Source organism: Pseudonaja textilis, chromosome 6 (assembly GCF_049901715.1).
Source record: "Pseudonaja textilis isolate UNSWEBS1 chromosome 6, rPseTex1.2, whole genome shotgun sequence".
Taxonomy (NCBI): domain Eukaryota; kingdom Metazoa; phylum Chordata; class Lepidosauria; order Squamata; family Elapidae; genus Pseudonaja; species Pseudonaja textilis.
In genome coordinates this window covers 3,776,191-3,847,012 of record NC_141995.1, presented here as the reverse complement: position 1 = coordinate 3,847,012, position 70,822 = coordinate 3,776,191, and the positions used below count along the sequence as shown (strand labels likewise).

The 70,822-nt window shown below is 47.1% G+C and overlaps 2 protein-coding genes across 2 annotated transcripts in view; one reads left to right on the top strand and one right to left on the bottom strand.

Annotated features, from left to right (window-relative positions):
- CCT7 (chaperonin containing TCP1 subunit 7) overlaps positions 1 to 5,172 on the top strand; it is a 20,008-nt gene extending 14,836 nt beyond the window's left edge. Inside the window, exons 10-12 of the mRNA XM_026722142.2 lie at positions 1,460 to 1,592; positions 1,753 to 1,959; positions 4,597 to 5,172. Coding sequence (XP_026577927.1) covers positions 1,460 to 1,592; positions 1,753 to 1,959; positions 4,597 to 4,821 — 565 coding nt within the window. The 3' untranslated portion in view covers positions 4,822 to 5,172. The remainder of the gene's footprint in view (positions 1 to 1,459; positions 1,593 to 1,752; positions 1,960 to 4,596) is intronic.
- A 24,000-nt stretch (positions 5,173 to 29,172) lies between these two features.
- FBXO41 (F-box protein 41) lies at positions 29,173 to 65,267 on the bottom strand. The gene is made up of 12 exons (XM_087935709.1): positions 64,329 to 65,267; positions 57,114 to 57,348; positions 52,490 to 52,569; positions 49,622 to 49,977; positions 48,433 to 48,668; positions 45,323 to 45,438; positions 43,193 to 43,345; positions 37,891 to 37,986; positions 36,924 to 37,042; positions 35,997 to 36,155; positions 31,831 to 31,946; positions 29,173 to 29,283 (listed from the first exon to the last, which is right to left on the bottom strand). The coding sequence occupies exons 1-12, from the start codon at positions 65,069 to 65,071 to the stop codon at positions 29,221 to 29,223; spliced, it is 2,472 nt and encodes an 823-aa protein (XP_087791835.1). The 5' UTR covers positions 65,072 to 65,267; the 3' UTR covers positions 29,173 to 29,220.
- Between the last annotated feature and the right edge of the window lie 5,555 nt (positions 65,268 to 70,822).

Here is a 70,822-nt window from a genome sequence, read left to right as displayed (position 1 = left end):
TCAAAAAAAAAATCCCAGCAACCGGTTCGCTGCCCAGTTGCCGGCAGGGCGTGGCCATGGTGGGCACGGCCTACTGGGACGCCTGGGAGAGCCGTTTTTCACCTTCCTCACAGTCTGGAAGTTTCCCTCAGGCCTCTGGGAGGATGAAAGCGGACTCCCCTGGACTCTGGAGGCCCGCTGGAAGCAGGTCCGTTTCTGGACTTCCAGAAGGCCCGTTTTCCACCCCTCCCAGAGCCTGCATCCACAAGGGGGCACGTAGAGACTCCCGCGGTGGACGTGGGGCCAGCCGGTTCGGTTCAACTACCTGTTTGGCGAAGCTCACGTAAATTTAACATCCGGTTCTCCTGAACTGGCTGAATCCCGCCCCTGATTGTCAAGTGACGTATCGCGGACTTTCCCCCTCTTTGCTAAACCGGGGTTGGGCATGCCCAGTGCGTGATGCATCCCGCTGCAACTTTCGACACCCCCGATTGAAAGGAATGCTTCGTTATTTGCTCTCTTATCCTAAATTCACTGGGACCTAAGAATGTTGTAAGGCCATGAAATTGAACCAATGTTGGATCTTGTCTATTTATTTTGTCGCGTTCATGTAATGTCTGTTTGAGGTAGCGACCCTTAAGAGAGCTGTAGGCCGCGCAATTTCATTTTAATGCATGCCGATCAGTGTCCATTCAGAGTGTCAAGCCCCTGTTGGAATCTGATTCGGAGGGAGAGGCTGAGCAGCTGACAGGGAGTGGGAGGGGCTCCGGGGGCTGTGGAGGAAACTGGGGAAGGGCACAGTCCGGCTGGGCATTCAGAGGAAGACCCGGCCCACCCCCTCTGCATCCTAGGGCATGCAGGGAGGAACGGAGAAGGGAGCAACGTGAGTTGTGTGGTTTACGGGGGAGGAAAGGGCCCTGATCCCCTTCATTAGCCACACCTAGGAAAACTATTTAAAAAGACAAACTTGCTGGAAGCAAAGCATGCGTTATCTTTGCTTGTCGAGTCTTATCTGGGTTCTGGCAGCCTCCCAACTGTGTGTTGTTATCTTTTGAGTTCTGCAATTCCTTATCCTGCCTTGTCTTGTTAATCGCTGCAGGGTGGTTTGTGTTGGTTTTTATTTATAACTTTTATGTCCTTCGGGTTCGGATGGAATTTCTTCCCTTTAGAAATTGTTCTTGGGAGAGTTTTTTTCTCCAGCCAATGATAACTGGACGTTGAGGGCCAAGTTGGAGGTATTAAAGGAATTTTATCTACTTTTGTGACATTGTTGTTTTTGTTCCATGCCCCTTTGGGTCATCACACAGGGGGACAATAAAGTGTCTACAGTGCGTTATCTCTTTTGAAGCCTCCCTTTTCCCATTCCCTGACCAAAAGTCCTTTCTCTCTCTCTCTCTCTCTCTCTCTCTCTCTCTCTCTCTCTCCCTCCCTCTCCCTCCTCCTCCCTCCCCCTCCTCCCTCCCTCCCCTCCCTCTGGCAGGTATAACTTCTTCACAGGTTGCCCCAAGGCCAAAACCTGCACGATTATCCTGCGAGGCGGTGCAGAACAGTTCATGGAGGAGACGGAGCGTTCCCTGCACGATGCCATCATGATCGTACGAAGGGCCATCAAGGTAAAAGGCGCCGGGCGGGTTTTCTGCAAGGGGTGGGTGTGGACAATGAAGGAAGGAGTTGGGGGTGTCATTCGATCTTGTCCTCCTGGCTGTGTGCCAAATTCCAGCCCCCCCAAGAAATCTGGAGATTATATATATATATATTTTCCCCCGTCCCCAGCACGATTCCGTAGTCGCCGGCGGCGGAGCTATAGAAATGGAAATCTCCAAATACCTGCGAGATTATTCCAGAACCATTCCGGGCAAGCAGCAGCTGCTGATCGGGGCGTACGCCAAAGCCCTGGAGATTATTCCACGCCAGCTTTGCGACAACGCCGGCTTCGATGCCACCAACATCCTCAACCAGCTCCGAGCTAGGCACGCCCAGGTGAGCGTCCTTGGAAGGGGAGGAACGGGCCAGGAGCCTTTTGCAAAAACATTTAAAAACAAAAACCCTTTCGGGCTTCTTTGGGTTTCTAACTCTGGGCCTTTAGACCTTCTCGGGTGATTCCGGTCTTTGCCTTTGTTTCAAAATTTAAAAAAAACTGCTTTTGGTGAGGGGCCGCGGGGAGATTGCTTGAGCTCTAAGTGGACTAAGGTATTGGCCTAGCCGCTCTCTCTTCCTGCCTGAAGCGCCGAGGTCTGCTTTTCCCAGCCTGGCGCTGTCTTCAAGGGTTGGGCTGGAGAGGATCCTAGTTGTAGCCCTAGCAACACGAGAGTCAGGGTTGTATGCACAACAGGCATGAATTTAAGGGGAACCAAATATTAACAGGCTTAAAAGACAAAAATGCAGAGGTGCTGCGAGGCTCCATCTGACAGCCGACTTATGGCCACAATCCATCAATTCCATCTATCCATCCATCCATCCACATCTATCTTCGACCTATCCTGTATATCTCATCTATCATTTATCATCTATATCCATCTATCCATCCACATATGTCTTCATCCATATCTATCTTCCATCCATCATCTGTCTGTCTATCATATATCTATCTTTCTGTCATTTATGTATGTATCTCCATTCATCCACATCTTATCTTCCATCTATCACCTATCCATCCATCCATCTATCTTTATCTATCTTTATCTATCTCTATCCATCCATCCATCTATCTTTATCTATCTTTATCTATCTCTATCCATCTATCTATCTATCCATCTATCTATATCTTTTCTATCTTTATCTATATCTATCTATCTATCTTTATCTCTATCTATCTATCTATCTATCTCTATCCATCTATCCATCTCATCTATCCATCATCTAACTATCCATTTATCTATCTATCAATCATCTATCTATCTATCTATCTATCTATCTATCTATCTATCTATCTATCTATCTATCTATCTATCTATCTATCTATCTATCTATCTATCTATCTATCTATCTATCTTTATCTATCTATATCTCTATCTATCTATCTATATCTATCTATCTATCTATCTTTATCTATCGTCATCCTTCAGTCTCGGGAGACAATGGGATCATGCTCTGAAAAGAGGTCCTAAAAGAGCATCTAGTGTGGCTAAAAAGGCCAATTCAAGAGGAGCAATCCCTTCCACACTGAGCCACAGGTACAGCCTGTCCCCTGTCCAGCCCACGGATTTTGCTGGTTCCGGGACTGCCTCTTGGCCTCAGCCTGCCCAAGGAAGGTCTCCTTCGAATTGGAGAAGGCCCTGTGGCGTCTTTAGCCTCCAAGCTGAACGACCAGAGGTCAAGGTGTCCCAGCGGTTGGTGTCCATTCCCAAGGCCTTTAGATCCCTCTTGCAGGTGTACCGTGACCATCCCAGCTAAGCGACACTGGGCAGTTCACAAACAACAGTATTGATCTTTTGTAAGTTGCTTTTAACGACGGCCAGCCACTCCTACCTTCTGTGCTTCTCCTGGCCTTCTACACGTTTCTCCAGGCCGGCCAACCGGTCATTGTGTCCCAAACTCTGACTTGCCCGAATATCCTGCTTGGGTCCAAAGGGAGGCCTGGCCTTGATTTACCCCCTAAGTCCAGGAACTGCCCTTCCTTGGCCACAGTAGGTGGGAGGGCAGGCTGTGAGGTTGGAGGCACCTGGTGGCTTCAGCTCAAAATAGAATAGAGAATAGAATATAGAATACAAAAAAAGAGTAGAGTAGAACAGAACAGAACAGAACAGAACAGAACAGAATAGAATAGAATAGAATAAATATTGGCATATAGAATAGAATAGAACAGAACATAATTTGAAAATAATTAGAATAGAATAGAATAGAATATAGAATACAGAATAGAATATAGAATAGAATATAGAATACAAAATAGAGTAGAGTAGAATAGAATAGATATAGATATAGAAGGTGAATGGATGGGATGGAATAGAGTAGAATACAGTAGAATGGAGTAGAATAGGAAATACAAATAGAAAAGAATAGAATAGAATATAGAATAAAAAATAGAATAGAAATAGATGATGAATGGGATTGGATGGGATGGGATGGAATAGAATAGAAAATAGATGGTGACTAGGATAGGATAGAATAATAAAGAATAGAATAGAAAATAGATGGTGAATGGATCGGATGGGATGGGATAGAACAGAATCGAATTCTTTTTGGGCAAGTGTGATTGGACACACAAGGAATTTGTCTTTGGTGCAAATGCTCTCAGTGTCCATAAAAATACATTCATCAAGAACCATCCAATACAACACTTAGTGATAGTCATAGGATACTAAATAAGCAATCAAATCATCCTAGGAAACTAAATAAAACTATAAATTGTAAAGATACAAGCAACAAGGTTATGGTCATAAGTGGGAGGAGTTGGATGAAAGGAAGGACGAAAGAAATAGTAGTGCAGACTTTGTAATGGTTGAACAGTGTTGAGGGAACTGTTTGTTTAGCAGAGTGATGGCTTTCGGGGGGAAAAACTTCTCCTTGTGTCTAGTTGTTCTGGCGTGCAGGGCTCTATAGCGTCGTTTAGCGGGGGGGAGTTGAAACAGTTTATGTCCAGGATGTGAGGGGGTCTTCTGTCTGTCTGCCCTGCAGGGGGGCACCTGGTACGGCGTGGACGTGAACAACGAAGACATCGCCGACAACTTCGCCGCCTGCGTGTGGGAACCGGCCATCGTGCGCATCAACGCCCTGACGGCCGCCTCCGAGGCCGCCTGCCTCATCGTGTCGGTGGACGAAACCATCAAGAACCCCCGGTCCACCGTGGACGCCCCTCCCGTGGGCCGTGGCCGAGGGCGAGGCCGGCCACACAACCACTGAAGAAAGGCCCAGGCCTATTTGTCGCGGGGCGGGAGAGGCGGGAATGGGGACGACGCGCCCCTGATTTTCCCTCGAGGCCCCACTTTTCACGCCTCCACAAGGCCTCGAGTTTTGAGGAGGTCGTGTGCATCCCTTGAAATCCCGGGGAGAGTTTTCCTCGGAGCGCTGAAATCCAGGCCTTCCTCTCCCGGTTTCTAAAGCCCACCCACCCAAAATAAATTGCAGTAGATTTGGTAAAATGGCTGAATATTAGGCAGCTCACTCTAGGTCAGGGGGTCTCTTAAAGTTGTATTTATTGGGGTTTTACTGAGGCTTAAAACCACAATCACAATAAAACCTTCTCTACTCCTGGGTCTTCCTGTTTGGTGCTTCTCCCACACAGGCATTTGGCTGAAGGTGTTGGGAGTTTCTTCTAATTAAAAATAAATAACGAGCCATCCTCCACTTAACAACCCAACCGTTTTAGTGACTGTTTGGAGTCACGATGGCCCTTGGTGGCCTTTTTTTCTCATGCAACCGTCCTTTTTTTGTTGGTGCGATCTTCAGGCAAACAGTGGGGAAGCCGGAGTCGCTTAAACAGCCACGTCATTAACTGAACAACAGTGGAGAATCCTGGGAGTTTTTGAGGCCTTTGGCTCCCGAGATTCCCTGATCGGACTGAATCCCGCCAGCTAATCCTGACCTTACAATCTTATATTCTTAATCTGGGCTCGAGGAGAGCCAGCACATCGCGGCAAAGGGAAGCAAACACGAGAGGTGCGTTAATTCCTCCTTGCCAGGCTTAGAGAAAAAGCAACGGCGCTTTCTGGAATTTTTGCACGCTTGTGTGCGGGTTTTTGGGGGTTGTTTTTGCACAATTGTACCCCGATGAAGGGAGAGCGCTTTTAACGGCTGCTTTTAGCCGCTCTTTTAAAAATAGGGTTTTTAGTTCGATGGGGGTTGAGCTTCGAAAATTGGGCGCTGCTCAGCCCACAGAGAATGTCGCCAAGGAAACGGCCATCGGCTTTACAAAATAGTCTTTTTATCTGTTAGGTTCCTTCCCCCCACCCCCCTTTCTCTTTTTTTCCCCCCCTTCCACCCACTTCCTTTTTGTTTTCCTTCCGTCCTTTCTCTTTCCCTCCCTCCTTCCCCTTCTATTTTCTTTCCTCCTTCCTTCTCTTCCTCTTTTCCTTCATTTTCCCCATTTTCCTTCCTTTTTTTCCTTTCCTACCCATTTTGTTTTCTTCCTCCCTCCCTTGTTTTGTTTCCTTTTTTCCTTCATCTCCTTTGCCTTCTGTTTTCCTCCCTTTCTCTCCCTCCTGTTTTCCTTCTTCCCTCCCTACTTTTTTCCTTCCTACCCACCCTGTTTTCCTTCTTTCCTACCTACCTACCTACCTACATACCTAATCCACCATCCATTGTCTTCCTTCCTTCCTTCCTTCCTACCTACCTACCTAATCCACCATCCATTGTCTTCCTTCCTTCCTCCTTCCTCCCTCCCTCCCTCTCTTCCTCCTCCTCCTACCTACCTAATCCACCATCCATTGTCTTCCTTCCTCCTTCCCTCCCTCCCTTCCTTCCTTCCTTCCTTCCTTCCTTCCTTCCTCCTTCCTATCTACCTAATCCACCATCCATTGTCTTCCTTCCTTCCTTCCTTCCTTCCTTCCTTCCTTCCTTCCTTCCTCCTTCCTATCTACCTAATCCACCATCCATTGTCTTCCTTCCTTCCTTCCTTCCTTCCTTCCTTCCTTCCTTCCTTCCTTCCTTCCTTCCATTATGTGATGTAGCGTCCCAGATCACCTGTGTGCACATGAGCTGCTGCCCATTTGGAGGCTGCCTGGCTCAGCTGTTCCCGGAGAAACTTCCCCCGTAAGCAGGATTCAAGGGGAACGAGACCTCAAGAAAAGTATTTGGCGTATAAAGAGACAGAGAAGCTCAAGACTGAATATTATATGATTACCAAAGTGAGATTTGCTCAGATTGTTGGGATCCTACAAGGAGGCTGAAGAAGGATAAAATGATATTTTCCCCATAATTTTTGCCGGTTTTTTTTTTTCAACCCTTCATGTAAATGCATGATGATAATGCACATTTTGAGCGTGCAAGAAACAACACAGGTCAAATTTTGCATGTTCTTGGTGGCTTCAAGGAAAGAGATTCCTGGGAGCTTTTTTTTTTTTTCACACCATGTCATATACTTTTGAATTTCAACCCAAAGTTTTGGGAGAAGAATACACTTATTTTAATCTCTTCCTTTCCTGGCAATACTTCGGACCGGAGAGTAGCTGTGCGGGCATTTTTATCGGACTTGACTCCACTCAGGATGAGATTTAGAAGAGTCTGCGTGGGTTTCCTCAATCGGAAGAGGTGCGGATTTCGGTTCTCAGAATTCCCCAGCCAGAGAGATTTACCACTAGCGCCCCGCTGTGTGGCCTTAACGGACGTTTGTCTGGCAAAAACGTCACACTTTCTTAAAACGCCTCTAGATGGAATTCCTTAGCAGCTTATGAGAGGTTTGGAAAAGCGGCCAAGATCAAAGGCTCTTGGCGAACGTTGTGTAACTGGGTTCCTGCTAGTGTAGCTGCAGGGATCCTCGGGTGGGCAGTGTTGGAACTATAAGCCACCCGTGGAATTGTAAGTGGCTATAGAAGTAGTGGGGTGGGTGGAGGAATGAAGAAAGGAACGAAAGTAGGAAGGAGAGGAGGGGAAAGGGAGGGAGGGAATGGGATGGAAGGAACAAGGAACAGGATGGGTTGATGGAGAAAATAGGAAGGAGCGGGAAAAGGGAGGAGGGAAGGAATGAAGGAATAAAAGGGAGGAGGGAACGATGGATTGATGGAAGGAGAAAATAAGGAAGCAGGAAAGGAAGGGAATGAGGGAGGGAGGGAAAGGAAGGAAATGGGATGGATGGAAGAGGGAAGGAGTGAAGGAACAGGGCGGAGGGAGCTGGATGGATTGATGGAAGGAAAACAAGCAGGAAAAGGGAGGGAATGGATGGAAGGAGTGGAAAAGGGAGGAGGGAAGGAACAAGAGAGAAGGGAGGGAAGGAATGAAGGAATAAAAGGGAGGAGGGAATGATGGAAGGAGAAAATAGGAAGCAGGAAAGGAAGGGAATGAGGGAGGGAAAGGAGGGAAATGGGATGGATGGAAGAGGGAAGGAAAAGGGTGGAGGGAGCTGGATGGATTGATGGAAGGAAAACATGCAGGAAAAAGAATGGATGGAAGGAGTGGAAAAAGGGAAGGAACAAAAGAGTGGGGAATGGGATGGATGGAAGAAAGGAGCAAAATAGGGAAGGAATAAGCGGGGAGACGAGGGAACAGGATGGGAGGAAGAAGAAAGACAAGGCATAGAATTAATGGCAGCTTTTATAGGACACATTTATAGAAGCCTTACTTAACAATGTACGTAGAAGGGGATGGGAATTGTTGCCATCCTGACCCCTCCCTCTCCTCTCCCCACCCCTGCCAAAATGGATGTAGATCAAGGGATGGTGTTGAGCTTCAGCCACCTGGCCGACCAGGTGCTTCAATACCTGTTCCCCAATTCATCTGCTGCCTATCTCCCATGCACACCTGGGCCTCACATCGCTCTTCCGAAAGCTGCTCCTCTCCCCAAGGTAACACGGTTTAGCCTTAGACACAAACCTTTTAGGCTCTAAGCGGCACACGCACGACAGTCATTTTGGGCTCCAGGACAAGCCCTCCAGAACTCACAAGTTCCTAAACCAGCATCCAAGCAAGCAATGAACCACCCACTCACCCACCCACCCCCAGCCTCCAATGTTTGCTGAGGAACTGTGGTTTACTGTGGCAAACCATTGATCAGCAAAGAGGGTTAGGGGACCGGAGGCTAAAACATACGAAGAACAGTTGTTGGAACTGGGTTTAATCCTAGTCTAACGAAAAGAAGGACTAGGGGTGACATGATGGCAGCCTTCCGGTATCTCAGGGGTTGCCACAAAGGAGGAGCGGGCCAAGCTATTCTCCAAAGCACTCCAAATCAAGGAAGCAACCTAGAACTTGGCAGAGAGAACAATCCGCGGGACAACTTGCCACCAGAAGTTGTGTGCGCTCCGTCATCCCTGGAGGTCTTCAAGAAGAGACTTGGGCAGCCGTTTGTCCGGAATGGTAGAGGATTTCCTGCTTGAGCACTGGGGTTGGACTAGAACAGTGGTCTCCAACCAGTGGCCCAGGGACTACTGGTGGACTGGGAGGAAAATTTTGATGGTCCTCAGAGAAATGTGTGTGTCCCCCCCCCCCAAAAAAAAGCAATTAATCCAGGCTACACAGGAACACAAGGCTGCGTTGCACATATGGCCCGCGGGAACACAAGGCTTGCGTCACTTGCATTGTGTACAACATGAGGTAGTGAGGGGAGGGGGGGAAAAGGCGGAGAGGGGAGAACACGCCCCACGCACCCCACGCACCTGGCCTGGCCACCGGGCTGCTTCTTTCTGCTTCTTTCTTCTGCTTTTGGTTGCACGCAAGGAAAGCAGCAAAAGTCTCTCTTTCTCTCCCCCAAACTCCGCCAGAAATGAGTCTTTGGGACCCTGCAAGGCCTCCTGCTCCAAGAGGCTGAGCTGGCAAAGACTCCTTTCTGGCGGAGTTTGGGGGAGAGAAAGAAAGACTTCTGCGGCTTCTGCTGCTTTCCTTGCATGAAGCCAAAAGTCTCTCCCTTCCTCTCTCTCTCTCTCTTTCTCTCTCTCTCTCCCCCTGAGAACGGAGCTAGAGACGGTCTCCTGCGATCCCAAATAAAGAACGATCGATCGGTAGGAAAACGGGGTGGGGAATTTTCCTGCAGACTTTTTTGGGGGGATTTTCCCAGGGTCTCTGGTCCGCGGGATTTAAAACGATGAGCTTGGTGGTCCCCGAGGTCCAAAAGTTTGGCAATTCCTGGACTAGAAGGCCTCTGAGGTGCCTTCCAACTCTTTGTTTATTCTGTTGGAAACGTTGCACTAAAGCAGGAGTATCCAACTTTGGCTACTTTAAGACTTGTGAACTTCAACTCCCAGAATTCCCCAACCAGCCATGCTGGATTCTGGAATTTGAAGTCCACAAATCTTAAAAGTGGGCCAGATTGGACTTCCCTAATCCAAAATCCTTTGGCCTTTGGCAACTTAAACGGAAATTTTCACACACACACACACACACACACACACGAACTCTCTCCCCCGCTCTCTCTCTCTCTCTCTCCAAATCCTCCTGGGGATGTCTGTGTTGTCATCTCCCCTTGCAAAGAAGCCAACAAAGCCACATCTTTGTTTGAAGAATTCTTTATTCAACACTGAATCATAAAATAGCTCTTATTCGAAGGTTTCGTTTTTGCTTTTGTTTTTTTCTTCACTTCCTTGGTATCTTAAATTTTAAATACGCATGGTTTACATTCGGCAAAGTTCAAGAGCAACAACATCAAAGTGCATTTTACAGACAAAAATTCTGCCTCCCACCACCCCGGCGTTTGTTTGTTTGTTTGTTTTAAAAAAAACATGGTCTCCTGACAGACTCCTCCCCTCCTTCCCGAGAGGGTCGCCAGGAAGGATGAAATGGAGGCGTTGGTTGCTTCCCTTCTACAGGTGGGGACAAAAAAACACGGAGACACCTGCCTGCGTCTCTCACCTGTCTTAACCTCGTCCTTTGCCAATACACCTCTGGAAACCAGCTGCTCCCCAATGGGCACCATCTGGATCAGGGGTCTCCAACCTTGGTCACTTTTAAGAGTTGTGGACTTCAACTCCCAGAATTCCTCAGCCAGCACGACAGCCATGTTGTGGCCCTAAAGCAGGGATATCCAACCTTGGCCACTTTTAAGACTTGTGGACTTCAACTCCCAGAATTCCTCAGCCATGTTGTTGTGGCCCTAAAGCAGGGCTTTGCTGGCTGAGGAATTCTGGGAGTTGAAGTCCACAAGTCTTAAAATGGCCAAGGTTGAAGACCCCTGATCCAGATGTTTGAGGACCATGAGGGATTCTGGGAGCGCATCGGGAAGGGGCTGGATTGGATTAGATTGGCCTTAAGAGGGAGGGAAAAAAAATAAAAAACCCACCTACTCAAATCTTCAAGTGCAAAAATCCTTCCTTCTGATCTTCCCAGGTCTGTTTCCTCTCCCCCCCCTCCCAGAATACATTTGTTTTTCACAACCTAGATGTCACCTCCAAGCAAGAGCTGCACCCAGGTGTGAGTTTGGCACATACACGCTCTCTCTCTTTCTCTCTCTCCCTCACACACACGATTTGTCAACATTTTCTTTGGAGTCTTAAAACCATCCCGAGTCGCTTTGAAAACAAGATGGGAAAACAAATATTGAGAGAAGATTAACAATACGAGGTTTGTTCTCGATTTAACGACTGTCGTTGAGGCCGACATTTCTGTGACTAAGCGAGTTCACAGAAATTCGGGGAGTTTTTTGTCCCATCTTGCGACCATTTTGGCCGCCGTTGTTCAACAGACCGCCACCATTATTAAGTTCGTCACACGGTCATTAAGCAAATCTGATTTGCCCCCCCCCGCCCCGCCTGTGAGTTCGCTCGTCAGAACGGTCGCCAATAAAAGGGATCGCGTGATTTCCCCCAAGGGACGCTGCGACTGTCATAAGTACGAGTCGGTGGCCGCCGAGCGGCTGAATTTTGGTCACGGGACTATGGGAGGCTGCGAGGGTCGTTAAGTGTGAAAAATGGTCCTAAGCCGCATTTTTCGGTGCCGTGGTTAGCTTGGAGCAGCCACCAAATGAGCGGTTGCAAAATCGAGGACTAGCTGTAAATGAAATGAATGAGAAATAAAATAAAATAATGCTGCCACCTGCTCCATGCGGATGGGTTTGTCATGCCAATTTCCTCTGACCCCCCTAAAATTCCACCCCTGAATAACCGCAGCAGCAAAAAAACAAACCTCCTTCTTTGTCCAAGGACTAGAAGACACGATATTTAGGGGGTCAAACAGGGGTGGGATTCAAATTTTTTAACAACCGGTTCTGTGGGCGTGGCTGGTGGGCGTGGCCATGTGGCTGGGTGGGGGTGACTTCTTTTTAAAGCACCGGCTCTCCCTTTTTTTTTTTTTTTTTTTGCCACCTGGGCCTCAGGGAAGCCTCCTGGGGGGCATTTTTCCTCCCAGGAAGGCAAAAAACGGAGTGTGGAGGGGTGTAGGATGCCCCCCCCCCCGCATCCCTTTCTGCCTTCTGAGCCTCAGGGAAGCCTCCAAGGTGAAGCAGGAAGACAGTGAGGGGATCCCGGCACAGCTGATCATTGGAACAGCTGATTCTCCTCTCCTTCCTTCCTTCCTCTCCTTCCTTCCTTCCTCCTCCTCTCCTTCCTTCCTTCCTCCTCCTCCTTCCTTCCTTCCCCTGGGCAAAGCAGTAAGACAGCGAGAGGGATCCAGGCACAGCTGATCATCAGAACAGCTGATCATCCTCTCCTTCCTTCCTTCTGCCTGGACAAAGCAGTAAAACAACCAGGGTGATCCCTGCACAGCTGATTGTCAGAACAGCTGATCGTCCTCTCCTTCCTTCCTCCTCTCCTTCCTCCCTCTCCTTCCTCCTCTCCTTCCTTCCTTCCTTCTGTCTGGACAAAGCAGTAAAACAACCAGGGTGATCCCTGCACAGCTGATTGTCAGAACAGCTGATCGTCCTCTCCTTCCTACCTCCTCTCCTTCCTTTCTCCTCTCCTCTCCTCTCCTCTCCTCTCTCTCCTCTCCTCTCCTCTCCTTCCTTCCTTCCTTCCTTCCTTCCTTCCTTCCTTCCTTCTTTCCTTTCTTCCTCCTCTCCTTCCTTCCTTCCTCCGGGGCAAAGCAGTAAGACAGTGAGGGGGATCCTGGCACAGCTGATCATCGGAACAGCTGATCATCAGTAGATGAAAAAAACAACCTTAAAGAGTGACTGGACACTCCTGACTGAGAACACAGTCAGAGATGTCGCACATACGCTATAAGGACTGACTGGGCAGGGAGGGGAGATTTGCCGGTTCTCCAAACTGTGCAGAATCATAACAACCGGTTCTATTAAACCTGTCCGAACCGGTAGACTCCCACCCCTGGGTACAAACCTGTTTAGCTTTTGAGGTTTGGTCAGGGCAAGGAGCTCTCCAAGAAGCAAGCTATTTGTGGGAGAATAATAATAGTGGAAGAAGCGAGAGGCACCGAAAACATCCACCTGCAGGCAGGTGTTTTGTGATCATTGTGGACAGCTGGCGAATCAATGTAATTAATAAATAAATATAGCAAATCAATATAATAAATTAAATAAATGCATAGGAAAAATAAATACGTTTAATAACTAAGCAAACGGAGCAAAGAAGTAAAACGTAACGCATAGGAAAAAATAAATAAAAATTTAATAAATGTAACAGACAACTTCAGCAGATAAAAAAAACGTAATAATTTATAAACATAGCAAGTAAGAAAATGGAATCAATAGATAAAATAAATAAATGTAACAAATAGAGCGAACGCATAAACATGGCCAACAAATGTAATAAATATGAAAAATAAATAGAATGGTGAAATAAATTTAATAAATTCAACAAATAAATAAATTTAATAAATATAACAAATGAATTTAATAAATATGGCAAATAAGTAAATCAATTTAATGCAGGCATAAAAATAAATAAATCAATCAAGGAAAAGAAGAACATTCCAAGCACTTTCTCGTAACACAGCTCCAATATTTCTTGGCAACTTTACTAGGTCTGGCTGGGGAATTCTGGGAGTTGAAGTCCAGACCTCTCACAAGTTGCTTGAGAAACGCTGTAGAGTTAGTCAAAACAGAACTCTGTCCTGCATCGCAGGTGTTTGGGCCTCGCGGGTCCTACCTGCCTTTGTCTTACTGGGATTTCAAATTGGCTTCATCATGATGAGGAAATTTTATTTATTTATTTATTTGGCTTATTCAATTTGATACCGATTGCACTGCCAAATATAATTTTCAGAGTATCTAGAGCAGTGGTCAGGGAACAGGGGTAAATTACCCCAAATGGGGTAAAAGTGAAAATCTGGGGGTAATGAGGAGGTTGCGCTGGCCAATGGCGGAACTATCGGCATAGCAGCAGTTATTAAAACACCCTTGAGGCAAATTTATCCCCTCCACCCCACCCTTGTTTCCTGGGTCGGAAATGACTCCAGGCTAGATTCTGCAAGACGAGCTTCTGGGGGAAGACGAGCTTCTGGCATAGGGCAGAGCATTTTGGGAAAAGGGACGCTTTCCCCCGCGCTGCGATGACCGCACGCTTTTCGCGCGCAGTTTGTGTCACCGTGGCTCCCAAATATCATCCTCCCTTCCCGCTTCCTCGCCCCAGGCCCTGCCTGCCTGCCAACTAGCCAGCCAGCCCGGTTCCCTCCCCAAGCCTCTCATCACTGCCAGGCACACAGGAAGCGAAGAGGCACCTGCAACTGCCGCCTTGGCCCCGAGAAAATTCCCAGAAGCCTCGGGAAGCCTGCTGACATTTCATTCCCTGGAGCGAGCTATCCCGCCTTCTTCCCAGCCGCGGGGAGGGCACCTCCTCCCGCCTCGACCTCCAAATTATGTGTCAGCAGCCTGAGGTGGCCGGGGAGGGGGAGAGGCCGGGAGGGGTAACGTCTGCGTTTATAAATTTTTTGGGGGGTAAGAGGTAAAAAAGTTCCCTGACCCCTGATCTAGAGCCATGATGGTGAACCTATGGCATGCGTGCCATAGGTTGCACACAGAGCCATTGGTATGGGCATGCAAGCCCCAGCCAAATGTACCTGCACCGCGCATGGACGTGCCTCTCAGCTGGTTTTTCTCCTGTTTTGAGGCCTTTTCGGCCTCCCAGAGGCTCGGGGGGAAGCCTCTGTAGCCTTTGGAGGCTAAAAACCAGGCCTGTTTCCTCACTTCCGATTTCCTCACTTCCGGTATTTGGAGGCCGAAAAACGGGCCTGTTTTTCGGCCTCCAAAGGCTGCAGATGCTTCCCTCGAACCTCTGAGAGGCCGAAAAAGGCCTCAAACAGGCTGAAAAATCAGCTGGGAGGCACGTGCAGTGCAGGTAAGGGGCGGCAACAGGTGCAGGGAGGTGGGGCACATTGCATTGTGGGTACTGGCACACGCATGCTTTTGGCACAGCACAACAAAAAGGTTCGCTATCCCTAGTCTAGGGCACTGGCTTAGTAAACACCGTCTCTTTTGCAATTATCTGGGCTGATCAAAGGCTTCTGTTGCGTGATCCGAAAAATGACAAGTCTTAATTAAAAGACTTGTGGGCTAATGGTGGCCAAAAAGTAAACTTGCAGTTATTTTTGTTGACGGGACTACATGAAAGACGCGCACAACAGCTGGGTTTCTGGGATGCATGATACACATCCCCTACATTAACCCAGCATTTGGGAAGGAGAAGGTCCTTCACAGAGAGAGAAATCTGAGCAGAGAGTTGGACTAGAAGACCTCCCAAGGTCCCTTTTCTACTTCTGTTATTCCGATGGTTCGAGGCTGTGCAACTCAATTCCAGCTGGCGTGGGTGCCCACCTCGCACAGGGGAGAAGAAAGACCTCAAGGGTGTTGCGATGTACTCAAAAGGAATTACATAACTTCCTAGGTAGTCCTCACACTTGTGACAATCCTCACACTTATGACCTTCGCGGCATCCCCATGGTCAAAATTCCAGTGCTTGGCAACCAGCTTGTATTTACGAGGGCTGCAGCTATCCTGGTATTATGCGATTCCCCTTTTGCAACCTTCCCAGCTGGTTTCTGTTATGCAAAGCCAGAGGGGCTGGGGGGACTGGATTTGCTTAATGACCGCATTCACTTAGCAACCATAATGATTTGCTTAACAACCCTGGCAAAAAATAAGTGGGGGGGGTCACCAAATTGGCCACAACTGACTTTAACAACTGGCTTGTTCAGCAAAGGAAATTCTGGTCCCAAACCTGTACAATGGATGAACAGGCAGTGCAGGCGGTCCTCAACTTACGACCACTGTTGGAATTGGTACTTCCGTCACTAAGCAAGGCACTCGATTGAGTCGTGCCCAATTGGAGTCCGTCCAGAATCACTTTGTAGGAGAGATGACCAGCATAGAACCATGATGGCGAACCTGTGGCACGCGTGCCACAGGTGGCACGCAGAGCCAGTTGTGCGGTGGCACGCAAGCCCCAGCCAAACTTACCTGCGCTGTGCACGCGCGTGCCTCCCAGCTGATTTTTTGAGCCATTTGAGGCCTCCCGGGAAGCCTCTGCAGCCTTTGGAGGCCGAAAAACGGCCCTGTTTCTTACTTCTGGTATTTCTGGAAATACCAGATGAAACGGGCCTGTTTTTCGGCCTCCAAAGGCTGCAGAGGCCTCCCTTGAGCCCCCAGGAGGGCGAAAAAGGCCCCAAATGGACTGAAAATCACCTGGGAGGCGCACGCATGCTTAGTGCAGGTAAAGAGGTGGGGGGTGGGGTGTTGTGTGCACGTGCGTGGGGGGGGGGGTGAGGCACATTGCATTGTGGGTGCTGGCACACACACACACATATACACACGTGTGCTTTCAGCACACTACAACACAAAGGTTCGCCATCACTGTCATAGAAATATAATAAACAAATTTATGAAACAAATAAATACATTTTCCAAGCTTTTTTTTTTGGCCAGGGTTGTCAAATGCAACTTTTCCTCTTCCCTTTGCTTATTCCCAAACTCTGCAAATGCTGCTTTTAAGTGACCCCAGGATGCTGCAAACCTTCTAAATGTGTCCAAATTTCTGATCACGTGACCAATGGGGATACTGCAACGGTCGGAAGTGTGAGGATTGTGGTCGTCAAGTCACTTTTTTCAGTGCCGTTGTACCTTTGACTGGTGTTGTGGTTCGTCGGGAGCAGGTAAGGGTGGCTGAAGTCTCGGAGAGCGAGGACTCAGATGAGGGGCCTGCGTGGGATGCAGGGATGGGGCCAGGATTATCGGAGAGTGGGGTGCTGCATTCGGAGATTGTGGAGGCTGGCAGCAGTGAGGAAGAGGACCCCGAGGAGCCTGTGCCCATTGCACATGTGCGCAGGGCTGCTTGAAGAGCAGCTGCAGCAGCATGGGCGATTCAGGAGTAAGGCTGCAAGGTAATGGCCTCTCCCTTAAGGGATAGAAGCCAGCCTGAGAGACCGGGAGTCTTTGCAGGAAGCAAAGAAGTTCTTGCGCTTCAAGATTTGTGGAAGTTTGGACTCTCTTGGTTGGTGTTTGGAGACTCTTTGTGTTTGAACTATTTCTTGGCCACTTCATCTAGCGTTTTTGGCAGCCTTGCACCACCTTGGCAAGGCTCGTTTGTATCTGGGACGATTAGTTTTTCATAGCGTTTTACTGTGAATGAACGGAATTCGCAGAGAGGCGTTAAAAGGTTTTGCTTTTAGCTCTGTTTGGTGTTTGTCTGCTTGGAACAAGGTTTGGGTCAGAACAATTGGTCGCTAAACAAATGATCGAACATCAAAGGCTACTTGTAGCAGGAAAAGCATCTTCAGGGCACGTAAGTTATATTCACCACTAGAGGGCAACCAAGAGATACAAATATCCTCTCTTGCCCCATGCTGCCCTCTACTGCAGCTGGGGAGTGGTACCCGACTACGGACCTAACTTGTGGATGCTGCTCGAATGCCACTGCTGCCATCCAGCATCCCTAGGAGGGGCGTCTGTTTTCCAAGCATCAATTCCACTTGTAGCCCTTTAACGCGAGGACTGGGGTCTCGCCAGCTTTATCTGTGGGCTTAGAAAGCTCCATTTGCAAGCCAGGAAAAAGATGGTTTATCTAAAGGGTGGCTTGCCCGTTGCCATGGTGACAGCTGGGCCCCCTACTTTAGATATTTATTTTAACCACAGAATCAAATCCAAGAATTATGACACATTCCCACAGGAGTGTCACATGGCTTGAGTTTTTATCTTTTCGCTCAGTTTTTCCAGCGTGAAAAAAAATGTAATGAGGGAGACCGGAATAATCTCCTAATCTGGAAATCTGGAATTCAGGGGAATCTCTCATTCATGCTGGGAAAAGCACACACACACACACACACACACACACACACACACACACACAAACCAGAGAGATCTGCATGGACCTTTCCCAGCTAATTGCAAAAGAGAGCATTTTTCTGAAAAATGAACATTGGCTGCAAAGGAAAGGGCAGTGGTTAAGTTAATCGGGGGAAAAATTGATTTAAATCCACACCAGTGCCCCGATGTGTTCCATTTATCCATCTATCAATCCAGTTAGAGAAAGGTCATCATTCAGGTACCTTCCCCTTCCTGGTTTCTGTCTTTGCTTTCTTTGTGTTTAAGATCCATTTCTGCACAGAAAAAAAGACACCTTGGTTTCTTAAAAAGCCACTGGCACATTTCTGCTGAAGCCTAAAATATACATATATTTATATAATTTAAAAAATAGCTTAAAAGCCAAACATCCATCCATCCATCCTTTTTCTTTCTTTCTCTTTTTTCTTTCTCTTTTTCATTCTCTATTCTTTTTTCCCCTTTTCTTTCTTTCTTTCTTTTTCTTTTTTTCTTTCTTTCTCCCCCCTTTCTTTCTTTCTTTCTTTTTCTTTTTTTCTTTCTCTTTCTCTCCCCTTTTCTTTCTTTCTTTCTTTCTTTCTTTCTTTCTTTCTTTCTTTCTTTCTTTCTTTCTTTCTCTTTCTTTCTTTCCTTTCTTTCTTTCCTTCCTTCCTTCCTTCCTTCCTTCCTTCCCTTCCTTTGTTCATTCTTTCATTCTTTCTTTATTTCTGGCACGCTTCAAACATTTTCAGGCATTTATAACGATCGATCTAGAAAGACGGGAAGTGCTTTTCAGAAACCAAGCTTCGTCCCCCCACCCCTTTCTATCTCTCTCCCAGGAGCAAAATCTTAAATGATTATCTAGCTGCAGGTTCTCACTGCATCACTTCATCCTCACTTTGAGGCTGGCAATTAATTTTAGCCTGGCTCCCTTCCAACTCTGATGTTCTCCTTCTGTCTTGGCTAGGAGCCCTCGAGCAAAATCGCAGCTGAGAAAACTCTGGACCTGTCACAATTTTCTATGCTCCGCAAGATCTTTTTCCAAGCACGTGGAGGAATACATTCAGACAACCATCCTGAATAGCAGGTACTCCTCGACTTCCAACCCTTCCTTTAGCGACCAAACTTACAACGGCACTGAAAAAAAAGGGACTTATATCCCTCGACTTAACGGCCGTCCTGGCATTCCCTACAGTCACGTGATCAAAATTCAAAGGCAGGGCAACTGGCATGGACTCTTTGACGGTTGCAGCATCTCAGGAACATACTGATCACCATTTCTGATCTTCCTGGCCGGAATTCCAACAAGCAAAACCAAGAAGGGAAGCTGGACTTGTTTAACGACCACAATGATTCACTTAACAACCATGGCCGACAAGGTGGTAAAGTCGGGCCAAACCTGCTTAGCGACAGAAATTCTGGCCTCAACTGTGGTTGTAAATCAGGGATCACCTGCATATCATCTGTATATTAGACACCCTCGCAAAGGATTTTGAGGCTTGTAGTTTTGTGGTCGTAATTCGAGGGCTAACTGTATCCACACCAGCTTTCTGAGTATTTTCTCCTTGGCAAAGCTTTCCGGAAGCTTAACAACACGCCAAACATGGACAAATCCCCAAATCAAAGTTTCATGTTTTTTTCCCACCTCGCGCACAAAGTCCAGAAGTGATTTTCAAGCGGAAACAAAAAATTTTGTGCTTTTGTCTTCAATCAAAGCAGCCCCTTTACCTATTAGACAGGTTTGTAGTTATAGAAAAGGCTGGTTTATACTGTTATGTAAAAGCAAAAAAGTTTGAGGTTTGATGTTATCTTATTTTACTGCACCAAAGAGACTCAAAAGTCAATGCCCTTTCTTTCTTTTTCCCCCCTTTTTCCTACACTTTCCCTTCATTTTCCCCTCCTCTATCTTTCCTACTATTTTCTTTTGTATTTTTGTACCTTATATTAATAAACTGGAAAAAAGAAAAAGAAACACGGACACCTCCAGGAACTCCTTTTCTCCTGCATCCCATCTTCTGAGGTGTGCAAAAGCGAGCTGATCTCAAACTCACAGCTACAGAGCCCAGAATATATTGAGCCTGGCATTTTATAGAGCAGGGGTGGGCGATTATAGCGATTTTATGCCTTGTGGACTTCAACTCCCAGAATTCCTGGGCCAGCCATGGCTGGCTCAAGAATTCTGGGAGTTGTAGTCCACGGGTTGTAAAGTCGCCATAGTTCCTCACCTGTTAAAGAGGCAAATTCCGTATCAAATCTACCTTTTATTCTGCATGTCGATTTTAATCCCAGCCCTCTGAAGTGGGACGGATCGACACAATCAAGTTGCTTTTCCCTTTTCCAGAGTTTAATCTGCTGGAACCTGGGAATTATTTGACGGTTTTGACTAGAGTTTAATCTCTTCGTTATTATTTTTTTCCTCTGCACGATACTCAGCCGTGGCTGCCTGTGAAACAGTGGAAGGAAAGAATGGAAGGAAATTCAAAGTCTTGCACTGTGAAAATCATTGAGCAGCTCTGGAAATTCAGTCCCAAAGGTAGTTTTTTTTTTTCCAAAAGATGGCTGGATTGAACAGACGGTCTTCGAGTTATGACCACAACTGAGCCGCAAATTTCTGTGGCTAAGCGAGACATTTTACAACTTTCCTTGCCAGGGTTTGTTAAATGAATTGCTGCAGTTCTTAAGCTTGGAATATGGTGTTAAGCAAATCTGACATCCCCTGTTGATTTTGTTCGCTAGGCGGTCGCAAAACGGGGATCCTGGGAACACTGCAACTGTCATAAGTACATGCCAGTTGCCAAGCATCTGAATTTTGATCACACGCTGGGGAAATCCGCAACTTTCTCCCTCTTTAGACACTGTGGGAGATTCAGGTTAACCTCCATCCTGAAGCTCCCTGGTGCCTATTAATAAAAGCTTCTCGCCGGCAGAGCTGAAAAACACCCAGCCTTTCTCTCCGTGTGTGGTCAGTATAACACCTCACACCGAGTGGTGCCCTTTCCTTTCCAGTTGAAAGCTATTAACCCTTCTGTCCCTTCTCCTCTACACTTTGCAAAAGCTTCTCACTTTGTGTGCCATATGATAGAGCTGATATAAAGAGTGAGGACGCTAAACTACCCTAATTTCCAGTTAACAGCGACTACATTTTGTGTGTGTGTGTGTGTGTGTGTGTGTGTGTAAGGGGGCTCAGGCTCAGAAGCAGGCTGTGAGTAAAAAACACAGGAAAATAAAAACCTGCTTTACAGCATCTTTCCCTAAGTCAGCAAAACTGACATCCGTCAATCTAGTTAGGCCTCTGTCTTGGCATCTACCCAGTTGCTCCTCAACCGTGGCAGCTTGCAGAGGTGTGAACTTCAACTCCCAGCATTCCCCATCCAGTATTATTGACTGGGGAAGTCTGGGAGTTGAATTCCTACGCGTTTGTCTGGAGAATTCTGGGCGTTGGGAGTCCACACACATCTGAAAGGTTGAGGAAGGGTGTCTAAATATGGCCACTTAACACCTGTGGACTTCAACTCCCAGAATTCCAGTATTATTGACTGGAGAATTCTGGGAGTTTTAATTCCTACATGTTTGGCTGGGGAATTCTGGGAGTTGAAGTCCATAAGCCTTAAAGTGGCCAAGGTTGGATATTCCTGATTGTAGAGACCGGTTTTAAACTATATATTGAGATTTGGCATAAATATAGGTCAAGGGACACAATTCTTCCAACAGTTGAAAGTTGAGCAATGGATGATGTAGAAGAAGGCAGAGTGAACCCTTTTTTAAGCTAGGTTGACTTGCTTTTGGGGGGAGGGGAAAGCAGTTAGTCTCCCCAAACTTGCATTGACATTAATGAGTTTTGGGGGCAGGGAAGGATGGGAAAACGATGGATATTTCTAACTCCCTCCCCCACAAAAACCTTGGCACAGAAGGGAGATGCCCCCCCACAAATGGAAAGGATGGATCAAGTTTCCTTTCTAGCCCTTTTTTCTTGCACCCCCAAATGGCAAAGAGGAGGTAATCTAAGGCCAGAAACCAACAAATGGAGGCCAATAGTAAAATATACATTCACAACTGCATCTCACCACAAGCAGTTAAATGCCAATGATTTCAACCTTGGGAACTTGAAGATGGGTGGACTTCAATTCCCAGAATTCCACAGCTAGCATGATTTACAAGGCTTGGACCAACTCCCAGAATCCCCCAGCTGGCATACTTTCAGACGCTTGACTTTCAATTCCCACAATCCCCCAGCTGGCCTGTTTTACAATGCTTGGACTTCAACTCCCAGAATCCCCCAGGCAGCATGCTTTAGACCAGGGGTCTCCAAACTTGATAGCTTTCCGACTTGCGGACTTCAACTCCCAGAATTCCTCCTCCTCCGGTCATGTTAGCTCAGGAATTCTGGGAGTTGAAGTCCACAAGTCTGAAACTTGCCAAGTTTGAAGACCCTTGTGATATGATGGATGGATGGATAGAAAGATAGAGATGGATGGATAGATGGATGAGGAGATGATAGACAGACAGATGATAGATCAGGAGTCTTCAAACTTGAGAGCTTTAAGACTTGTGGACTTCAACTCCCAGAATTCCTTAGCTAACATGTCTGGAGGAGGAATTCTGGGAGTTGAAGTCCACAAGTCTGAAACTTGCCAAGTTCAAAGATCCTTGCTTTAGACGTTTGGCTTTCAATTCCCAGAATCCTCCATCCAGCTGGCCGGGGGATTCTGGGAGTTGAAGTCCAAGCATTCTGAAAGCATGCTGGATGGGGGATTCTGGGAGTCGAAATCCAACCCATTTTCAAGTTACCGAGTTTGAAAAATAATAACAAAAAACACACACACGTCAAGAGTACCACAATTACGATTATTTTCAGAAAGGAAAACGGCAAGGACAGCTCATCCATCCATCCAGCCATCCCGAAATCCACTAGCTTCCTTCCATCCTCCAAACCCCGGAGATGAGGATGGTATCTCCAAACATCCCTTTGGCCTCTGATCAGCCCTACCCTGTTTCTCTTCCAAGCTGGCCTCCACATCTGGATGCCAGCGCAACACCCCCCACAAAAAAAAAACCCCACACCCCCTTTTGCCTTCTCCAAGGGCTTCCCTTTGGAAAGCAGATTGGGACCCCTCCCCTGCAAATCTGCTCCCACCCAAAAAACCCCCCCGCCCCATTTTTTTCCTGGGCTGAATCCCACCTCCTGCTGGCTGGGAGGAGGATTGGGGTACAGATATCCAGCTCGATTCACAGTTACAAGGGGACACCCCTGGATTAATCAGGGGGTCCCCTTCTCTCCGCTCTTTTCCAATTTTTCAGAACCCTGGCGAGGTTCTCTGCGAGAACCCAGGCAATAATTGAACCCCCCTCCTCCCCAAATAAATAAATAGATAGATAAATAAATAAAGGTGCAATGCTCAAATCCTTATCCTTATTATTCTTTTTCTTTTCCTTTCCTTTTTTTTTTTTCTTCTTCTTTCTAGTCCTCTGTGCATCCGACCTCTGAAAGCCGTGAAGGAGAGTCAGGGATGCGATGGATACCTGTGGCCTTTAAACTCAACCTCTCCGGCTCTGGAAAAGATGAATGAGGAGTGAAAAGGAATCCCACTGCCCTTCCCCCCCCCCACAAAAAATATCCCCCCAACCACCACCACCACCAAAAAAAAAGAGATCCTTCTCCCTTCTAAAGGAAATACCGCCCTAAGGACAGAGCTTTTAGACACATGCTTGAATAAATAAGCTTTCGAAAACCTCTCCTGGGTTTTGGTCTGCGGCTTTGAAAAAATGCCTTTCGGGGGTAGGGGTGGGGGCAGAAAAAGAAGGAACTAGAAGCTTTCTCGCACGGAAGGAAAGGGTTTTTTTTTTTTTTTTTGGAGTTTTCGGTCCTGCGGTTTCGAAAGTTCGGCTCGCGGTGAGGGGGTCTCTTCTTGTGACCCGAAACGAGGTTTGTTTGCAGATATCAAAACATGAAACTCAGGAAGATGGCTTTCATATATATATATATATATATATGTATGTATATCTTTTTGCACTCTGAATTTAACATTTTTTATTTTTTTGCTGGTTTTCAGGCATCCTTGACTCTTCAGCCGTGCAGCCTGGCAGGACCACCAACTATTTCTGTAGTCCGACAAAGTGGCTACCGTTTTGTGCAAACCAGAAGGTGGCTTGGTTGTTTGTTTTTTCTTTCTTTTTTCTTTTTGGGGAGTTCTCATCCCAGTTCTGCATCTCGGTCCACGGTGAATTCTGGAGCTTTTCGTGGTGCCTCCTTTTTAATCTGTCTCCCACCCCAGAAGCTTCAGAGAAGTTGGTTGTTGTGTGCTCTCTCTCTTTCTCTCTCTCCCCTACCCACCAACAACAACAGAAGAAAGTCGAAGCGTGTGCAAGTTTGCAAAAAGAAGGTACAAAAATAGTTCTTTCCCGCAACCAATTTGAAAGAGTTTTGACGCCGATGAGGGCTGCGATGGGACGAAGGAGAGAAAAAATAAAATAAAAATATAACAATAAATTTAAAAAAAAAAGGATTTTGGCAGCTCTGCAACCAAAGTTTCACTTGGCTTTTGGAGCCGATTATGGGCTCAACAGAATGTTTTAGCCAGTTTATAAGTCTCCAAATCTCTGCTAGTACAATTCAATGACTCCAAAATTGTGCCTCGAGTATGGAAATCTGTATCCTGGCTTAGCTTTAGCGGACAAGCTATGGTTACTTGACTTTTACTCAAACCTGGCATTCCAGAGATAAAAACCCTGGTTTGTTTTAAAAGCTCGTCATTAGGATCATAAAAGCAACTCACTAAGGTTTTCGAATAGTGTTTTTCAATTGTGGTCACTTTAAGATGGCTGGACTTCAATTCCCAGAATTCCCCAGCCAGCCATGCTGGGGAATTCTGGGAGTTGAAGTCCAACCATCTTAAAGTGCTAATTATGCTAATTATTACTCTATCAATCTGCAAATTAGTTTATGGAATCCTGGCTGGAGAACCTCAAACCCACCTGCTAGCAAATCAACCACATTTTGATACAGGACAAGGAGTTGTGACAGGTTTTGGGGGTTAGGCCCTAGGTTTTCCCACCAAAAACCTCGAATCCCCTCTAATGAGCCTAAAATTAAAACAAACATCCAAAGCTTGCAATCCAAGCTTTTTCCAAAGGCTGAATAAATTATTATGCAATTGGGAATAGGAAGCTAGCAACTTTTAAGACTCTTGGACTTCAACTCCCAGAATTCCCCAGCTAGCCAGCCAGGCTGGCTAGGGAATTCTGGGAGTTGAAGTCCACAGATCTTAAAGCAGCCAAGCTTGGGAAATTGTGAGCTAACGTATTCTTGGAACCTACTCTTTAATTTTTCTTTGGGGCAAAAATAAAATAAAATAAAAATCCCTCTAAAACAGGAGATCTTGGTAACTTCCTCAGGCTGGTTTGTTGGAGACTGATCTGGGTGCAAATCTTCCTGGATTACTATTATTTTTTTCCCTTCCAGATATATGAATTTTGCAATTGTCCCTTTAAAATAATAATAATAATAAAAACTTCCTCCTGCAGTCTGAAGTGGCCAGTTCCCCCCTGGCTGTTTCTCCAAATGAAGTTCTCTCCATCCCATTTCCAGAGCTGTAATCAAGACTACGTCTCTCCTAGGAGACTGTACTCGCTTAAGCAAAAAAACAAAAAAAACCCACCACCCCACCCAGTCTAGTTGTGGCTTCCTGCATACTGACCCAAGTTACCACTAGAGGGCAGCAAATAATGGTGCAGAATAATTGTATTTCTTTGCTGCCCCCTTGTGGGCATGTTATGACTTGCAGCTCAGATCTAGAGCCGTAATGACTACCATGTATTGCCTGAAGACTGCTCTGTCTTCAAGAGAACCTCCTGCAGCCCTACCTGAAGAGATGACCTGCAACCTGGGGATGGGAATTCAAAATTTTTAACAAAAAAAATCGTTATGTGGGCATGGCTAGGTGGGTGTGGCCACGTGACTGGGTGGGTGTGGCTTCTTCTTTTTTTTTGCAGCACCCATCCCCCTTTTTTTAACCTCCCGGAAGGGCGTTTTTGCTCCTAGGAAGTTTCCCTGGGGCCTAGGAAGGCTAAAAATGGAGCCCAGGGGGCGTGGGGGGTGCACTTCCCACTCCCCTGCCCCCAACTAACCCCCACATGTCCCTTTTTACCTCCTGAGCCTCAGGGAAGCCCTCCTGGGTGAAGCAGTAAGACAGCGAGGGGGATCCCGGAACAGCTAATCATCAGAACAGCTGATCGTCCTCTCCTTCCTCCTTCCTTCCTTCCTCCTCTCCTTCCTTCCTTCCTCTTTCATTTGTTGCTTCCTCCTGGGCAAAGCAGTAAGGCAGCGAGGGGGATCCCAGGACAGCTGATCATCAGAACAGCTGATCATCCTCTCCTTCCTCCTTCCTTCCTCCACTCCTTTCTTCCTTCCTTCCTTCCTCCTCCTCTCCTTCCTTCCTTCCTCTTTCATTCGTTGCTTCCTCCTGGACAAAGCAGTAAGACAGCGAGGGGGATCCCAGAACAGCTGATCATCAGAACAGCTGATCGTTGGGAGAGGGGGGAAAGAAATACCTTAAGGAGTGACTGGGTGGGGGAGAATGCAGTCAGCGATGTCAGGCATGCGCGCAATGTTGGGCCTGCGCAATAAGGACTGGCTGAGCAAAGAGGGGCGGGACTAGCCGGGGCCACGATTTGCCGGTTCTCTGAACGGCGCAGATTTGTAACAACCGGTTCAAGAGATCCGGTCCGAACCGGTAGAATCCGACCCCCGCCTGCATCTGGACTTAAAACTCCAAGTCTTGATTTGCAGCTGGTGGGGAAGGGGTTGTCTCTTTCCTCTCTGAAGTTCCCCTTTTAAGCCCTAAAAATGGCAGGCGTGTCCCTCACTGTTTCCCTTCCAAACGGACCTGGAGTTTTAGGCCAGTCATTGCTTTCTTGCAGAGACTCCTGAGAAATTTTTTTTGTTTGGCCAGGATGCTGAGCTTCTGGTCCAAACCAACCCTGTATCCCGCGGTCCTTTGAGAAGAGGGAAGGACCGTTCAACAACTTGAGGTCTGCGGTCCAAAGAAGCCTGAACTTTTAAGCTCTGTTGGTGTCAAATCGCTGTCTCCTACAACCCCTTTATCATTTTGGACGCTAACCAGTTTAATGGAACAAGGAAATTATGTTTTCCTGAATGGGGAGATTATTTACAGGATAACAACCAATGAGAAAATGAGATTACTATCCCAATTTAGGGTGGGGGTCCCAAAAGTGAACTTCAAGAGGAGTCCCAAAAGGTCAAGATGGCAGCTGCACCAGCAAAGTCCTCCTTTTTTGGGGTGTGATGCCCGTGGAGAGGGCTGCGATGGGGCAATCGCAGTCACCATCTTGCCTTTTTGGGGGGACCCTTCGCGGATGCCCTCGGCACGGGGCATCTCACCTTCAATTCTCTCACCTTGGCCTGGGCAAACCATCCAGATTCAAAGGGTCCAATGTGGCTCAGAGCATTTGTGAGCCCAGCTGTGTCTTTTTTTGGGGGTAGAATCACTCCCCCCAAAAGGACAAGATTCAACAAGGGTCTCCTATCACAGCTCCTGGCCTTGAGAATCCAATTTTCTTGGCACCGTTTATTCGCACCGCAGAAGGCTTAGAACGATGCCAGCTCTGGCTTTGGGGGAAAGAAAAGAGATGGTTGGCACCAGGTATTTTTTGGAAGCTGTGAGTCACACCAGGAATGTTGGAAGAGGGCAGCCTGCTCTTTTTTGGCAAGGTATAATGAATAGATATCCCACCGATCAGATATTTTTTTTCCTTTGATTTCAAGAGTCCTGAGACGTCTTGGCACAGCTGAATTGTCGGACCCAATTCTGGAGTTTGGTTGGGAAAGAGTTTTCCAAAGGCCAGATTTGACGCCTTCAAGTCTTTCCCAAAACGCGGCTCTTACTAAAAGGATACATTTAGGGCAAAAGGTTCCGTTCGAAACTTCTCAATCGGCCCCTCCACGGGGCAAGGTTCCCTACTCCCGTTGTAGAAGCTACCACCTTCCAGAAGTAAAGCTGAGGTTTGGCTTGTTTGCAAACTTCTTCTCCTTGTCAGACCAAACCAGCCTGCAAGTTTCAAACTCGCTTTCCTCAAGAAAATCGAAGCGATGTTGTCAAACGGGAAACGGGAGGGAGAGCGAGATTCCGCCCTCCCGGATCGCCAATATCTCCGAAAGGTTGGACTAGAAGACCTCCAAGGTCCTTTCCAACTCCCATTATTCTGTCGGCAGAAACCAGCAGATCCAGCAACCCGCTAAGGTTGGTCCAGAAGAAATTTACAGAGCTCTAAAAAAAAATAATAACAAAAAAAAAAATGGAAAGTTGGTGGATCTGGTGTCCCTTTACAAAGCCAGCCTTACTGGGGAGAGAGGCCGTTTTGTTCTCCTAATCCCCTCCAGCTTCCATCTTAAACTGCAGAGGTTCCTTGCTGGCGCTACCATCCAGGTGAGAAACTGATGTATTATATAGTCTATCAGAAAAGATGAGACACTGATAGAAAAGACAAGGCCACCCGGAACGCTGGCAAAATGCTTTTTACAACCCCTGGGCAGGATGAAGGTTAAGCACCCTGGCTCCAAAGAGGGGAATGTGCATGTGTGAATGTTCACTTGGGAGACAGAAAAACGTGGATTCCGTTTCAGCCGTATTCCGTCACATTTCTGTGCTGTGGAGAGCGACCATCTCCCCTATTCTCCCCGTTCGAGTGGAGGAAATTCTGCTTAATGCTGCTTTATCCTTTCCCCGCAAAAAATAAAATAAAATAAAAACGACAGTGTTAGGTCCGTGTTCCTTTACGCCGTAGAAGCTCACCCATCCTTAAAAAAATTTTTTTTTTTTAAAAAAAATCCAAAATAAATGCTGGTTAGTGGGGAGAAAAAAAGCAAGCAAGCAAGAGAACAGAGGCCTGCCGTGGCTGAGTTTTAAATTTGGGGACAAGCCAGGAAACCACGTTTCCCCGTCGACGCAGGAGGGCCCCCCGAAAGGAAGTACAAAGCTTTCAAATTTTTTTTTCTGCACGATCCTGGCCTGCTGAGTACTTGGCCTCCCCCTGCACACAAAACCACCCCAAATTTAGGCAAGAGAGGACAACGAAAAACAACGCAGCGGTGGGAGGCAGGTGGTTGCACAGCTGCTTCTTGCGGAAGAGCGAGCGAGGAGAACAAGGGGGAGATGGCGGGAGAACGGCTCTTCTTCGCGGTTCTCGGGTGAGTTTTGTTAGCACCGTCACTTCGGATGTTCCTCGGGTTCCCCCCGTTTCCCCTCTCCCGCCTGGAGAAGGAGCCTGTCTCTTCCAGAACTCAAGACCTGCTTCAAAATGAGGAGGCATCCGCTTGGGCTGGATGGCCTCTTCCAAGGTTGGCGGTCCGGGAATCAACGGAAGCCGGCATGGCTGCTTGGTGGGAATCCCAGGCAGTCTTTCACAAAAAGGCAGTCAGGAGATGTAAAGCGACGGTTGGTCGGGATTGTCCCTCGCCAAGGTTAGCAACCGGATTCCACTTTAATGTGTAAAATCTTTGAGAAGCCCGGCCTCTTCTTCAAAGCCTGGAGGAAGAGGAGGAGGGAGGTGTAAGGAATGATAGTCACCTAACAGTTGGGTTAGAAATATATAAACCAAGATAGTCATTTAATACTGTTGTATTTTTAACAGAATGCTGTAATTGTGATTGGCTGAGGTTCCTCCAACAGCCATCAGATGGAGCCAGAAACCTGGTTTCTCTCTCCTTGCTTTTCTCGTTTTGCCTTTTGCCTGATCGTCATTCTGCTTGGATTGCTGTGAGTCTTGCAACTGTTAACAAACTCTGTTTACTGAGCTCTGTTTATGATACTGGACTTTGGTTTTGGATTTTCCCTGGACTGATACTAACTGCTTTAACCATGTATGATTTAGACTGTTTGTTGGATTTGTTTAACCCGTTTACTGGAAGTAAAACCTACATTTTACTATTCAGTGTATCTGTATGCTGGTTGTGTGTTATTCAATATCACTCTCATTACGTTTCCCTGAGTGCACTCATTCTCCTAATGGTGAATACCTCAACAGGAGGAAGTAAAGGAAAGTTGTCTTAGGGCAGAGGTCTTCAAACTTGGCCACTTTAAGACTTGTGGACTTCAACTGCCAGAATTCCCCAGCCGGCATCTCCAAACTCAGCCACTTTAAGACTTGTGAACTTCAACTCCCAGAATTCCTCAGCTGGCATCTCCAAACTTGCCCACCTTAAGACTTGTTTTAAGACTTGACATAGCTGGCTGGAGAATTCTGGGAGTTGAAGTCCACGCATTGTCTGTGGAAATTCTCCATCATCCTTAACCTGGGTTTTTGTTTTTTGTTTTCCTTTGAAAATGTTTCGCTTCTCATCCAAGAAGCTCCTTCAGAGCTGGTGAGAAGAAATATGTTTTCAAAGGGGAAAAAAAAAAACTTGAGAAAGTCCAGTTGCCTTTTGGAAAAAATATCTTTGGAGAAACGTTCACACTTCTTAAAGCGGCCCAAAGTTGAGAAGCATCAGTCTAAGTCCAGCTGTCCCCAACCACGCACCCACCAGGATGGGGGGGCTAGGCCCCCCGGAATTCCCAGCCATCACTCAGGGACTGTATGACACAATTGGGCAAACTGCTTCGAGTCCCGGGTTCAAAGTCACCAAATTTCTTACGTGGTACAAAGTCTACAAATGGATCTAACTTGACCATAGAGTATTTCTAGCTCAGGGTTGAACGGTTGGGGGTCCTTGGTGCTCTCTGAGCTGGGTGGTTCTCTTGCAGACGTTTCATGACCCGACTAGGTATCATCCTCAGTGCTAGAAGGGAGGAGGGTTTGGGGGAGAGGAGGAGGAGGAAGAGAAAGGAGAAGGAATAAAGGAAAGGGAAGGAGGAAGGAAGGGAAGGAAGGAAGGATTGTGGGGGTCCTTGGTGCTCTCTGAGCTGGGTGGTTCTCTTGCAGACGTTTCATGACCCGACTAGGTATCATCCTCAGTGCTAGAAGGGAGGAGGGTTTGGGGGAGAGGAGGAGGAGGAAGAGAAAGGAGAAGGAATAAAGGAAAGGGAAGGAGGAAGGAAGGGAAGGAAGGAAGGATTGTGGGGGTCCTTGGTGCTGTCTGAGCTGGGTGGTTTTCTTGCAGACGTTTCACTGCCCATCTAGGTATCCTCCTCAGTGCTAGAAGGACTGAGATTTACAGGGAAGAGGGGAGTGGGGAGGAGGAGGAGGAAGGATATGAGGTCTCTGGTGCTCTCTGAGCTGGGTGGTTCTCTTGCAGACGTTTCATGACCCAACTAGGTAACATCCTCAGTGCTAGAAGGGAGGAGGGTTTGGGGAGAGGACGAGGAGGAAGAGAAAGGAGAAGGAATAAAGGAAAGGGAAGGAGGAAGGAAGGGAAAGAAGGAAGGATTGTGGGGGTCCTTGGTGCTCTCGGAGCTGGGTGGTTTTCTTGCAGACGTTTCATGACCCAACTAGGTATCATCATCAGTGCTAGAAGGGAGGAGGGTTTGGGGGAGAGGATGAGGAGGAAGAGAAAGGAGAAGGAATAAAGGAAAGGGAAGGAAGGAAGGAAGGGTTGTGGGGTCCTTTCTGCCCTCTGAGCTTGGTGGTTTTATTGGAGACGTTTCATGGCCCACCTAGGTAACATCATCAGTGGTAGAAGGGAGTGGGGTTTGTGGAATGGAGGAGGAAGAGGAGGACTGTGAGGTCATAAGACATAAGACATAAGAATTTATTTGTCATTACACTCACAAGCGGGTGCAACGAAATGAGGTGCTCTTGGTGGGCTCTGAGCTTGGCTGCTTACTTGCAGACGAAACTAGGCAAATCATCCATGCACAGAGCACGGATGATGTTACCTAGTTGGGTAATGAAACGTCTATAAAAAAAACTTCCAAGCTCAGTGACTTAGTGAAGCCTCTTTTTGCAATGCAGCATCTGGAAATACAACATCCTGTCTTCAGTCTCTGCCCTCAAAGGCTTCTCTTCTCAGCCTCTTTTCCACACATCCCCATCAGTTTGCACTACCCAAGTTTCTAGTCCCTGCCACTCAAGGGCTGCGGGCCTGTTATAAGGGGACACCTGCCATCAGTAAGCCACAGCGAGAGGAATCCTTTTACCTGGAGTTTGTTGATCATTTCATCAAACATTTTCTTGGCCTCCGAACTATTTGGTTCCTTAAAGTAATCGGCAATCCCAACTTGGACCACAATGGATTTCAGGTTCCGGCAAACACCTTGAAGGAGAGAGAACTTGGTTTGATACCGGGGACGCCAAAGGTCGAAAAAGTCAAGATGGCGCCCATGAAGACAAGATGGCGTCCATGAAGACAAGATGGCGTCCATGAAGACAAGGCACATTAACAACCCTGTGGGTCTTTGATCACATGACTGTGGGAGCCATTTTGGCTGTTTTGACACGACACAAACACACCTCGCAACAGGGTGCCCAGTGATGTTGGTGCAGCAGGAAGGAAACATTTAGTCAAAAAATTTTATATATACCGTGTATAAAAATACTAACAGGATACGCGTGTTTCGCTATGAAACTATGTGGTCGGGTTTAGTATTTGGGGAGGAAAATAAGGGGATAAAAATTCTGCCTCTGCCTACCAGCGTCCATCGGTATTCATCTGGCAAGCGCCTTGTCAGTGTGTGAGAGAGTAGAGGGCTATTTGGAAACTGAAAGAGTATTTGCTGTGTGAGCAAGGAGACAGCAAGGAGTCTGGGTGGGGCTTAGCTCAACTGTTCTGTACTAAAGCTGCTGGGTGCTCTGAAACTGAACCTCCTCTCCTCTGCTTGTGTTTTGCCTTTGGAAGAGATTTCTTTCCAGGTGGGGAGGGGGAGTAGAACTCCTTAGCATCAGAGCATGTTAATAATAATAATATAGGAAATACTCTAAATGCTCTGAGGGTCATTTGGAAAAATCCTTTCTTAGTGAGCCCCTAGAAGCCAAGAGGAACAGACGTGCCAAATTTCAAGTTTGTAGGCTTTACGGTACTGGAGATTTTGTGATGATGCCTGAGGGGCATTTTGCTTTTATATATAGAGATATTATATACAGTTGGTCATTGACTTATGACTACTATTGAACCAAGGATTTCTGTTGTAAGTTTTGTGCAGTTTTGTGCCCTTTCTTGCCTCAGTTGTTAAGGGAATCACTGCAGTTGATAAGTTAATAACATGATTATTAAGTGAATCTGGCTTCCCCATTGACTTTGCTATCTATCTATCTATCTATCTATCTATCTATCTATCTATCTATCTATCTATCTATCTATCCACCCATCCATCTATCTCCATCCATCCATCTCCATCCATCCATCTCTATCCATCCATCCATCCATCTCTATCCATCTCCATCCATCCATCCATCCATCCATCTCCATCCATCTCTATCCATCTCCATCCATCCATCTCTATCCATCTCCATCCATCCATCCATCCATCCATCCATCCATCTCCATCCATCCATCTCTATCCATCTCCATCCATCCATCTCCATCCATCCATCTCTATCCATCCATCCATCCATCTCTATCCATCCATCCATCCATCTCTATCCATCTCCATCCATCCATCCATCCATCCATCTCTATCCATCTCCATCCGTCCACCTCTATCCATCTCCATCCATCCATCCATCCATCTCTATCCATCTCCATCCATCCACCTCTATCCATCTCCATCCATCCATCCATCCATCTCCATCCATCCATCCATCTCTATCATCTATCTGGATTCACTTAAACCACAATGAGCTGCTTAAAGACCACGGCCAAAAGATTCTAAAATTGAACAAAATGCACTGTTTAGCGACAGAACTTTCCAGTCCCAATGGTGGTGATAAGTCAAGGACAACCATTCGTTCTCCGTGCTGACAGGAACCGCTATTTCTGTTCCTGGCTGCCACGTTCCCAGCGGGTCTGTTTCTCTCAGTTCTCCCAAAATGGAAAATAAAGGTTTGTGCTTTCCTTTGATTAAACGGGGCTGCCAGTTTTTAATTACATCATTAATCAAGAGTGTGTATCAATCCGTAGAGACAAACGATTTCATAGCAGATTTAGAATCAGCGCCCGGCCTCTTCGGACCAAAGGACAGGAGGATGGGCTGCTGTCGGGCACTTTTACATGAGTTTAATTTAATTTAATTAGCTTTGTTACGGCCAATCCCTTCCAGTGACTGGCTTATAAAATGCCCCCAAACAATGAAACAATTAAAAAAAAAAACCACATTAAACAGCCAGCCCGGATTAAAAACACCAAGAACAATCAAAGGCAACAAAGCAGAACATAAAATAAAATAAAACAAAAGCACCAACTTCTTGTACAAGTCAGCTTATGCTCGTTCACTCAGTGACTGTTTGAAGTTACAACGGCAGTGGAAAAAGTGACTTATGACCGTTTTTCACACTTAGGAACATTGCCGTATCTCCATGGCCACGTGATCAAATATGACCATAATGGCGCCTGCCCTTTATAAGTCATGGCTGTCAGGATTCTGGAAGTTACCCCCAGTTAAGTCTCGAGCCAAGCTTCGAAAACTTCAAAAGGATTTATTGGGAGTTAACATGCCGGCATGACCTGGGTGTAGCCGACTCTGAGACACGTAATTCACTGTCACCCTTGACCCTGGTTTTCCCACCACCCCTCTGGGTGTGTCATAATTCATATCCTCCAATGGGACACCTCCATAGTCCAGAGTCATCAATCAGGCTCTCCAGTTAGATATTTGCTGGGCAGAAACTTCAGTCACCTAGTTACTATCTCTGAAGAACTATTGATGGAATGCGCTTTCAATTTCCAAGCTGCTGCACTGCTCCCCCTTCCCTTTCTGTTGGCAACTCTAAAAAGACCATAGAAATATCTTAAGAGTTGACAATGATGGTCATAAAATGAATCGGTCACATGGCCTTCTTTTTCCTCCCCCAGAAATCATTAAGTGAATGTGAGGACGTAACTGGGAACCGATAGAATAGTTGCAGTTTCGCCCTGAAATGGAAACAAGTCCTGCTTTTCTGCAAAAAAAACCCCACACGTCTATGACAGTGGCATAAGTGTGAACGTCTGCTCATGTGACCATGCAGGGAAGCATCCCTGGTGTGGCCACTGGCGCATGGGTGGGTGAGCGGAATGAAGGGCTGGCCAGCCCTACTTCAGATCTAGGTTATAAACCCCATTTTTCAGATAGGTTGTAACTTTAAATGGTTGCTAAGCGACAGGTTGTAAGTCAAAGACTGCCTGTATCTGGGCTGCATTGTCCAGGCAACCTCTATATGTCAGTCAAAGGACACATAAAACTCTAAAACCCAGGGGTCCTCAAACTTGACTGCTTTCAGACTTGTGGACTTCAACTCCCAGCATTCCTCCTCCAGTCATGTTAGCTCAGGAATTCTGGGAGTTGAAGTCCACAAGTCTTAAACTTGCCAAGTTTGAAGGCCCTTGTCATAGATGATGGATGGATGGACTGACAGACAGACAGACAGACAGGGGGAGAGGGAGGAATAGATGATTGATAGGAGAGATAAAGATAGATGGATGGATGGATGGGGAGAGAGAGAGGGAGAGAGAGAGAGGTGGGTGACATAGATTATATAAAGATCTAGATCAGGGGTCTTCAAACTTGACAGCTTTAAGACTTGTGGACTTCCTCCCAGAATTCCTCCTCCAGTCACATTAGCTCCAGGAATTCTGGGAGTTGAAATCCTCAAGTCTTACAGCTGTCAAGTTTGAAGGCCCTTGTGATAGATGATGGATGGATGGATGGATGGATGGATGAGGAGACGACAGATTGACAGACAAGACAGACAGATGATAGATAGAGCAGGGGCCTTCAAACTTGGCAGCTTGAAGACTTGTGGACTTCAACTCCCAGAATTCCTCCTCCAGTCACATTAGCTCAGGAATTCTGGGAATTGAAGTCCACAAGTCTTAAACTTGCCAAGTTTGAAGACACTTGCTCTAACACATGGGTGTCCAACCTCTGGCCACTTTAAGACTTGTGGGCTTCAAATCCCAGAATTCCTGAGCTAGCGTGACTGGAGGAGGAATTCTGGGAGTTGAAGTCCACAGGTATTAAAGGGGCCAGAGGTTGGGCATCTCTGCCCTAGCTCTTTGCCGCCACCTAGTGGCTACGCCCCAGATTTACATCCCCCTACTTTTCCCAGCCATACCATCTCTGTCCCATCGTGCAGAGGAGTCCCCTAATTTCCTCCCGGTGCCCTCGATGAGGAGCAGCCACCCCCCACTTCAAGAACCCCCCTCCCCCTTTCCTGAGTTTCTACTCACTGTTGAAATGCAGTAAGGCTTTCGGGGTGACCGGGGTGGACGTCAGAACCAGCATCTCCAGGCCTTTCAAGCCTTCCCGACACACCTCAGCCGCCACCTCTTGGTTGACCTCCGTCACGTGGTCCAGCTCCAGCACTTGAAGGCGCATGCAGTTCCGGGCTGACAGGGAAGAAGAAGAAACAACATTGGAGACTCGGACTGGCCTGGACATTGCTCCTGGGTGGTCAAGGGGCCACGGTCCTTGCACACTAAGCTGGTCAAAATTCCCCAGCCATCATGGTTTAAGATGGGTGGAGTTCAACTCCCAGAATCTCTCATCTAACAAGCTTTAAGATAGGTGGATTTTAACTCCCTGAATCCTCCAGCCAACGAGCTTTAAGATGGGTGGAGTTCAACTCCCAGAATCCCCCAGGCAGAAAGCTTTAAGATGGGTGGTCCTTAACTCCCAGAATCTCCCATCCAACAAGCTTTAAGATTTTAACTCCCAGAATCCCCCAGCCAGAAAGCTTTAAGATGGGTGGACCTTAACTCCCAGAATCTCCCATCCAACAAGCTTTAAGATAAGTGGATTTTAACTCCCAGAATCCCCCAGCCAATGAGCTTTAAGATGAGTGGACTTCAACTCCCAGAATTCCCCAGCCAGAAAGCTTTAAGATGGGTGGACTTCAACTCCCAGAATCCCCCAGCCAGAAAGCTTTAAGATAGGTGGATTTTAACTCCCAGAATCCCCCAGCCAACGAGCTTTTAGATGTGTGGACTTCACTCCCAGAATTCCCCAGCCAGTTGGAGCCCACAACTCCTAAAATGGCCACGTTTTGACAGCCCTGCCTTAAACCAGGGCCAGTCTGAAGACTTGAGGAAGCCACCTTCCACGTCTCTTTTCCTTTATTCTTCCCGGGCCAGAAAAAGTCCCAGATCCGGACTTACCCAAGGAAGCCAGTCCTTGCAGGCCGCAGCCGGCTCCTCCGACGCCCAGCGCTCTCAAATGTGGCCAGCAACGCCCAATCATCTGCAGGCAACGGTTGCTAAACCTGGTGGGTTGCTGGCTGGAAAATATTTATAAAAGGAGAGAGAGAAGAAAATAATCGTGAAGGTCATATCATGGAGATACAAATTAGGAGGAGAATCTGTCAACGAAGCTGTGATGACCCAAAGGGGCGTGGCACAAAAGCAACATAGTCACAAAAATAGGTAAAGTCCCTTTAATTCCTCCAACTTGGCCTCCCCAATGTCCAGTTGTCATTGGCTGAAGAAAAAAACTCTCCCAAGAACAGTTTTTAAAGGGAAGAAATTCAGTCTGAACCCAAAGAACATCTAGATTATAAATAAAAAAACCAACACAAACCACAGCTGCAGCAATTAATGAGACAGGGCAGGATAAGGGATTGAAGACATCAAAAGATAACGAAACACACACAGTTGGGAGGACACCAGAACTCAGATAAGACTTGACAAACAAAGATAATTCATGTTTTGCTTCCAGCAACTTTGCTGTGTGCATTTTGCCCTTTTAAACTGTTTTCCCAGGTGTGGCTAATGAAGGGGATCAGGGCCCTTTCCTCCCCTGTAAACCACACAACTCACGTTGCTCCCTTCTCCATTCCTCCCTGCATGCCCTAGGATGGGTCTTTGGGCCTGGGTCTTTCTCTGAATGCCCAGCCGGACTGTACCCTTCCCCAGTTTCCTCCACAGCCACCAGAGCCACACTCCCACTCCCTGTCAGCTGTTCAACACCCCCCCCCCCCCGAAATCAGATTCCAACAGGGGCATGACAGAAGCTGTCTGGAGCTTCTTCATAGCTAGACCTCCAGATAGCGGGGGCTGGGGGCTGGGGGCTGGAGGGTTTCCAAAAGGGAAAAGAGGAGACAGGTGAATGTCCGTGGGTGCCTCTTACCAAGGATGGAGAGGTGCCACCTGCAGAGAGATGATATCTCGGCAACCTGCTCCCAAGGCCCAGATGACTTCATGGCCGACAGGATCAGTGGAGCTCCTGGAACAAGAAAACAGAAAGGGAAAGAAAAAGAAAAAAAGTTGAATTCTACTGGAAAATTGGCACAAAGTAAGGATTAGATGTTGGTAAAGGGGCTGTGTAGGAAAACAAATACTGATTTTTGTCTATGTAAATCACAGAACGAGGGCAGCGTTGGAGAGAATAGATTTGCAACTCAACGTTGCGGGTCAGCAGTTGTCTGATCTGGACCTTCTCAGAGGGAGGCTCTGGGGTGGGAGTCAACCGGTATAATAACCAGTTCGGTGAGCGTGCGCTTTGCGTGCGCGGCATTGGAAAAACCGTCTTCTCCTGCAAGCCCTGGGTGTAACATAGGGCATGCGCAGTAATCAGCTGTGCTGCACAGAGCAGCGAGGTTCAAAAAAGCATGGAATCAAGGACAGTCTAGAACCCGGGCCGGCGTGTGGGCCAAATAGAAGAACAGAAGATCGTTGGAGCGAAACGGTTGCCTCTCAGCTGATTGTCGGAACGACCGGTTCGTTTGAACTGTGCTGAACCGGTAGCATCCCACCTCTGGGGCATTATTTGTAAATAAGCCAGATTTACTTCCGTGTTTCTCCCACAATACGGCCTCCACCAGTAGGAAGGCCAGTAGGAAGCATGATTTCTAGGCATGAGATGAAATTAAGCCCCACCACCAAAATTTAGGCCTATTTAAACCATGCGTTTCCCCGCCATGTCTCACATCGTTCGTTAGAACGACACGAGGTGAAGAGAAATGGGGGGGAAGGGGAGGAAGAAAACTTGCCTTTAGGAGCACCCTGCAGGTAGCCTAGGCTAGAATACCCCAATAGCCGACAGAAGCTCCCCGAAGGCAGAGTCCCCAGCCGCTTCGGGGCGAGGCATGGCTGCCCGCGTCCCCTCACCATGAGGCAGTGTCTTTCGGGCGATGGAAGCTCCCCAAGGGCAGTCACCAACCACTTCGATCAGCCGGTAGAAGCGGCCTCGTGGCGAGGGGAGTGTGCGTGGGCGCTCGCCCCGAGGCCACCTCTACTGGCCGATCGAAGTGGTTGGTGACTGCCCTTGGGGAGCTTCCATCACCCGAAAGACACTGCCTCATGGCAAGGGGAGTGTGCGTGGGCACTCCTGTCAGGAGCGTCCTGTGGGCAGCCACGCCTCGCCCGAAGCGGCTGGTGACTCTGCCTTCGGGGAGCTATCATTGGCCGATAGAAGCGGCCTCGTGGCGAGGGAAGTGTGCATGGGCGCTCGCTCCGAGGCCGCTTCTACTGGCCGATCGAAGTGGCTGGTGATTCATAAATTCATTTGAAAAAAAAAAACTTTATAAAACTAGCTTGGGCTTTTTATTGTCAAGTTGCATGACCCAGTTCCCCGCTAGAGAAGACGCTAAAAATAAGCAAGCATGAATTATCTGGAAAAATCCATCTGCCTCTCCTAGAACTGCCACAGCCAAGGCTCCTGAATTGTTTGGCGTGGCCTTAATTAAAGGGATGAGTCATCCCGACAGATTAGAAAACTGCCAACTTCTGCAGGTACATTCTGACTATCCGGAGTGAAAAAAAAGAGGGAGAAAGGGAGGCAGTGGAGGATGGGACAGCTGGACCCAGAAGGACCACAGATCCAATGCAGTGCATTGCTCCCAGCCAGACCGTTAAACCTGGATTAAATATCATCCTTGACCTATGACTACCATTGAGCCCAAGGTTTCCGTTGCTAAGCAAGACAGTTATTAAATGAGTGTCAACTCATAAAACATGCCTATGCCTGTTTTAGTAATTGCCACAAAAAAAGAAAGGGGGGAAGGAAGGAGATCTGGAAGAGAAGTGCAGCAAAGCGAAAGTACATTCCAACTCTTATCTTTAAAAGATTGTAACTAAACTACCAGAGTTTTTGCCCACGGATATATTTAATTGGAGAATGTGATTGATGACAACCAGGCTGTGAACGTGCTCAATTGGAGAATCTGATTTATGACACAGGGGAGGGAGGGGGGAAACAGGGTCACAGGGGACTGTAAATCTTTCTCCCGCTTTTGGCTGCATGCAAAGAAAGCAGCCAAAATCTTTCTTTCACTCCCCCAAACTCCGCCAGAAATGAGTCTTTGGGGCCCTACAAGGCCTCCTGCTCCAAGAAGCTGCGCCGGCGCAACAAGTCTCACAAAGACTCATTTCTGGTGGAGTTTGGGGAAAAGAAAGGAAGACTTCTGCTGCTTCTGCTGTTTCCTTGCATGAAGCCAAAAGTCTCAGTCTCAGTCTCAGTCTCTCTCTCTCTCTCTCTCTCTCTCTCTCTCCCTGAAAACAGAGCTGGAGACGGTATCCTGCAATCCCAATTAAAGAATGATCTCCGTTGGTAGGAAAACGGGATGGGGGATTTTCCTGCAGACTTTTTGGGGGGATTTTCCTCAGGGTCTCTGGTCCGCAGGATTTAAAATTATGAGTTTGGTGCAGTGGTGGGATTCAATTATTATTTTTTTACTACCGGTTCTGTAGGTGTGGCTTGGTGGGCATGTCAAGGGAAGGATACTGTAAAATCTCCAACCAGAGGTGGGATTTGCCGGTTCTCCGAACTACTCAAAATTTCCGCTACCGGTTCTCCAGAACTGGTCAGAACCTGCTGAATATACCACCTCCGGTTTGGTGGTCCCTGAGGTCCAAAAGGTTGGCGACCCCTGATCTGGACCACGTTCTACCTCACCAAAGCTCTGATATGGAGCAAGGAAGGACCAAGGGAATGATAGATGATCTCTAGAACAGGCTGTCCACACATGATGCCCCTCTTAGATAACAAAAATGAATTTAATCTCCAGGCTGGCTGAGTATAAAGAATGGCAGGAACGGAGATGCCAACTCAACAGATGCCAGGGTTGTTGTGTGTTTCCTTTCACACCATCTACCCTGGGAAAAAAAATATCTGCAACGGAGAAATTGTTCCATGCTCTCCTCTTTCCTGCCAGCTCTGTGTCCCCGGCACCCTCTATTCTTAGAAGCGGTGCCATGTCTGAATGCCACCTCAACCCTGTGCCTCTCCGCAGTCGCCCTTGACAAGAGCTTGGTTGCCTCTACGCCGCTAATTTCTTTCGGCAGAAGCAACAACGGTGCAGCAAAATGAGTCAGAGAGGGTTGCAAAACCGGCAACGACGCGGGAATGAAAATTATCTCCCACGCCTGAATCACGGAGGCAAAAATGAATGAGATCAAAACCTAAACAGAATAACAAGGAGTTGGAAGGGGCCTTGGAGGTCTTCTAGTCCAACCCACCCCCGCTCTGCTCAGGAAACATTGAGAACGGGCTACAGTGCAGGTGGGTCCTCAGTTTACGACCATGATGGAGCCCAAAGTTTCTGTTGCTAAGAGAGAGAGAGAGAGAGACAGCAAAGTGAATTTTGTCCCATTTTACAACCGGTGGTTAAAGGTATGAGGCTTGTCTGAAAGTCGCCAAAGGGAATCACGTGATCCCAGGACACTGGAACCGTCATAAATACATGCCAGTTGCCAAGCGTCGGAATTCCAAGCAGGGATTGGACAACCCCTTTGTCTGAAACGGTGTAGGTATAGGGTATCCTGCCTGGGCAGGGGGTTGGACTAGATGACCTCCAGGTTCCATTCCCTCTGTTATTCTTTGATTCTATATTTTGAGGGCTGCGCCCCCCATCTCACAGTGCCTGATTCCAGCTGGGCTAAATTACAAGGTGTCACCCTCCCAAGCTTGGCAGCACAATAACCCCTCACAACCCACTGGAGCGCTCGGCTCCTTGGCAGTGCCAACCATGACAAGGACAAAGCCCCAGCGAGGGAGCCCGATGTGTGCGTGCGTGTGTGTGTGTGTGTGTGTGTGCGACGCCACCCCCCGTCTTTTGTTCTCTTGCTGTTTCGCCAGCCCCGACGGAGGGAGTAAAAAGGCTGTGATTATTTCACACCGCCTCTCTCTTCTCCGTGCGGTGCCAAGGACTGTCTGGTTGGCATCGGCGCCAGCTCTGCCGTTGTTCTCCCCCGGGACTCAGATACTCTGGGGAGTAGGGCTTAAATTTTGCACCAGAGCACACCAGGGGCTCCTCCTGTTTCCATTTTCATTGGTCCCAATATGGGCCACCCTCAACTTACGACCACCACGGAGTCCAACATTTTCATGGCTAAGAGAAACGGTGAAGTGAGTTTTTTTGTGCCTCATTTCATGTTTCTTGCCATAGTTATTAAGCGAATCTATTACAGTTGTTAAGTTAGGAGCCTGGGTTGTTAAGCGAATCTGGCTTCCTCATGGACTTTAGAAGGTCGCAAAAGGGGATCGCGTGACCTCCGGGACACTGGAACTGTCGCAAGTACATGCCAGTTGCCAAGCATCAGAATTTTGATTGACCCATAGGGAAGCTGCAATGGTCATTAAGCGGGATAGCCATATGTCACTTTTTTTTAATGTCATCATAACTTCTAACGGTCACTAAACGAGTTGTTTTTTCAGAACTACTTGTAAGTTGGAGAAACGTAAGGAGTCTAGACTAATTCCTCTCTTGACTCTGCCATCAGCATTTCCTCTCTACAGCATGTTCTGACCAAGGCTTCCAAGACCGTAATTACGCACGTGCTTATCTTAAAAACAAGTCTTGTTTTATTGCAACGCTGGGAATTATTTTCATTCCCAGCCTGTAATGAATCTCAAACAGTCCCTCAAGATAAGCACCCGCCTTTCTTCCCTGCGAAGTGCCGCCCATAACAGAAATGAACCAATGAACTAGGAAAAAAATCCAAGCGAAGTACAAAGAGCTTCAAGAAAGAATCTGAACCGATTGAACGACTTTGCTTCCTGCAAAGGTTTCATCATCTTGGCCTGACTTTTATCCCTTAGGGGAGGGGCCATCACCTCTCAGCCTTACTCCCGAGTTGCCCCTTTTGTCTCAGCTGCTCTCGCCTTCTAGCAGCTCTGGGCATACGCGCACTGGGAACAGGCTCCCTTGGGTCCTCTGCCTCGCTGCTACCGGACTCCATGGGCTCTGGACTCAGCACCCCACTCCCAGATGGTCGTCCCACTCGTCCGAGTCCTGTCCAGACCTGGATTGGTCCCTTTTCTTCCCCACTGCCGGCGAACCACAACACTGCAGCTCAGTCTTGCTTAAGACCTTCTTGGTCAAACTGGGTCAACCTTGGGCTGAGGTTGGCCAAACCGAACAGGCTCAGTCCTTCTCCTCAGAATGAGAAACTTTGATTTGGGTTGGAGGTCCCCAACGGCCCCCGCTTACCGGTAGGTGACGGCTTGGAGAGCTCGACAGTAGCAGCTGGCCAGCCAGAGGGAACGATCCGTCAAAATGTTGGGGCAGTGGGAAACCCGTAGGATCAAGAGGTTACTCCCAGAGGCTTTGAGTAAGGACTCCAGTCCCGCTTCAAGGCATCCCCTATAGCAAGGCAAATCCCCCCCAAAAAGGAAGAGAGAAAAAAATTACAAATTATTTAAATCTTTTGTGGCTCTGTGGAATTGCTTAAGCGCATGGTGAGCCTTTTCTGCAAATTAAAAACTCTTCAGAGGAACAAGGATTAAACCAATATGAAACCACGTGGATCGGCTGCAGGGCTAAATTAGACCGTGATTTGTTCTCGTTTTGTGTTTGAAAAATCCTGTGTTTGATTTCCAACGTTCTCAACTTACTGCAGTGTCAATTGCTGAGAAAATTGGGGGAAAATAATATTAATGCAACTTATTTGGAAAAGGAATGATTTAAATCTGTGTTTTCCAAACTTTGCCATTTTAAGATGTGTGGACTTCAATTCCCAGAATTCCCCACTCAGCTTATTTGGACTTCAACTCCCAGACTTCCCCAGGTAGCACATGTGGACTTCAATTCCCAGGATTCCCCACTCAGCTTATGTAGACTTCAACTCCCAGACTTCCCCAGGTAGCACATGTGGACTGCAATTCCCAGAATTCCCCACTCAGCTTATGTGGACTTCAGCTCCCAGACTTCCCCAGGTAGCACATGTGGACTTCAATTCCCAGAATTCCCCACTCAGCTTATGTAGACTTCAACTCCCAGACTTCCCCAGATAGCACATGTGGACTTCAATTCCCAGAATTCCCCACTCAGCTTATGTAGACTTCAATTCCCAGAATTTCCCACTCAGCTTATGTAGACTTCATCTCCCAGACTTCCCCACTCAGCTTATGTAGACTTCAACTCCCAGAATTCCCCATCCAGCACATGTGGACTTCAATTCCCAGAATTCCCCACTCAAGCTTATGTAGACTTCAACTCCCAGACTTCCCCACTCAGCTTATGTAGACTTCAATTCCCAGAATTTCCCACTCAGCTTATGTAGACTTCATCTCCCAGAATTCCCCACTCAGCTTATGTAGACTTCAACTCCCAGAATTCCCCATCCAGCACATGTGGACTTCAATTCCCAGAATTCCCCACTCAAGCTTATGTAGACTTCAACTCCCAGACTTCCCCAGGTACCACATGTGGACTTCAACTCCCAGACTTCCCCAGCAGCATCCTGGCTGGGGAATTCTGGGAAATGAAGTCCATATAGCTTATAAAGAAGCTGAGAAATACTATTTAGAAGGAAACAAGTTTTGAAAACGTTTTTGAAACAGGCTCAGCAGGCCATGACCATTGGAGAAATATTTCCTACGGTGAGTTCAAATGCTTAGTTCCAGGTCATTGACGAACTACAGCCTTCCCAGTGGAACCTGAGAGCCGTGCTGGTTGGGGATGATGGGAATCTTTGTACCAGGTGTTATGATGTTTCAATTTATTAACAACTGCCCACCTAACCACCAAGTTAGCCTCTCAGTGGCAAGCCAACGAGAACAGAAAATCGCATTAACGCGAAAACCCAACGGAAACGCCACTGAAAACACCAACGACTAGACCCATGAGCCCCTGCCAGAACCCCTAAAACTAGCCTGCCAACAGCAGTGGCTGATGGTCTTTGGCAATTACCTGGAACATGTCAGTAGCTCCTCTCCTGACCCAGGAAAAGTGGGGGACACTGGATTGTACGGCCAGTCTCCCCACGTTCTATAGAAATTATCAGAATTGCAGAGTTGGAAAGGACCTCAGAGGTCATCTAGTCCAACCCCCTGTTCAAGCAGGAGACCCTATGCCTTTTCAGACAACTGGCTGTCCAGTCTCTTTCTTAAAAACCCTCCAGTGATGGAGCACCTACAACTTCTGGTGGCAGGCTGTTCCACTGGTTAATTGTTATAATTGTCAGGAATTTCTCCTTAGTTTCTAGGTTGCTTTTCTCCTCGATTAGTTTCCACCCATTGCTTCTCGTCCAGCCTTCAGGGGCTTTGGGGAATAGATGGACCCCCCCTCCTCTCCTTTGAGGCAGCCATTCAGATATTGGAAGACCGCCATCTTCCTCACCGTGTGCTTTTCATGTAATCCTCCTTCGTCTCCTTCTTCCCCCTTTGCCTGGGCTTGAGGTTTTGGAGGGTGAGAGAATGCGTCTGGGTGCACCACTGTGACAGCATAACCAGGAACTGTGCAAGGAAAATAAAAATAGAGAAAATAACTTGTCAGGGAATTGCACAGCCGGTGTCCAAATGGAATCAGAGATACCGGCACGAGCTTGTAGTTTTCTCTAAATCGATGTATTTTACATTTACAGGTAGTCCTCGACTTACGACCATGATTCAGCCCAAAGTTTCTGTTGCTAAGCAAGACCTATACCAAGTGAGTTTTGCACCACCTTTCTTGCCACCGTCGTTAAGTGAATCACTGCAGTGTTTAAGTTAGTCACATGGTTATTAAGGGAATCTGGCTTCCTCATTGAGTTGGCTTGTCGGAAGGTCGCCAAAGCGGATCACAGTGATCCCGGGACACTGCGACCCGTCATAAATGTGAGTCAGTGGCCAAGCGTCTGAATTTTGTTCTCGGGGAAGCTGTAATGGTTGTAAAGTGTCAAAAAACTGTCACAAGTCACTTTTTTCAATTATGTGGTAACTTCGAATCATCACTAAATGGTTGTAAGTTGAGGACTATCCATATATATATGCAACAAACAAACAAGAGAGTCAGGTACATTGCTACATCATGAGGTAAATCGTGAGGTAAATCGTGAGGTAAATCATGAGGTAAACCGTGAGGTAAATCGTGAGGTAAACCATGAGGTAAATAAATCGTGAGGTAAATCATGAGGTAAATCACAGAACAGTATACAGAGCACACAGAAGGGAAAAAAGAGGGGGGAGAAAACTCCCCTTTTACACCCAACAACCAATCATAATGTAGATTGCCTCATGCAGGAGCCTGTACTCTCCAGTTAACCAACTATAATGGTCTATTCTGGCTCATTATACTGTACACTTTACAGTAATCTTTAATCTCTAATAAGATTAAATATCCTATCAGGGCTGCTATTTTGCAAAGATACTGGAGAAAAAAAGAGAGTAATGGCCTCCAGAACATGGCTCTACTTTGCAACTACAATAAACTGATATAAGTAGTCCTTGGTTTACAACACGTCGTTCAGTGACTGTTCAAAGTTACAACATCACTGGAAAAAAAAAAGTGACGCATGACTGTTTTCTCACACTGTTTTCTCAGTGCCTCCCCGGTCACGTGAACAAAATTCAGATGCTTGGCAATTGACTCAGATTTATGACTGTATCCTGGGGTCACAGGATCTCCTTTGGCGACCTTCTCCAAAGCAAAGTCAATGGGGAAGCCAGATTCCCTTTGCAACTGTGTTTACTAACTGAACGGCTGCAGGGATTCACTTTAACAACCATGGCAAGAAAGGTCGTAAAACGGGGCAGAACTAACAGAACCACTGAACCTCACAGAGATTTGGGGCTCTGTTGTGAGCTCGGGTGGAAGACTACCTCCATTTTATGGAACGGAGTAGGACCCAGAGTTAGATTAGCATCCCGGCTTGACTGCTGCAAGAAGTTCAACAAGGAGCTACCCTTGAACACTATCCACAGGCATCCGTTGGCATAAAAAAAAAGACCACTATGTTACATCCTGAGCCACTGTATTGCAATACATCACATCCATGTTGTGTACGTTGTTTGCTAGACACAATCCAAGGCCTTGGTTTTGGCCTCTAAAGGGGACCAAGGGGCCTGTTTAAGAAATAAGCTACCTTGGAACCGAGTTTGGTTTTAAGGTTGTGGGGAGCGGGCTCTGAAGGATGCAGAGAAGCCTCGTTATCGGAATTCAGAGTGTTTGAGTTCATGAATAGTTCATTTTAACTGTTTTTTTTAAAAAATGGGATGTTAAGTTTTGTTCTTTTATGGTAAGCGGCTGGCGTGAGTTCAATGAGCAGGAAGTTGGGACAGAGCGAGTAAATAAAGAAATTGGCAATTAACACGGGGTAAATATTGAATCAAGAAAAGAGAAGTATAAGCCGTGTATCAAATCCAGACCGCCACCAGGTAAAATAAATATTCCACGCAAGTCCATTCGACACAGCCAATTTTTTTCGGAATGATATGCACAATTTTTTTTTTGGCTTCGGCTTGGAAGATGGAACGAGAGCCCGGGATGAGATGAAAAAGGGAACATCAATTCACACAACATCCAGAAAACCCTCCGAGACTCCGGGAAGCTTGCGCCACGAATATCGGTACAGGTAGTCCTCGGCTTAGTTACAACCATTTGTTTAGTGACCATTCCAAGTTACAATGGCATTCAAAAATCCCAGGAAACTGGTTCACTGCCTGGTTGCTGGGTGGGCAGGGCTGACTGGAACTTCCTGTTTCCCGCTTCCCGTAGGCCTCTGGAGTCCGGGGAGGCAGTTTTCATCTTCCCAAGGGTCCAGAGGCCTCCCCTGGGCCTCTGGGAGGGTGAAAACAGTCTCCCCAGACTCTGGAGGCTCTCCGAAAGCTGGAAACAGGCCCGTTTCCAGACTTTCAGAAGGCCTGTTTTTACCTCTCCCAGAGAATACCGGTTCAGTGAACCAGCTGTAACTTTAACAACCGGTTCCCTCGAACCAGTCTGAACCGGTAGAATCCCACCCCTGAACGGCACTGGAAAAAAAAAGATTTACAACAATGGTTGTAGCCTCCCACAAGATGCAAATTGATATATTCGGCAACTGGCATATACGGCTAGGCCTCGAACTGAGCCCAACATTTACGTTGCTAAGTGAGGCAATTATTGAGTTTTGCCCCCCATTTACAGCCTTTCATGCCACAGTTGTTAAGCGAATCACTGCTGTGACTAAGTTGGTAACACGGTTGTTAAGCGAATCTGGCTTCCCCCTTGATTTCGCTTGTCAGACGGTGGGCAAAAGGAGGATCGTGTGACCCCCGGGGACACACTGTGACCGTCGTAAATATGAGCCAGTTTCCGAGCATCCCAATTTGGATCACCTGGCCATGAGGCCCCTGCGATGGTCGTAGACACAAAAAACAGTCATAATTGTGCTGTCGTAACTTCGGTCACTAAATAAATGGTTGTTAAGTCGAGGAGTACCTATAATAAAAGACAAGAACCTCCATTAACAGGAGTAGAAGGCTCTGCTTCACCTTTGAGGAGACTCTGGCGTTTTCCAGCAAGACCCTGGTCCAGACTGCGGGGTGCCGGGCCACAAATTTCCAGTCCTTGCAGACTTCGGCGGCCCTCAGCAGGGTCTTGGTGTCAAGGTACGTGAAGATGCAGAAGAGGGCAGCCCGCATCTTCAGGATCTCCGGGCTGATCACCTCGTTGGAACGGGAGGTGCTTCCTCTCTCCGGCCGGCCCGCTTTTCCAGCATCGGACCTGGCTGAGACGCAAAAAATGATTAATTATATTTATATGCGGCTCACTTCACTGCCAAAATCCCCTTTCCTTCCCCACCCCACTAACCTGCTTTCCAGCTCTGTTCTCCTGTGCAGGGCAACTAAAGAAGACCCAGCCAATCAGCTGGGACTCAAAGGGAGGCGGAGAAGAGAATGGGGGGGCGGGGCCAGAGGTGGGATTGGCCGGTTCTCCCAACGACTCAACATTTCCGCTATCGATTCTCCAGAACTGGTCCGAACCAGCTGAATACCACCTCTGTAGCTGGATACTCTTAGTTCGCTACGAAACTATGTGGCTGGGCTGTTTTGGGGGAGGAAGATAAGGAAGGAAAAATTCTGCCTCTGCGTACTAGCATCCATCGGTATTCATCTGGCTGGTGTCCTGTCAGTGTGTGAGAGAGTTGAGGGCTGTTTGGAAAGTGAAACAGTATTTGCTGTGTGAGCTAGAAGGAGACAGCAAGGAGCCTGGGTGTGGCTTAGCTCAACTGTTCTGTACTAAAGCTGCTTGGTGCTGCTGTGAAACTGAGACTGAAACTCCTCTGGTTGTGTTTTGCCTTTGAAAGAGATTTCTTTTCAGGTGGGGAGGCGGAGTAGAACTCCTTAGCATCAGAGCGTGTTAATAACAATAATAATATAGGAAATATTCTAAACGCTCTGATGGTCATTTGGAAAAATCCTTTCTTATTGAGCACCTAGAAGCCAAGAGGAACATACAGGCCAAATTTCGAAGCTGTAGGCTTTACGGTTCGGGAGATTTTGTGACGATGCATGAGGGGCATTTTGCTTTTATAGAGAGAGATTCTGTTATTCTGAATTATTATTAATTCGGTTATTCTGCGATTATATAATTATTATTAATTCTGTTATTTCTGTTACAACTGATGTTAGACCCCACTATCTTTGCTGGACTCCGGTCTGCTCAGGGGACAAAACCTACCTGCCATCCTGGAATTGTGTCCCGGCCTGGAGAAATTCACCTGCTGGACCTCAGTGGGCACCCTGGGCTCCAGGTCCCACATTTCCGCCTCCGACTCAGTGGTCCGGGATCCGATGTCGGAGATGTCTCCTTCCTCGCCCTCGGTGCTGTTCCGATATGGCCGGCGGTGCCAATTCTGAATAGCCTGTCTGCGCAAAGCCGAGCTGCGCACTCCGCCGGGCCGGTCAAAGCCGCTCTCTGAGCCTCGAGACTGGTAGGATGGCCCATTGCTGTTCTCGCCTCCTTGATAAGCTTCGGGACTGTCACTGTCGTAGCATCCCGAGCTCTGGGAGATCGCTTTGGCGCAGCTGGAGGCGCTGAAATTAAACAGCCAAAAGTCTGGAATCTAATAAAGGTGAATATTTGTAGCTCAGGGCTGACGTGAGGGCGCTCTCAGAGAATTCTGGAATCTCGACGGGTCAAAGGGTCAACCCAGCATCATCTAGACCAGGGTTTTCCTAACCATTTGGTGTCAGGATTCCGGCAGTTGCCCCCCATTTAAATCATGAGTCTCGAGCCAAACTTCCAAAAGATTTATTGGGACTTAACATGCCGGCACTGCCTGGGTGTAGCTGACTCTGAGGCACACCATTCATTGTCACCCTTGACCCTGTTTTTTTCCCCCCATCCCTGGGTGTATCGTAATTCATATCCTCCAATGGGACGCATCCATAGCCCAGAGTCATCAGTCATGCTCTCCGGTTAGATCTTTGCATGGCAGAAACTTCAGTCACCTAATGACCATCTTTGAAAACATTTGTGGAATGCACTTTCGGTTTTGCAAGCTGCTGCACTGCTCCCCCCACCCTTTCTGTTGGCAACTCTAAAAAGACCAGAGAAATATTTTATGAGTTGACACCTGGGCATGGACTGGCACTGCGCCGTGGCATGCCAAAAACCAGGCCACGCAAACAAGCGAAGCCCCATCCGAGGGGTGCAGTCAGAATGCAAAACCACGTCCCCTCCGGTCCACGGAAAAACCTCCTGTCCACAGTCCCGATCCCTGCCGGTGTCCCAACGGTTGGGGGCCTCTGATCTAGACCCACAGAGAGAAGGCAACATCGGGGTCTCTGAGCTGGGCAGCGGCAAAGCTAGTATTTTGGCAGTGGGGCCTAATGAGAAGAGCCTCCTCACTTGACAGTAGACGTATCAGGATACAAAGCTGGCCAAAGGTAAAACTGAATGGACAACTCGCTGCCTTACAGGACAACTCACCGCAAGAAAACTACAATGTTATTATTAATAATAATCGTTAAGCATCTCCATAATATTAAACGAGGAACAGGTCTACAGTACAGTCGTCCTGTGGCGAGTTGGATGCACAGCGAGTTTTCCTGCTTGCGTAGCAACAAGTTCGTCAAGGCAAGCTGGCCGCGGCGAGTTTTCCTAGGCCCAATTGTAAGAGGCAGCATTTTCCTTTGCCGGTTTCCAAAAACGTGCAGGTTAAGCCAAGGCAGACATGCAACCTCAACCCAAAGCTTGGCTACTACTGTCATCCCAGCAACCTGCATTTTAACTGTGTTCCTTAGAAAAATGATTTTTTTCTATCCTATTTTACAAGTTGGAACTTAGACTGGAATAAAAGGAGAGCCAACCCTGGTTTTCCGGAAGCTGTGCCTGTGCAATCACGGCATGTTTTCAGAGCGTGAATTCAGCCCGCCACATGTGCAAATGGTGCTGCGCGCGTGCAAATGGGAGTTGCGCGGAATCAACTCCTCTCCCTGCCCCCGCTAGTCCCCAAAGCCAGAAAGGTTGGGGACCAGTGGTGGGACTCAATTTTTTTTTAATACAGGTTCTGTGGGCGTGGCTTGGTGGGCGTGGCAGGGAAGGATACCGCAAAATCCCCATTCCCTCCCCACCCCACTGACCTGCTTTCCAGCTCCTTTCTCCTGTGCAGGGCAACCAAAGAAGACCCAGCCGATGGGAGGCAGAGAAGAGATGGGGTTGATGGGGCCAGTCAGGGGTGGGATTGGCTGGTTCTCCAGAACGACTCACAATTTCCACTACCGGTTCTCCGGAACTGGTCAGAACCTGCTGAATACCACCTCTGTTGGGGACCTCTGTGTCATGCCCCTGTCAGACTCTGATTTGGAGGGGGAGGCTGAGCAGCTGACAGGGAGTGGGAATGTGACTCCCTTGGCTGTGGAAGAAACTGGGGAGGGGGCAAAGTCTGGCTAGGAAGAGCAGGGGAGAGGTAGAGCAAGGGAGATTGAGTATCAGAGGAAAACCCAGGCCCACCTCCTCTTCATCCTAGGGCACACAGGGAAGAACGGAGAAGGGAACAACGTGGGTTGCATGGCTTACGGGGAAGGAAAGGGCCCTGATTCCCTTCATTAGCTGCAGCTGGGAACACAGTGCTTAAAAAGGGAAGCTGCTCACAGCAAACTGTTGGGAACAAATCGTGAATTATCTGGTATCGTGGAGGCTTATCTGGGTTCCTGGCATCTTCCCAACTGTGTGTGTTTTGCTGGCCTTTCAAGTCTGCAATTCCTTCTCCCGCCCTGTCAAGTTGATCACTGCAGCCTGGTTTGTGTGGATTTTTAGTTACAGTTTGTATGTACTTTGTTTTCAGACTGAACTTCCTCCATTAAAAGGTGTTCTTGGGAGAGTTTTTTTCTCTCCAGCCAGAAAGTAACCTGGACAATGGGGGCAAAGTTGGAGGTATTAAAGGGACCCTTCTTACTTATGTGACTGTGTTTTTTGTTTGTGCCACGCCCAGGGCCGTTACACTCTGTTTAATGCTTTGAATAATAAAAAAAATTGAAACAGAAAAAGAAAAAAGGGAAACAACCAGATGTGCAAAGCCCAAACTGCGAGTTGATTCCATACCCGGTGCTGGACGATGACCTCTGATTGGAAACGGCGTAAGAGCTGTGTGGGGTTGTGTCAGCCATCGAATGCTTGTTTCTCTGGAAAGGAGAGACAACAGGGAGGTCATCCCACTTCATCCCTCATCCATGAAACTGCGAGTTCCTACTCCCTTCGTGGTAGCACCCCATCACCACAGACGTATAGATGACGTGGAAAAGGATTGCAAACTTCAGGATGCTCTTTTTAAGACAGCTGTGTCTTTTTTTTGTTTTCAACTAACCAATCAGAATAGAGCTGGAAAGTACCTTGGAAAATCTTCTACTGCAACCTCCCCGCTCAAGCACAATTCCAGACCAACGGTGGCCCGGTGTCTCTTATTAAAAACCACCAGTGACGAAGCACCCGCAGTGCCTGGTGGAAAGTTGTTCTACCGGTTCACTGTTCTATCTGTTAGTAAATTTCTCCTTCGTTCTAGGTTTGCTTCTCTCTTTGTTCAGTTTTCAAAACAGTTTCCAGTTTTAGAACAATTAACCCATGGAACAAGCTGCCTCCAGAGGTTGTGGAGTGCTTCAACACTGGAGGTTTTTAAGAAGAGGCTGGACAGCCACTTGTCTGAAAGGGTATAGCTTCTCCTGCTCGGGCAGGGGGTTGGACAAGGGTCAGCAACCTTTTGGACCTCTGGGACCACCAAACTCATCATTTTAAATCCCACGGACCAGAGACCCTGGGAAAATCCCCCCCAAAAAAGTCTGCAGGAAAATCCCGTACCCCGTTTTCCTACCGATTGATCATTCTTTTATTTGGGATCGGAGGATCCCGTCTCTAGCTCCGTTCTCAGGGGGGAGAGAGAGAGAGAGAGAGAGACACTTTTGGCTTCATGCAAGGAAAGCAGCAGAAGCAGCAGAAGTCTTTCTTTCTCTCCCGCAAACTCTGCCAGAAATGAGACTTTGCCTCTTGGAGCAGGAGGCCTTGAAGGGTCCCAAAGACTCATTTTTGGTGGAGTTTGGGGGAGAGAAAGAGAGACTTTGGCTGCTTTCCTTGCGTGCAGCCAAAAGCAGAAGAAGAAAGAAGTGGAAAGAAGCAGCCCGGTGGCCAGGCCAGGCACGTGGGGTGAGTGGGGCAAGTTCCCCCTCTCTGCCCTTTCCCCTGTCCCCTCACTACCCCGTGTTGTTCGTGATGCAAGCCTTGTGTTCCCGTGGGCCATGTGGGCGGTGCAGCCTTGTGTTCCCCCGCAGCCTGGATTAATTGCTTCGGGTTGACATTTCTCTGAGGACCACCCACATTTTCTCATAGACCACCAGTGGTCCCCGGCCCACCGGTTGGCAACCACTGGACTAGATGACCTCCAAGGTGCCCATTCAGCTCTGTTCCTGAATTGGAACTTTTGAGTTCCTAAGAAAACTGGAGAAGATCCTTCTAATTTGTTCTCTTGCTCTACGGAGAACCCAGCCTGGTGATCATCTACTTTTAACTTGTGTGAGATCTGAGCACGGCGGAGGACTTAACCAAAGGTCCAACCTCCCAGATGCGCGAGGGGCTGTATTTCAGTAGGAACCATTTTGTTCTGAAAAGCCATCTCCTTCCAACATGGATGCTGAATTACACTCTAGGCGGTGCGGCACATAACTCAGTAACTATGTGTAACTATGCAACTTGTTGTATAACTCAACAGTCTCCAAGGATACAGGTTAAAGCCTGCCAATCTACCTTATCAGAGCCGAGGCGGAGAAGAACAAACGGTCAGTTTAGTCTCGCCTGATTGCTTAAGAAGAGAAAAGAAATCTTAGGGTGTTTTCAAAGATCAAAAACGTAGATTTGAAGGAGCTTTACAGCAAAAACAGACGCTCACCACGCGATATAAGCCGAATATTCCCCTTGGTGCATCCTCCCAGGAATACCTTGACATCTATCAATAAGGTGAATGAGCTTCATTCATCCTGTTGTCCTCTAGTTTCCTTTTAGAAGAAAACAGGGCCGGATCATTGTTTTTCTCACTCCATGGGCTTCTCACACTTTTCACACACTGTTTCTAGTGGGGAGGACTCCTCTCTGCAGGCATTGTAGCTACTGCAGAGGACCCGCATCCCTGCATTAACTTAGACCAGGGCTTTTCAGGTTTCCGACGTGTGGATTTTAACCAGTTCAGGAGAGCCCCCAGCTAAGATTCTGTGCAGTTCAGAAAACCCCCCAAATCCCACTCGAGGCTGGCCGGGGTGGGATTCAAAATTTTTAACAACCAATTCTGTGGGTGTGGCTTAGGGGGTGGGCGCGGCTTGGTGGTCATGTGACTGGGTGAACATGGCTAGGGGGTCATGTTAATGGCTGGGTGTGGCCAACTCAATATCACTCACATCGAGGCATGCATCTCCTTGCCTGTCCTCTCATGACCGCCGGGATGCTGCAACAGTCGTAAGGGTGAAAAATGGTCATAAGTCACTTTTTTCAGTGACGTTGCAACTTCGAATGGTCCCTCCACACAAGCAAAGTACCAGCAAAGGAGGGGGAAAAAACTCCGAAGAAGTTCCTGAGACAGGAAGTCTAGTCCTGCCAAGAATGTAATAAGGGTTAACAGAGAGGAAGTTTCTGTAAGCAACACCAGAATGTTTCCTTCCTGCCTTCCTTACAGGATTAGGCCAGTCATTTCTTCTAACAACCGGTTCTCCGAACTGTTTAGTTAACAACCGGTTCTAGTGAATAGGTGCGAACCGGTAGAATCCCACCCCTGAGGCTGGCCCTGCCTACCCCTCCCCTCCCCTCCCCTGAGTCCCCATGTGGCCTGCTTTGGATGCAGAGAAGTGCAGGATGCGCATGGAGACTCGGGGAGAGTGAAAAACGGGCCTCCTAGAAGTTCAGGAAGGCCGGAAACGGGCCTGTTTCCAGCTTCCAGAGAGCCTCCTGAGCCTGGGGAGGGTGAAAAACGCCCCCCCCACCTCCTCCTGCTCTGGTGCAGGAGGCTGGCTAAGCCACGCCCACCATGGCCACGCCCACCCAGCAACCGGGCGGAGAACCCGTTGCTGACATTTTTGAAGCCCACCCCTGGTTTTCACCCCCAGAATTGCCCAGCCGGTACGAGGGAATCGAAACAGAATAAAATAAAATCCTAAATAATAATAATAATAATAAAAAAAACCAAACAGCTCCACTATGGGTCTCATCCACGCAAGTCAGGGGTTCTTGTCTGGAATGTTGCTTCTGGTCCTCAAAACAAGACAGGACAAGAAGCCACGGATGGAAACTCATCAAGCACCGAAGCAACCGAGAACTAAGGAGAAATTTCCTGACAGTGAGGACAATTCACCAGGGGAACGGCTTGCCACCAGAAGCTGTGGGTGCTCCGACACTGGAGGTTTTCAAGAAGAGCTCGGACAACCATTGGTCTGAAATGGTACATCAGGTTTTCTGCCTGAGCTGGTGGGTTGGGCTGGAAGATCTCTGAGGTCCCTTCCAACTCTGCTATTGACCAGCGTCATGCTCTTGAAGAGGGGAGTTTCTATTTACCCCCATCGATGCACTCCGCGTAAACCTTGCGGACGGACTTTTATGCTTTTAACACCGGAGGGTGCCCTGAATAAACAGAGAGTTTCGCTGAATGGAAGAAGGAACCCAGAGGAGCTGAGAATAGGAGTAGAGTACAGTAGAGAATAGTAGAGTAGAATAGAGAATAGAGCAGAATATAGAATAAAGTAAAGTCGAGTAGAATAGAATATAGAACAGAGTATAGAATAGAGTAGAATATAGAGTAGAATACAATAGAATATAGAATAGAATATAGAATAGAGTAGAATAGAATAGAATAGAATAGAATAGAATAGAATAGAATAGAATATACAGTAGAACAGAGTAGTGTAGAATACAGAGTAGAGTAAATAGAATATAGAATAGAATATAGAATATAGAGTAGAGTAGAATATAGAGTAGAATAGAGTAGAATAGAATATAGAGTAGAGTAGAATAGAGTAGAATAGAATAGAATATACAGTAGAACAGAGTAGAGTAGAATATAGAGTAAATAGAATAGAATATAGAATATAGAGTAGAGTAGAATATAGAGTAAATAGAATATAGAATAGAATATAGAATATAGAGTAGAGTAGAATATAGAGTAGAATAGAGTAGAATAGAATAGAATATAAAGTAGAATAGAGTAGAATAGAATATAGAGGAGTAGAATAGAATAGAATATACAGTAGAACAGAGTAGAGTAGAATACAGAGTAAATAGAATATAGAATAGAATATAGAATAGAATATAGAATATAGAGTAAATATAGAGTAGAATAGAATAGAATATAGAGTAGAATAGAATAGAATATAAAGTAGAATAAGAGTAGAATAGAATATAGAGTAGAGTAGAGTAGAATGGAATGGAATGGAATGGAATAGAATAGAATAGAATAGAATAGAATAGAATAGAATAGGAGTTGGAAGGGACCTTGGAGATCTTCTAGTCCAGCCCCCTGCTCAATCAGGAAAACCTTATACTATTTCCGATAAGTGGCTGTCTAGTCTCTTCTTAAAAACCTCCAGGGATGAAGCACCCTCCATTTCTGGTAACAAGCTGTTCCACTGGTTGATCTGTCCTCGCTGTTAGAAAGCTGAGGTCCTGCCTTGACCACGCTCTCCGTCTCTTCAGGAAGACCCACCTCACCCTTGGCTTCATTCGCTACGCCTCGGCTGGTGTTTTTGGATCCCGGCATGCTACATCTTCCCAAACTACAATTGGGGGTGGTTCCACAACTGCTGCTGATGATCTGAAGCTGCTTCTCGGCTCGGTCGGCTCGGTCCAGGAGCTCCTCAATGAACTGCTGGAGGCGCACTTTGGCGTTGGCTTCGCGGACGGCCGTCTCCTTCAAGAACTGGTCGATCTGGATGACCTCCCTGCGGGCAAGAAGTGGACGTCAATTCCTAAAACATTCCTAGGCCTCTTTTATTAGTAGTTGCCATAAAAAAAAAGAGGGGGGAGGAAGGAAGGAAATCTGGAAAATCCATGCAGCAGGATGGAAACTACATTCCAACTCTTTATCTTTAAAAGATTGTAACTAAAGTACCAGAGCTTTTGCCCGGGAATATATTTAATTGGAGAATGTGATTGATGACACCCAACCCGTAATTGGAAAACGTGATTGATGACACCCTGCCTGTGAACGTGCTCAATTGGAGAATCTGATTTATGACACACCCAGGGGGGGAGGGAGGGAGGGGGGGAAACAGGGTCACAGGGGACTGTAAATTACGTGTGCCAGAGTTGGCTTCACACAGGGTAGTGCCAGTATGTCGCCTCTAATAAATCCTTTGAGGTTTTTTGAAGTTTGGCTCCAGAATCATGATTTAATTAGGGCGATTGTTGGAATCCTGACAGCGGAGAGTTAAGAGGCCTGTTTGCACATCTGGATTAGAAAGGTACACGCGGGCAGAAATAGTCCTCGTTTTGCGACTACAATCGAGCCCAATCTTTCTGTGGCTTAATGAGACCGTTGGCCCAGTGAGTTTTGCCCATTTTACGATCTGCCTCACCACTGTTTTATCATGTAAAAATGTCTCCGCAGAGCTTCTCCGTCCGAGCTTGGAAACCCGCGAAGTGAAAAACCAACCACAGCAGAGGGATATATTCCATGGAAAGAAAGAAAGAACGCCGCAACGTTACACAACCCAGAGGGAAGGCAAGGGAGAAGCATTAAAACCGCTAGCAAGCAGCAGGGTAATGCTGTGGATGTTAATTAAAAGCTTAGGTGAATAAACGGGTGGCAGCGCCAGGTCTAATTGGCGACAATAAACACAGGCGAAGTTGCAACCCAGGGAGACGGTGGATGGCTAGGAAACAGCTCAGGGGCTTCACCAGAGGAGGCGAGGCAAATGGCCTTGGATGGCTGGCTTCAGGGAAGGGGGGCTGGAGGGGGCCCCCTTGAAGGAAAGGAGGGAGGGAGGGAGGAAAGAAGGGAAGGAAGAAAGGAAGGAAGGAAAATTACAGAAGAGGGAGGGAGGGAGGGTGAGAGAAAGGAAGGAAGGAAGGAAGGAAGGAAGGAAGGAAGGAAGGAAGGGAAGGAAGGAAGGAAGGAAGGAAGGAAGGGAAGGAAGGGAAGGAAGGAAGGAAGGAGGAGAAAGGGAGGGAGGGAGGAAAAGAAAGGAAGGAAGGATGAGAGGGAGGGAGGGAAGGAGTGCAGTGTCCGGGTGTGTGTGTGTCATGTGCTCCCCTTTTGAGACCTTCTGACAAGCCAAGTCAACGGGAAAGCCAGATTCACTTAACAACTGAGTTACTCACTTAACAACTGCAGTTGTTCACTCACAACCGTTACGAGAAATGTCGTAAAAAACGGGGCAAAACTCAACTTCGACAAGCTTCTTACTTCGCAACATACATTTTAGGCTTGGCTGTGGCCGTAACTTGAAGACTACCGGTCACTAGAATCCTGCCCCACGCAACCCCCAAACCCCCTCCAAACCAGGCCCCCATGATGTACGTACGATGTGCCACTCATAAAAACACCCCAGTTTTGCAGACAGGAAAGGAAATGCATTTTATACCGCGTGGTCTTCCTGTGAGCCGCGAAGGTTATTCCTTGTTAAAATCCAATTCCATTTAAAATGCGGTGGGTTCTCACCCATCAACTGTTTATTCCTTTTCTTGTCTGCATGTTCTAAACTGAGGTTGACAGTTCGTCAGGGAGATGAAGCTTCCGTTGGTTAAAAAAAACAAAAAACAAAAAATTGAATTCTTTGCTGTCCTTCCAGATATGCCTCTGTTTAATTGGCACCAGAAGACAAGGAAATAATGAAGCGGATGATGAAATTCCAGCCAACAGAATATTTAATGTGGCTGGAATTTATATATCACAAGGACGGATCTTCTCAAAAGAGCTGAGGGTGTTCCTGAGATGTTTAAACCCTGGGGTAACCAACCCTCCTACTTCACTTATTTATTTAGGGGACAGGGAAGAAGATACCATATCCAGAAGCAGAATGCCAGAGTCGGAAGGGATTTTGGAGGTCATCTAGTCCAGGGGTCGCCAACCTTTTGGACCTCAGGGACCACCAAACTCATCGTTTTAAATCCCGTGGACTAGAGACTCTGGGAAAATCCCCCCAAAAAAGTCTGCAGGGAAATCCCCCACCCCGTTTTCCTACCGATCCATCATTCTTTATTTGGGATCGCAGGATACTGTCTCCAGCTCTGTTCTCAGGAAGAGAGAGAGAGAGAAAGAGACTTTTGGCTTCATGCAAGGAAAGCAGCAGAAGCCGCAGAAGTCTTTCTTTCTCTCTCCCAAACTCCGCCAAAAATGAGCCTTTGCCAGCGCAGCCTCTTGGAGCAGGAGGCCTTGCAGGGTCTCATTTCTGGCGGAGTTTGGGGGAGAGAAAGAAAGACTTTGGGTGCTTTCCTTGCATGCAGCCGAAAGCAGAAGAAGAAAGAAGGGGAAGTGGCCAGGCCAGGCGAGGCATGTGGGGTGAGTGGGGCAAGTTCCCCCCTCCGCCCTTTTCCCCCCTCCCCTCACTACCTCGTGTTGTTCGCAATGCAAGCAACTCAAGCCTTGTGTCCCCGCGGGCCATGTGGGCGGCGTAGCTTTGTGTTCCTGCACAGCCTGGATTAATTGCTTTGGGGGGGATATTTCTGTGAGGACCACCATTTTCTCGCAGACCACCAGTGGTTCCTGGCCCACCGGTTGGCGACCACTGTTCTAGTCCAACCCCAGTGCTCAAGCAGGAAATCCTCTACCATTTCAGACAAATAGCTGTCCAATCTCTTCTTGGAGACTTCCAGGGTTGGAACACCCACAATTTCTGGTGGCAAGTTGTTCCAAAAGTTAACTGTTACTTTGATACTGCTAATACTGACTGGAAGTTGCTATGTGAACAGCTTGCCTTCCAGAGTTGTGAGTGCTCTGTCGCTGGAGGTTGTCAAGAAAAGATTGCACCACCCTTTGTCCCGGATGGTATAAGGTCTCTCCTGCATCGGGCGGGGGGGGTGTTAGGCTAGAGGATCTCCAAGGTCCCTTCCAGCCCTAGAATTCTACGATTTTCAAAGATGGACATGGCGCAACCTCACCGGCGTGTTCTCCTGCACTTAAAAATAAAGCTGGCGGATCTGCTGCAGGGACTTAATTGGAAACGAAGCGAAGATTCTCATCTCTATGCAAATGCCGGTGTTAAATAAAGATCAGGGAAAGGAGAGTTACTACAGGGAGCAGCTTCTGCTCTCAAGGATAGCTTTTCCTCCTGAAGGCTTACTCTGACCGCTGAGCCGCCGAGCCAGCCAAGAGGAAAAGGAGAAAAAAAAAATATAGCCTTTGCAAGCAAGCAGAAATTTCAACAATTTCGCTCTCAAAACACTTTAGGTCAGTCCTAAATCTAGGGCATTTCTGATTTTCTTTGGATCCTCTGGAAAGGGGCTCCAAACCCCCTTGAAGCTATTCCCCTTGGCAGCTTTCCTGTTGGAAATACAACCCAACCTATTTAGTGACCGCTGGAAATTATAAAAGCCAACTGAAAAAAAGTGACTTTACGACCGTTTTCCCGCTTGCAGCATATCACAGAATCAAAATTTCTAGCTTTGAGTCGGTCAGGATCGAACTACTGCTGGTCGTGGCACGCAGAGTCAGCCTGCAGTACTGGGCTCTAATCACTGAACCACCAGGGCGCTCAAGAGCGGAACTGCCACCTTCGAAGGACCCTTCGGTTGTCCCGACTAACGCTGAGCTCGTCCTATGGAGAGGCTCTTGGGCATTGTCACTTAAATACAATAGAATTTTTTTCCCCAACTTTTTTATTTGTTTTATTTATGTCAGCTGCAAAAATTCCATTTCGATCGAACAGTGTGTCGTCAGGGTTCAATTATTTTTAGGAAATCATAAAACGTTTACAATAAGAGTTATGAATCTGGTGGTCTTAACATATATATATATCCTGGTTGTACAGTTTTAAATTGTTATTTGTTTTAATTTGTTTTACATTGTTATTTGTATATGTCTTTTGGTGTTGTTCAGTTGTATGTTATGAAAGAGCACCTTATTTCGTTGTTCTCATGGTTCTGAGTACAATGACAATAAGTTTATCTTATCTTATCTTATCTTAATAATATTCATCTCAATAATATTAATTCTACAATAATGGTATTTTACTTGTCTACTTTAACAAAGCTCCATGTCATGCTCCTGGTGGAGACTGACTCTGAGTCTGAGGAGGAACAGCCGACGGGGAGTGGAAGTGGGGCTCCGGAGGTTGTGGAGGAGGCTGGGGAAGGGCAGAGGCCGGCTGGGCAGTCAGAGGAGGACCAAGGCCCATCCCCTCTCCATCCTAGGGCATGCAGGCAAGAGAGGATCAGAGAGAGAAGTAAATGGTGCGGTCTATGGGGGAGGAAAGGGCCTTGATCCCCTTCATGGGCCGCAGCTGTGAGAGAACTGGATAAGAGGACGGACATGCGTACAGACAAGCGCTGGAAACAAAGCATGGAAATATCTCCAGTTTATGGTTCCTCTCTGAGTTTGGCGTCCTTCCCAGTGTATATTCTGTTATCTGTGGATGTCCTCCAGCCCTTATCTTGCCTGGTTTGTGTTGCTTTTTTTCCTCCTTCTTGTAACTGTTTGTGTGGGAGATTTTTGTCTTCAATCAAGGATCTTTGGAGTTTGGAAGCAAAGTGAAGGAATAAAAGGGGCTTCACCTGTTTTTGATGACAGTGTTTATTTTGTATCCCACCCTGGGTCATCACAGTTCCTTTATATAACATTAGTCCTTTTTGTATCCCCATATTTCTAACTTCTGTTTTTATTATCTAAGTGGTTAGATAATAATAAACAGATATAATAGAATTTTTAACAGTTTTATTTAACCCAAATTTCTCCAACTTGTTGTCCTTCCAGAATATGGGGAATTCTGGGAATTGTAGTCCCAACAAACCCAGAAGATACACAGATGTGTAATGAAAAGCCAGTTTCTGAATTTGCCTTTTGATAGCTGACGAAAAGTTTGTGGATATTTTCAATCATCTAATCCTGGTTGTCCCAAAGGTGCTTCTTCCCCCACCCCCAAAAGCGACTGATCTTTCTTGTTTTTCTTCCTTTGAAAACGTTTCGCTTCTCACCCAAGTAGCTTCTTCAATTCTACAGAACTGAAGAAGCTTCTTTGATGAGAAGCAAAACGTTTTCAAAGGAAAAAAAAACAAAGAAAGTCCAGTCACCTTTGGAAAAAAAAAAAAGGCACCTTTGGGGACATATATATGGAGATTTTCAATCATCTAATCATGTTGTCCCAAAGATGCTATATATATATATATATATATATATATATATATATATATATATATATATATATATATATATATATATATATATATATATATATATATATATATATATATATATATATATATATATATATATATATAGATAGACAAGGAATTGTGCAGCAACTGTCCAAATGAAGTCAGGGATGCTGGCACATAGTTTTATATAAATAAATATATTTTTACACATACATCTATGTTTACAGCAAACAACATAGTCAGGCAAACAAGAGAATCATGAGGTAAAATCCACACAGGGACATCATCATGAGGTAAATAGCAGAGCATGGCAGAAGAAAAAGGCGGGAAACAAGGAAACGCCCCTTTTAGCCCACAGCGACCAATCGCAGCGCAGGTTGCCTCACACAGGAGCCATCTCTCTCTGATCAATCGGCTGTAACTGTGTGTTCTGACTCATTGTGCGGCTAGTCCTCAACGTACGACAATTGAGCCCAACATTTCTGTAGTTGTGTGAGACATTTAAGTGAAGTTTTCCCATTTTACAACCTTTTTGCTGCAGTTGTTAAGTGAATCACTGCAGCTGATAAAATTAATAGCCAGGTTGTTAAGTGAAATCTGGCTTTTCTGTTGGTCTCAAAAGGGGATCGGGTGACCCTGCAACAGTCATAAATGTGAACCAGTTGCCAATCACATGACCATGGGGATGCTAGAAAGGTCGTTGCTGTGAAAAACGGTCCTAAGTCTGTTTTTCTCAGTGCCAATATAACTTTGAATGGTCACTAAATGAACTGTTATCAGTCGAGGACTGTGTCATGCCCCTGTCAGAGTCTGAATCTGAGGAGGAAGATGAACAGCCGACAGGGAGCGGGAGTGTGGTTCTGTGGGCTGTGGAGGAAACTAGGGAAGGGCAAAGTACAGCTGGGCAGAGCAGGGGAGAGGTAGAACAAGGGAGAGGGAGTTCAGAGGAAGACCCAGCCCCCCCCTTCTTCATCCTAGGGCACACAGGGAGGAACGGAAAAGAGAGCAACATGGGTTGCATGGCTTACAGGGGAGGAAAGGGCCCTGATTCCCTTCATTAGCCACAGCTAGGAAGAGAGTTTAAAAGAGATGCAAGCTGAGTGCAGTAGCTGCTAGGAGCAAATGTGAGTTTATCTTGTGTTGCTTATCTGCGTTCCTGGCATCCTCCCAACTAGGTTGAATCACTGCTGTCCCTTCACATCTGGAATTCCTTCTTTTGCTCTGCCAGACTAATTACCCCATTTTGCCTTGATTCAACTTATAGTTAGTTTTTATTGACCACATTTTGGACTTGATTCTCTGCAGCCAAAGGCTGATTCTGGGAGAGTTTTTCTTCAGCCCAGAAGGTAACCAGGACTTTGTGGGCAAAGTTGGAGCTAATAAAGGGACTCCTACGGATTATCTGACTCTGTTACCTTGGTGCCATGCCCCTTTGGGTCATCACAAGACTTCCTGTACACTTCACTGTTCTAGCTACTACATTTAAACAGCTTGACACTTTTTGATAGCTCTTACCTTAAGAGGTCGAAACTTGTCAAACAACACGATGGTTACCCCCCATTTGGAGACTCAACCCATGGGCTCCAAGAGCTAAAAAATTAAGACTTACTGTTGCTTGCGGGTCAACTCCTGCTCCTTCAGGACGAGGTCTTGCTTGAGGGATGCCAACATCTCCACGCTGACATCCACCTGGCGGGACAGCTCTACTGCCCGGTCCTCCAATTCTTGTTTCTCACGGCTAAGTTTGAGGCTCTCTTGCTTGGCTTTCTCCAGTTCGGTGGTCTTGCGGTCTAATTCCACCTGGAGACGTCCCACTTGGGAGGCGATCTTCTGCTCCACTTCTTCGGTGAACTTCTCCAAACGTTTGTCTACTTCCAGCTTCTCAAAAGCCCGGATCTTCAAACGGGTCAAACCTTCTTCATAAGCCGCGTCCACCGCGGCGACAGTTGCCGCGGCGGCGGCGGCCGCTGGAGGTGTAGCGGAAGAAGTCATGGCTTTGCGGGTGAAGATCTCCGTCAGCGGGATCTCGATCTCGTGGAAGTAGCGGGATGACGCGGTAGACGATGAGGACTCCAGCTCATCGGCGGCTAGGAGGTCGCACGTGAGGTGCTGTTCTTTGCCCTGGAAGGAGGTGCTTTCAAAGATGTCACGGCGGGTGGCTGGGCTCAAGAGGGTGGCATCGGTCAGCAAGGGTAAGATGGTGGCATCGCAGATGCTGTTCGTCTTAGACAAGACGTAGAGAGTTTCGTAGGTGTGATTGTACTCCAAGTGAGCCCTTAGAGAGGACAGGCTCCGGAAACGCTTGTGTTCCCCGCAGCGCGGACAGCGATAAGGCAGGTCCAGAGAGGCCATCCTTCAACCCAAGCCACACAACCTCTCGTGCAGCCTTCCTCCGCCGGGAACCAGCTGCCGGGACCCTGTCATGGTGTAGGTCGGTTGGCCAACCGAGACGCAGGACTCGGGCAGCAGGAAGGGTGGGAGCTTTGTGGCGGGACAGAAGGCCAGTCCCACAAAGTCATCGCTGGCTATGGGATAGGAGAGGTAGGCTTGGAGGTGGCACACCCTGGCAGCCAAGGCAGAGAGACAGCCGGGGGCTGGACTGGCATCAGGGACCTGCAAAGAAAGAAGATGGTCAGCGTTTTCTCCTTCCCTCCTATGTCCTCTGAGACACCCTTCCCCCATCCGTGGTCTCCTGCAGATTTAAGGAAGCGGCTGAGAAGCAGACCCAAACATCTCAGAATAACAAAATAACAGAGTTGGAAGGAACCCAGGAGGTCATCTAGTCCATTGGTTGCCAACCAACGGGCCGGGGAACCACTGGTGGTCCGCGAGAAAATTTGGGTGGTCCGCAGAGAAATGTCACCTCCAAAGCAATTAAGGTGGAGTGTGAAGGATGTGGGTTTGTGTTTATTTTCATGGTCGTGATGTGCATGATGTGTTCGATTTCATTGTGCGAGGTGCAATGACAATAAAGTAAACTAACTAATCCAGACTGTGCGGGAACACAAGGCTGCGCCACCCACATGGCCCGCGGGAACACAAGGCTTGTGTCGCTTGCATTGCAAACAACAAGGTAGTGAGGGGAGGGAGGAAAGGACGGAGGGGGGAACTTGCCCCACTCATCCTACGTGCCTCGCCTGGCCATGCAAGGAAAGCAGCAGAAGTCTTTCTTTCTCTCCTCCAAACTCCACCAGAAATGAGTCTTTGGGCCCTGCGAGGCCTCCTGCTCCAAGAGGCTGCGCCAGCACAAGAAGACTCACAAAGACTCATTTCTGGCAGAATTTGGGGGGAGAGAAAGAAAGACCTTTGCTGCTCCTGCTGTTTTCCTTGCATGAAGCCAAAAGCCTCTCCCTTTCTCTCTGTCTCTCCCCCCCCACCCCCCCGAGAACGGAACTGGAGATGGTATCCTGCGATCCCAAATAAAGAACGATCGATCAGTAGGAAAACGGGGTGGGGATGAGAAGTGAAACGTCTTCAAAGGAAAAAGCTAAAAAGTCCAGTTGCCTCTTGAAAAAACACCTCTAGGACAACTGAGGACACAGACAAACCCCCAAGTGGCCTCAATGTCTCTCTAAAAGGATGCAAATGACCAGCTGTCTGCAAGGAGTAGAAATCTTTCCCTTCCCCTCCCTCCAGTCAGAACTGAAGAAGCTTCTTGGATGAGAAGGGAAACGTCTTCAAAGAAAAACCAGAAAGAACAGTCCTTCTTTTCACTAGATCAGACCTACCCAATTCCAGTTCTTTATACAGTACGTTGTACTCTCCAGTTCCCTAATCAGCTCTTCTCTTTAGAGCAAGGGCCTTCCAACTTGGCCAGTTTAAGACTTGTGGACTTCAACTCCCAGAATTCCTGAGCTAACATGACTGGAGGAGGAATTCTGGGAGTTAAAGTCCACAAGTCTTAAAGCTGTCAAGTTTGAAGACCACTGAATTCTATCATCTGTCTGTCTGCCTGTGTCTGTCTGTCTGTCTGTCTGTCTGTCTGTCTATTGTCTCCCCATCCATATCTATCTACCTACCTACCTACCTACCTACCTATCTATCTATCTATCTATCTATCTATCTATCTATCTATCATCTTTCATCTTTCTTTCTTTCTTTCTTTCTTTTTCTTTCTTTTTCTCTTTCTTTCTTTCTTTCTTTCTTTCTTTCATCCATCCATCCCTATCTATCCATCCATCATCTATCACAAGGGCCTTCCAACTTGGCCAGGTTAAGACTTGTGGACTTCAACTCCCTGAATTCCTGAGCTAACATGACTGGAGGAGGAATTCTGGGAGTTGAAGTCCACATGTCTTAAAGCTGTCAAGTTTGAAGGCCCTTGAATTCTATCATCTGTCTGTCTGTCTGTCTGTCTGTCTGTCTGTCTGTCTGTTGTCTCCCCATCCATCCATCTTTATCCATCCATCCATCCATCCATCCATCCATCCATCATCTATCACAAGGGCCTTCCAACTTGGCCAGGTTAAGACTTGTGGACTTCAACTCCCTGAATTCCTGAGCTAACATGACTGGAGGAGGAATTCTGGGAGTTGAAGTCCACAAGTCTTAAAACTCTCAAGTTTGAAGACGGAGTCTCAAGATTTTTTTTACATGGTGCTGATTTGATGCTGTAAAGTTGTCACATTCCAGAATCCTTCAGGCTAAGCTATGACATCTATCAGGAACCTCCTCTCTTGCAATGATTGTCCTCTGGAATGGGGTACCCCGTGTAATCCAAACAGCCCTCCCGTAGGTGGCCTTGAAGGGACCTGAAGCGCTGGTCCTTCCTTTTTTTTTAACTTGGTTTCTCTTCTTTTTTCCCTATCTCCCAGTTTATTCCACCCTATCTATCTATTTCTTGGTGGTTTCTCATTGTTTTTATTGTCATGCCTTTCATCTTTTAAACACTTTGAAAATCACCCCGAGCTGCAAGGGAGTCTGGCAGTATATAAATTTAAAGAAGAATAATGATTGCTTGATCTATCCATATTTGTTTACTTTGCTGTCTAGTGTTAAAAAACCCATCTATGTCCCATCTCTTCATCTTTTTTGCATACAAGGGATGTGTGATTTGAATTTCCAACGGATCATTCAAGGCTTTTCAAATACGCAGCTTTGATCATCAGAGCAGAGAAAGGGTGAAAAATAAATGCCAACAACACAACAGATTAACGGATGAAATAAGAGTAATTCAACACTAGAATCAATTCTCCGCTGAGATCCTGACTTCCACTTCATTATTAAGTGCTCAGATGGAAGCTAAACAACCATTTGCTGAGAAGGTTTTGATCTGGATGGCTGGATGGGGAATTCTGGGAGTCGAAGTCCATTTATCTTAAAGCTGGCAAGTTTGACAAATACTACTGTATATTTGTTCTCTTTCTTTTTTCCTCGACTTAGCAACAGAAATTTGGGGGCACAATTGTGGTTGTAAGCAAGACAGTTGTCCAGTGAATTTTGCCCCCTTTTACGACATTAAGTGAATCCCTGCAGTAGTTAAGTTAGTCACACGGTTGTTAAGCAGTTTTCCCCATCAGCTTCGCTGGTCAGAAGATTGCAAACGACGATCACAGGATGGTAAAACCGTCAAAAAAATCCGTTGCCAAGCCGAGTTTGCTTGTCAGAAGATCGCCAAAGGGGATCATGTTATTAGAAATAAGCAAATTCAAAAATAAAATGGTACATAAGATGCGTAAAGGTTTCACAAAGGGGGGTTGGACTAGATGACCTTGCGGGATCCCGTCCAATTCTATGAATCTGTTACCCAACGAAACATATCTCCCTGTATTTACATGTTTTATACTTTTGACATGCTCCATGGTTAAGCCTTTTTATATTTTTATCTTATGTATATCATTATTTTATATTATATTTATTTTCGGGGCGGGGAGTTGTTGTTATCATCTCTTTGGAAAAAATGGTAGTCTATGATGAGCTTAGAAAGGGGCCCTGATGAGGGGATGCTACATTCCTTAGCGCTAAGGAAAAACGCCACGTGGGCAGCCAAAGTAAGAGGTACTTTGGAGGGGCACGGATGAGAACATAACGGACGGAGACCATTCTCCCTGGAGAGACATCCTGGGATTAGTTGCAACACCTGAGAGCAAATCCGAAGAGTTTGGACTCGGGAGGGAATGAGTCTCAAAGAAGGAGGGAACTTGGGTGACCAGATGAAACTGCTTATAAAGTATGTTTTTGAGGTTCTCAAGGAATGGCTTTTGACCTCGAACCTGTTCCTTGAGGTTCTAAAGACCGCCGGCGCTTTGCAAACCGTCTTAATATTTCTTTTTAATAAATCCGCTTTGCTTTCAACGATCCAAGTTTCTTTTGTTGGCTTTGAGTTATTTCCAACAACAACGTGACCCCCCAAGACACTGCCACCGTCATAAATACGAGTCAGCTGCCGAGCGTCCAAATTTTGATCATGTGACATTGGGAATCCTGCAATGGTCGTTAAGAGTGAAAAACAGTCAGCAGTTCACTTTTTTTTTCAGTGCCATTGTAAGGTTGGAACCATCACTAAATGAACGGTTGTAAGTCGAGGATTACCTGAACTTCAAAATCCTTCCCCTCTTTGTTGACATTTGTAGCATGCTGGAGAAGATCCCAAGGGAAATACAAGTAGTCCTTGACTTACAACCATTTGTTCAGTGACTATTCAAACTCCCAAGGACACTAGAAAAAAAAGGGACGTACGATCGTTTCCCACACTTATGACCATTGCAGCATTCCCCATGGTCGCATGATTAAAATTCAGACCCTTGGCAACTGACTCGTACTTATGACGGTTGCAGTGTCCTGGGGGGTCATGTGATCTGCTTTTGTGACCTTCTGACAAGCAACGTCAATGTGTTCTGACCAAGGCTTCCTAGACCGTAATTAGGCATACTGTGAGGACCCGGAGTGTAACAGAAACGTAACAAAATCCAAAATGTAAATAAATGTCCTTTAATGCCTCCAACTTGGCCCCATTGTTCAATAATACTCAGTTGGAGATAAAAACTTATTCAAAAATAGTTTTCAAAAGGAAGCAAAACATTCCTAACTCAATGAGCAGATGGAGGTGAAATAAAAAACCAAAACAAACTACAATGAAGGAATTTCCACAACAGAACAGGAGAAGTAATTACCAAATTCAAGGAGATAACAAGGCACAGTCTGTTGGAAGGGCACCAACCAAGTTAACTTCAGCCCAAAATACAACACGCTTTGCTTCTAGCAACGCGGTGTTTTAACCGTCTCTCTTATATACTAGTCTCCCCAGCTACAACCATGGCCGCTTCCTCTCTCGTAAGCCAAGTTGTTTCCTTCTCCATTCCTCCCTGCATGTCCTAGGATGAAGAGAGGATGGGCCTGGTTCTTCCTCTGACTGCCCAGTTGGCCTCTGCCCTTCCCCAGCCTCCTCCACAACCCCCGGAGCAACACTTCCGCTGTCGGCTGTTCCTCCTCTCCCTCAGAGTCTGACTCTAACAAGGGCATGACGCGCATGCTTATCTTAAAAACAAGACTTATTTTATTGCAACGCCGGGAATTGTTTTCGTTCCCAGCCTGTAATGAATCTCAAAACAGTCCCTCGAGATCAGCACCCACCTTTCTTCCCTGTGAAGTGTTGCCAGTAACAGAAGTGTCCAATGAACTAGGACAAAAAAACCAACGGAAGTACAAAGTGCGTCAAGATTGAATCTGAACCGATCAAATGACTTTGCTTCCTGCAAAGGTTTCGTCATCTTGGCCTGACTTTTATCCCTTAGGAGAGGGGCCATCCCCTCCCAGCCTTACTCCCGAGTCTCCCCTTTTGTCTCAGCTGCTCTCGCCTTCTGGCAGCTCTGCGCCTACGTGCACTGGGAACAGGCTCCCTTTGTTCCTCTGCCTCGCTGCTACCAGACTCCGGAGGCTCTGCAGGCAGCACCCCACTCCCGGATGGTCCTGGTCCCATCTCCATTGGATGCAGGACCCTCGTCTGAGTCCCCTCCAGACTCCCTGATTGGTCTCCGTTCTTCCCCACTGTCCGACTCCGCTGCCGGCTGCATCAGCTGCCGGCGAACTACAACACAACGGAGGAAGCCTGATTCACTGTGTTTCTAACTGAACAACTCACTTAACAACTGTGGCAAGCAAGGT

Coding starts and splice junctions, on each gene's coding strand:
- FBXO41 (XM_087935709.1), bottom strand. CDS start 65,071: ATGGCCTCTCTGGACCTGCCTTATCGCTGTCCGCGCTGCGGGGAACAC. Junction 52,570..57,113: donor CGAATGAAGCCAAGGGTGAG/GTGGGTCTTCCT, acceptor TCTCCTTTCCAG/AGAAACAAGCATTCGATGGC. Junction 29,284..31,830: donor AAATGATCAACAAACTCCAG/GTAAAAGGATTC, acceptor CTCTTCCTCCAG/GCTTTGAAGAAGAGGCCGGG.